This window comes from Poromitra crassiceps (assembly GCF_964638095.1).
Source record: "Poromitra crassiceps genome assembly, chromosome: 8".
Taxonomy (NCBI): Eukaryota; Metazoa; Chordata; class Actinopteri; order Beryciformes; family Melamphaidae; genus Poromitra; species Poromitra crassiceps.
Window position 1 is genome coordinate 19,006,582 of NC_139629.1, and position 72,089 is coordinate 19,078,670.

General features: G+C 43.6%; 4 protein-coding genes across 5 annotated transcripts; all 4 read right to left on the reverse strand.

The window, feature by feature from the left end:
• Nucleotides 1-11,201: 11,201 nt before the first annotated feature.
• On the reverse strand, nt 11,202-38,250 carry LOC310780537 (uncharacterized protein; the record flags this gene model as incomplete). Its single annotated transcript, XM_083641101.1, has 35 exons — nt 11,202-12,153; nt 13,912-14,316; nt 14,423-14,821; nt 14,928-15,326; nt 15,433-15,828; nt 17,267-17,656; nt 19,719-20,117; nt 20,210-20,528; nt 20,678-21,005; nt 21,105-21,209; nt 21,302-21,335; nt 21,712-21,847; nt 23,001-23,154; nt 23,301-23,364; nt 24,866-25,050; nt 25,192-25,349; nt 25,527-25,974; nt 27,715-27,918; nt 28,064-28,177; nt 28,281-28,314; nt 29,600-29,719; nt 29,956-30,295; nt 30,423-30,616; nt 31,230-31,431; nt 31,528-31,591; nt 31,680-31,916; nt 32,068-32,223; nt 33,999-34,148; nt 34,294-34,452; nt 34,606-34,719; nt 34,956-35,010; nt 35,552-35,646; nt 35,756-35,889; nt 37,092-37,277; nt 38,246-38,250. The coding sequence occupies 35 exons, from the start codon at nt 38,248-38,250 to the stop codon at nt 12,043-12,045; spliced, it is 6,993 nt and encodes a 2,330-aa protein (XP_083497227.1). The 3' UTR covers nt 11,202-12,042.
• A 178-nt stretch (nt 38,251-38,428) lies between these two features.
• Nucleotides 38,429-41,574, reverse strand: LOC310780538 (uncharacterized protein; the record flags this gene model as incomplete). Its single annotated transcript, XM_083641102.1, has 3 exons — nt 41,547-41,574; nt 39,274-39,485; nt 38,429-39,134 (listed from the first exon to the last, which is right to left on the reverse strand). The coding sequence occupies exons 2-3, from the start codon at nt 39,477-39,479 to the stop codon at nt 38,429-38,431; spliced, it is 912 nt and encodes a 303-aa protein (XP_083497228.1). The 5' UTR covers nt 39,480-39,485; nt 41,547-41,574.
• A 4,256-nt stretch (nt 41,575-45,830) lies between these two features.
• Nucleotides 45,831-57,597, reverse strand: LOC310781026 (disabled homolog 2-like). 2 transcript variants are annotated; one of them, XM_083641562.1, is made up of 14 exons: nt 57,357-57,597; nt 53,261-53,516; nt 52,726-52,865; nt 52,514-52,612; nt 51,923-52,054; nt 51,535-51,618; nt 51,299-51,325; nt 51,135-51,185; nt 50,931-50,993; nt 48,125-48,233; nt 47,256-47,918; nt 46,951-47,102; nt 46,748-46,840; nt 45,831-46,232 (listed from the first exon to the last, which is right to left on the reverse strand). In XM_083641562.1, the coding sequence occupies exons 2-13, from the start codon at nt 53,406-53,408 to the stop codon at nt 46,766-46,768; spliced, it is 1,743 nt and encodes a 580-aa protein (XP_083497688.1). In that variant the 5' UTR covers nt 53,409-53,516; nt 57,357-57,597; the 3' UTR covers nt 45,831-46,232; nt 46,748-46,765. The 2 variants fall into 2 exon arrangements, with proteins under 2 accessions (XP_083497688.1, XP_083497687.1); XM_083641561.1 differs by having other exon boundaries at nt 45,833-46,232; nt 46,951-47,141.
• On the reverse strand, nt 48,273-49,780 carry LOC310781027 (disabled homolog 2-like). Its single transcript, XM_083641563.1, has one exon. The coding sequence runs from the start codon at nt 49,566-49,568 to the stop codon at nt 48,720-48,722; it is 849 nt and encodes a 282-aa protein (XP_083497689.1). The 5' UTR covers nt 49,569-49,780; the 3' UTR covers nt 48,273-48,719.
• Nucleotides 57,598-72,089: the final 14,492 nt, after the last annotated feature.

The following is a 72,089-nucleotide window of genomic DNA, read 5'->3' on the forward strand; positions in this document are numbered from 1 at the left end:
TACTTCAACCTTCATACCTCAGGCTATACAGGAAGTCATAGCAATCTAGAAGTTGGTACAATGACATTCCATTGGCATCTCACTGTGCAAAGCATACCTGCAACCTGATGAGAGTAATTATTATAATGACTGAGGTGGGACGGGGTTGTGATTGTGATTGTGTGCGTGTGCCCCTGTTTTTTTAATCTTTGACAAATTGTAGGCACACACCCAGGTGTTTTGCAGCCCTGCCATGTCAACACATCCTCATACTGAAACGACAGAATAAGTCGATTTCTAATCTATATGAGCGAAACCGTGCGTGCAGGTGATATGCCTCCGTTTCACTTTTGTGGCGGAGAGGACTGCGGGGGAGGCTCAGTGCCGCAGGTGCATGGAGATGTAAAACTGGCTCTGGGGGATTGCCACGTTTCCTGGTTGAAAATGGTTATGTTTAGGCAAGGAAACCAACTTGGTTAAAAGATTAGGGTTATGGGTTCTGGCTATGGTTAAAAACGGAACACGTCGGAATGCGAACCGGGTCTCTTGCAACAAGTACGCTGAAAGACGAGGAAGTTACCGGTCCGGTATCTTTCAATGTCAGACTGTCATTATGTTAAGGACCACCAGAGGTCGCCGCTACTTCCTGGTTACAGCTCCCAACTCTGGCATATGCACTGCACGCATGCACTTACTCACACGACCACAAGAGGTCGCATTCGCTAACATTGGCCGTTTTCACCACCTTGAAAATCGACCGATGTTGTCGTTTTCCTTGTGAGGACGGCCTGGACATGCAAGCCCTGGCTGAATGAGTGCTGGATGCAAACAGTAGTAAATATAAAATATAAAAATATTATTAATAATAATATTATTAAAGTGATACTAAACCCCAAACCTGTTTGAAGCTGACTGACACCCATCCAGCTACTGATGGTAAATGCAGTCCAAAGCGCTTTACAGTCAGTTGGTACATTCACCCATTCACACACCGATGGCGGCAGGTTACCACGGAGGCCCAGGGTGCTGGCACACCAACGGGAGCAATTTGGGGTTCAGTGTCTTGCCCAAGGACACTTCGACATGCAGACTGGAGGAGCCGGGAATCGACCCACCGACCTGACCTCTTTTATCCAAAGCGATTAGTGGACGACCCGCTCTACCTCCTGAGCTACAGCCGCCCCAATGATGATGATGGTGCATGAAGAGTGATGTGGTGGTTTGTGATGTCACCACCTGTTGTACTCTATAGAGCAGGCATGTCCAAAGTCCGGCCAATTGCATCCCACGGAGCGATTTTAAATGTCTCTCAATATATGTGGCCCTCCAGACAGTATTACTTAATCAAGCAAGTTCACGTGGCGTTTCCCCCCCCCCATTCACCTTACGATGACAGCACTATGATACAGTTTGTAGACTAGCACCAAGTACGAACAACGCAGGCGGAACTAATGTTTTCAGACGGTAAATTAAATCCTTAGAGTACAATTGTATTGTATGTGATTAGTCCCCATTCAAAAAACTTTGGACACCCCTGCTATGGAGGGTGACGTGATGTCACAAACCCCCGGGACCATCCAATGGGAGGAGGTTCAGGCAGCAGAATTCCAAATGATTTACACTAAATGTCAAATGATTTTGAGCTGCATTCATCAATAACACTACTAAATTCTCATATACATTGATTTTCAGCAGAAAAAAGTGGAAAAAGTGTTTAGTATCTCTTAAATATTAATATTCAAATATATCAAAGATACTGTCAAACAAGATCCAAACATACATACACCACCAGCTTTAGAAAGAAAGGCGCAAAAACACACACACACACACACACACACACACACACACACACACACACACACACACACACACACACACACACACACTTAAATCGAATTCAAAGCATTGCCATCATGGGAAATATTGACACTGTATCTTTGTTTTTGTTAGCGTTTCCTCAATTTGGCACTAAGAGAGGTCATTATGTTTCAAATACAACCTATCAACACAAGACAGTTGAAATGAATACAAAAGATTCCTGACGAACCAACACACCCTCATCTGCAACCACACTATGCCAGGGAGTGTCACGCAGCTCACTGACAGATAAGAGGTTGAAAGGAGCATTCTCATGTCTCCACTAAATGTCAACAGCATCAGCATGTATGCACTAACTGTATCAATAACAAAGTACAACGTTGTCCCTTTTCCTTGAGACAACTGTTTAGGCAACAAGTTGTTATATTTCTCTATAAGGGCACTTTTTTTGACTAAGATAATTACATTACGGAGTGATTCGTTGTCTGTTGTCTGTTAATCAGACAGTGGTTCAAGAGGGGTTCTAATATGGGACCCAAATCAATCAATTTCAATAACATCTTTGCTCACTTTTGTATTTTTGACGCAACCTACTAATTAATAGTTAGTTAAACGCATCTATTCAACGATTTATTTTAGGCTACTTGTTATAAGCTCAAAGTAGCATATTGCAAAAAAAAAAAAAAAGGCTCCTTTCAGATTAATTTGTTAATTTGAGAGCCTAGTGACAGAAAATGTCATGGTCCAATTTTGCACTGTAAAGCATGATGGTTCTGATGAGGGGGACAATAATCGCAGCAAATATAGCAGCAAACCATCTGTATCTATTTCAAAATACAATTGATGACAGCTCAAGGGTAAATGTATATTAGTTATATTGATGGCTTACACAGGCAGAAAGAAATATATTTTTCTGATATGGTGGATGGCAATTTTATATGGAGATTTTTCCCTATCTTTTTTCAAGAGCGGGGTCTGTCAATTTGAGAGCATGATTTATTGATTTCATCCCCAGATTTGTAAGGCCTTCCATCAAACCCCACCCTCGCACTCAAATAGCCCTGCCCCAGAGCCGTGTATATAGTCGTGACATCTCCATTCACTCCAATGGACCAATTCTTTACTCTCAAGAGTTCCAGGAAGTAAGGTTCTGGATTAAGCAGCACCGTCAAGTTGCAGCAAAATGGACAGTTTGTATTGCACTTTGAATTTATTATTATTTTTTTTTAATCAAATTGTACATTATCAGCTTTATTTTAGCATTCAAAAGTAGCACGAGACCCCTTCCTGGCTGTTCATTGGCTAATGAGTCACGCATTTTGGTCCTCCGCTGACGCCACTCTCTCTCCAAATTGCTCTGGCCCAGCTCAAACCCCGCCCTCGCACTCAAATAGCCTCTGCTCGCGCTTAGATTTGCTCTGCTTGTGAGTTTGAGCCAAGGGCATCGTTTTGGTATAGAGCCAAAGTGAACACCACTTCCTGCCTTTCTTCCTGTACCAGCGAAAAATATGAATGGTGGTGAACAGCGAAAGACGATACTTTTTTGATCCCGTTTGAATTGTGCCACGGGGTACAAATTTTATACAAGATTTTGTCAATTTAAAAGATAACTATGCATTTCAAGAAAGTCACAGTTTGTTCTGAAACTGAAACGTAAAGTTTAGTTTTGTCAATCAACTACATCTCTCGTGTCGCGCAATATACGTCACACCATCAACAACGTGGACCGGTGGGAGAGACGTCACTTATGCGACTGGTTGTGCGTAGTCTTTCTGATTTATAACATAGTGCCAAAGTTTTACAGTGACTTTCTTGACTTGCAAAGTTATCTTTTACATTGACAAACATGACACGTGTACCCCCGTGGTACAATTCAAACAGGATAAAAAAAAGTATCGTCTCTTGCCGTTCACCCCCATTCATATTCTTTCAGACGCTGGTACAGGGAGAAAGGCAGGAAGTGACATTCACTTTGGCTCTCTATGGCATTATGGCAAGGTGTGGCACTCGCCACTACAAATGTAACTATAGTGATAGCACTATCCACAGCATCCAGCAGGTGGCACACGCGGAGGCGCACGTGTGCCCACGCAAACGGGGATTGCATGCTAGTCAATTGAGAAGCCTTTGGAGTTGTTCACAGCTAACACAAGGAGACATGGAGAATGCCAAATTATATACTGTACATGTACGCATTCACTGCACATAGGCTACTGTGATATTAGGTTCGGTTTAGGACAAGATCCATCATGTTGAAATTGCTTTGGGACAAAGAACTCACTTGACTTGTCTGTCAACGCATCCCACACATGCAGCGCATCTTCTTCCATATCCAACAAACTGCACACACAACATTCCACTTGTGAATGCGTCACACATAGCACATACGCCATCTCAGACATGGCTATAGGGTAGACATTTTTATGCTGCTACTGGAATTAGATGTCCCCTGTGTCTCTCTTCCCAAATGTAAAACGACAACAGTTCTGATTTTAGGGAGTCATTTCTGGCTTCTGTGTAGCAGCAGTAGTAGTAGTAGCCTAGTAGTAGTGCAATATACATAGGCTACCATAATAGATTGATGGACAGACAGACAGACAGACAGACAGACAGACAGACAGACAGACACAGATAGATAGATAGATAGATAGATGGATGGATGGAGAGGTAGATCGTCTTTTAATACTTAAAACAGAACATGAGCAGAACTGACCATTGTTGAGTTAGATTTTCATCTTGTTATTAAACAGTTCAGTTGAGGATATGCATGCCAGTAAGCTCTCACAGAATCTCAGGCCATATCAGACATCAGATGTTATTGTTATCTTAAGCAAATTCTTTCTCAGTGACATCCCTTTCACAAAATGACATGTAACACCGCTGTAGAACCGTCACCTGTCATTATTAAAGTATGTTGCTTGGCAAGTATTAGTAAGTCACTGTCTTTCAGTAAGATTATAAGCCTTACTATAATACATTCACTAGGACTTTTTCAACACCTGAAGATCAAGATTTTCAACATTCTGAAGATCTTATAATATATATATACTCAGCTGTGTTAGAATATTATTGCATTGGGCACAACGAAAAATGTGGTGCATATTACTGTAGTGTTTTTCGCACAATTATTACACTGGGATCAGACAGAACTTAAACTACACTTAAAGGCCGGCTTTACCGTGGGGAATATGAATATATATTAAATCTCACGCCCCTAAGGTTTTCGAATCCGTTGAAATTTTTGAAATTGGTTGTTTCCCGCCAGAGATATCACCAGAAATCCACTCTGTGTGGAGGGGGGGGGTGGTGGAGGGGAGGGGCGGGTGCGGGGACCCGAAATACTACATTTCCCACAATGCACTGGGCTCGCGTGGCCTTCGTTTTCATGCCCACCCCTCAGGCATTTGGCTGATATCAAACTCCAGTAGGTGGCGGTAATGCACATATATGTTTGCCAACCGCCATAAAACTCAAAGAAGAAGAAGAAGAAGGCTTCGACAATAAAAGATACAAAGAAGAAGAAATAAATCGAAAATAAAATTGCACCAAATTGCACCAAATGTAAACGGTAGTATATATGTCGGGAGATGTCTTCATAAAAAAATTCTCATGCATTTTAAGGCATTTTCGTAGGAGTTACGCGCATCTGATGTTGTAACTATTTTCTGTAAAAATGGGTAAAAATGGGTACATTGCTCAGCGTTGATTTCGTTACTTCAACTCACCTACTACTAGATGTAAAATTTGACGAGCTTTCCAATGCCGCCAGTCCCGTGTCTTTTGGTGCTTCCGTTCCCGAGAAAATCGTCTCTTTGCAAGGAACTATGGGAAGCTAATATTAGCTACAGCAGGCTAGGCGGGTGAACAAGATGGCTGCCTTTTGCTTTTCGTCGAGAGCTCTGAAGGGGCGTGGAGGACCTCTAGAGGCGGGACCATGGCTCACAAGACTTGTAGTTCATAGGCCCTCGAGTTCCGCAAGCGGGGAGGGAAGCCGGGTGACGCGTAACGCGTCACCCGGCTTCCCTAAAAATGTGAGAGATGCCTGATAGGTCAGGCAGTGAAGCTCCAATTTCAAATAATTTCAACGGATTCTAAAACCTTAGGGGCGTGAGATTGATATATATTCATATTCCCCACGGTAAAGCCGTCCTTTAAGTGGCGACAGTGCTCTCCAGATTAGAGAAAGTCGAGTAAAAACAGCAGGAAAAAGCGTGAGGAAACCATTCTCATGAGAATGGTTTGGCGAAAACACTTTCGCGCTGGGAGCTGGCGCACAACGGTGGGGGATTCCAAAAATAGACTCTTTCAAACACACTTTGAAACACGCAGCAGAAAGCCCAGAATCGCATGCAGCTTCATCCCAGCTCACAACCGAAACCCCAGAAAGGAGCGAGCCCGATCCAGACTCGCCCGACGAGCGGCCGCCAAGCAGCACAGACAGGCAGCAGAGACTCGCCTGTGACACACGCTGCAGAGCCACCAGAGACACACCCACGGAGGGAGGGGTTTGCGGGGTGCTGTGGGGGTGCTGTTATATTGGAGGAAATTACTGTTCAGAACTATTGTTTAGATGTCTGATGTCTCACTGATGCCAAAAATAAATGGTTAAAGTGACTGTTCTGCCTGTTCTATCGAATTTCACAAAAATGGATTTATCTCAGCTTTCCTTCTCAGACGCTGAAACCATGCTGTATTCAACTGCTAATGCCTACATAACAGAACATGATAAAAACTAACTCTTTTAGACAGAGAAAGCACACATTCTATTAGTTCTTTTGAGATATTTTGTGTTCACAAAGTCCTAGCAGAAAATAATCCTCGGCTCTTGAAAGATGAGCCAGAATCCTCAAAAAAACCCATTGGCAGAAGCTACCTACTGTATTGGATAAACTGTTGGCAGTGAATGTGTTAACTGGCCCCTCGCCTTCTATCATTTCACGAAAGTGGCCCCCGGGCAAAGCAAGTTGAGTATCCCTGACCTATAGGGAGAAATTTAGTTTGTCATTGTAAACCCACAGCACAGTAATGATGACATGTTCTTCATAGATCTAATTTTGCTCTTAAGCTTTCTCAAAGTACACCAAATTCATGCATTTTACTTTAAAAATCTTGCGGGGGGCCATGGGGGGTCTGCGGTCCCCCACCAGAAATACTCAAAATCCTGTGGGAAAGACTGAGTCACGTCTCCTCAGTCTAAGCCTCAATGGTATGGTATGCTTTTGTTCCAACAGATCCCAAAGAATTACATACCGGTAACTTAAATGTTACTCAACTGACCAACGCCTTTTAATTTGTTCTAGACTGCAATTCCTAATATATTTTAGTCACAAGGGCATTGCAGTTATTCTCCATTTTACTCCCATCATATGTCAGCATCATAAATGGCATATTTGCTCGACTACTTTCTTAACACGTTCACTGCCATTGACGTATTAATACGTCAAAAATAATCCAACGGTTGACTGCCAATGACGTATTAATACGTCAAAAAAATCAATTTTTTTTTTTGACGGTGGGACGTTGATCTAACCCTTTTACGTCTCCTACACCAGAATTGGAGGTATTGAATGTGTATAATCTATTTTACGGACCCACTGAGTGGCGACATGTCTCTCCACAGTAAAAAAGAGGCGACCCAAAACTGGAGGGAAAAGCGAGGAAGCCGTTCTCATACTGTAAAATTGATGGCGAAAACGCTTTCACTTTCGCGCTGATGCACAGCGGTGGCAACGGTGGGGGGTTCCAAGAATAGATTGGATGCACACTTTGAAACACGCAGCATAAATATGACCAGAATCGCAAAACCTTCATCAAAGCTCTCAACCAAAACTCCACGAAACGAGCGAGTCCACCCAGACTTCCTCAAACAGCGGCCGCGCAAACAGGCACAGCAGCAGCAGCAACTTCGTTGTGACACGCCCGCTGGAGAGCCAGGGAGGCAGGAGGAGAACACACACGGAGGGAGGAGTTGGAAGCAGAGGGGGTTTCCTGCTGTTATGGAGGAAATTACTGTTCAAAACTATTGTTTAGATGTCTGAAGTCTTACTGATGCCAAAAATGAATGGTTAAAGTGACTGTTCTATCGAATTTCACAAAAAGCCGTTTATCTCGGAATAATTTTTCTGACGCTGAAACCATGCTGTATTCAACTGCTAATGCTTACATAACTACTAACTCTACAAACTAACTCTTTTAGACAGAGAAAGCACACATTCTATTAGTTCTTTTGAGATATTGTGTGTTCACAAAATCTTAGCAGAAAAGAATCCTCGGGTCTTGAAAGATGAGCCAGAATCCTCAAAAAAACCCTCTGGCAGAAGCTAACTACAGTAAAAAAAAAACGTCTGGCAGTGAATGTGTTAAATGGATTGTCATCATGACCATAACATGCCATAGTACACTAATGAATCACTTTATTTCCAATACCCAATCTCAGGTGGCTGGGTGGTGGAGGGTTATGACAAGTAAACATTTCAAACAGGAAGGCGGGGGGTTGTTTTTAACTTTTTCCACTCAATAAGAGATCAAGATTTCATATGATTAATCATATAGATTGTTTGGTAGGGTAATCAAGTCCTAGTCATAGTTACAGTAATGTCTCAAACATAGTTACACAAGTGTATGCCCTCTCATAGCATGGAGTACATGGTTGTTGTAGTTGGGATTTTAGTACAGCTCTCGAGGTTTTATAAAAAAGAAGAAATAAAATAAAATAAAATAAAATAAATATTTTTTTGGTCAAGATTTTTTTTACAACGCATATCACAGATCAATGTTTCTCTGTCTAGTATCATATTTGCTTCAAATCAATATTTTTCACATAAACTGGCTGAAGGGTTATGCTGTACTCAGGAAGTGGATTCACATGGCATCCATACAAGAACCATGTATTCCACACTGCAAGTGTAACGCTGTTAAAATATTCAATTACACACAATTTTTGATGAGTACGGTAGTTTATCTAACATGTGAAACATCACCTACTTGAGACAAAAATAAAATGTTGTTTCATACTTTTTATGAGCAAAAAATAAACCCATATAACCACATATTCCCGTACAAAATGAGCATAATATTTTGAACAGTAATCAGAACTTCAAAAGATAAAAAAAAAAAGAAAGAAAAAAATCACTAACCTGGTTGATATTGTCCATGCTTATGTTGATTGCCTCAGTCACTCAGCAGTTCTGAGCAGAGCACAGTGAGTGACTTGACTAATCCTACAGCCGACTATACACTGAAGTGTTCTGTTAAACAGAATGTACAGACAGAGCGGTTCTCCTGTGGGCTTAGTTACCCAACAGAGAGATCAAAACAGTCCTAAGCCTCACCACAAGAGGTTGTAGTGGTAATTAAGGCTTGGAGAAGGAATCTCAAACTTAACAAGGTCAGTCAGTCTTTCGTTAGACCCACTTGAATGACTTTATATAAGTAGCCTGTGCCTACAGTACATTAACACTGGCCACTCAGCTGTATTTTTAGGATAACCATAATACTCTTATATTATAGTATATAATAGTCTAAAACAGTGGTTTTCAAAGTGGGGGCCGGGCGCTAGGGGGGCCTCAGCAAATTAATGGAAAATGGGGGTGGGGTGGGGGGGTCAGGGTTAGGGGGTACTATTTTTATGTGGATCAGGAAATGATTGTTATATTTGTTATTAATACAGAATAACAAAATTATATATACACTAGGAATCTCATCACTAGGAGATGATGTGCCATGGCTGCAGTTAAAAATCGTGACTGACTGACGCCGCCCACCCACCTAGGCGCCATCGTGCAACTGTGCGCCATCGGCTCAGACTACATCACAGTTGCTCGAGTGACATCACTGATGACATTACAATTGCTCAAGTGACGTCACTGATTACATCACTGATGACAGGATACAAGGTTTGACAGAATGTAGGGGGGACTCACCGAAGGGCAGGTTTAGAAGTGGGAGCCGTCAAGCAGTGAGGGATGTCGGCGCGCTGGCACCAAGTCTGAGAGGTCCGGGAACACGGCGGTTGAAGAGGAGAGCGAGGCGACCGGAGGGAGGAACATTGAGGAGAGGGCGGAACCCCGAGTCTAGAATCTGTGTAATATTCTGTGAGTGGCTGCAATGTGCCGGAAGGCATCCAGTCTGCCGGACATATATATATACACAGTATGTATGTGTATGTATATATATATATATATATATATATATATATATATATATATATATATATATATATATATATATATATATATATATTATATACAAATATAATTACAAATGTAATAATTATGCTATTACATTAATAAATGTAAGGAAATATATTTGAACGTTGTTTGGATGTGATTTTTGACATTTGCAATATACGGTACTGTCAATGGGTTTAAAAAAATATCTTGCAATAGGGGGGCCACGGGCCAAAGGCTAAAATTTGGGGGGGCTTGGCATGGAAAGGTTTGGGAACCCCTGGTCTAAAACAAACTGTGGGTGTGTATTCTAATCAATTCAAAATAAATCGCTGATATTAAAGCAGCTACGAGCAAGATTTTCGATTGTTATTAAACAGTCTAGATGTAATATTGATGCATCACATCTTACCTCTAATAGTAGACGAGACCAACGCCGAGTAGTCTCGCTTGAACCCCGAGTGAATCGGCCAGTGTTGTCTTCACGATTAGTCTGTCTGCGGCCGGGGCAGATCAGGAAGTGAAATGAAACGGTTTGCGGCAGCCACTTCGGCCATAACCACAAAATAACAAAATTACTTCCAAACAAACTGTTAGAATATAACGAGAGATGTTCACGAGAGTAGCAAGCCCCTGCATGGCGTTCTCCGTGTTTATGGTCTGTTGCTAGGCAGAGCGAAACGGTTGAAGGCAGTCAGCTGCCGTAAACCGTTTCGTTTCACTTCCGGGTTAATCCAGCGTGCGGGTAGACAGACAGACTCTATAATCATCAAGAGAGCAATCTCTGATTCACACGGCTTTGGTCTCAGCTACTATTATAGGTAAGATGTGATGCATCAATATTATAATTATACTGTTTAATAACAATTGAAAATCTTGCTCGTAGCCGCTTTAAAATCCCATCATTGATTTCAGTACAACTGAAGTGAATGGTGACTGGTTTTCTCTTGAGTTGTGCTGGAAACCTAACTGTGTGTTACGTATATGGACAAATACAAATACCTGTGTTTCAACTGGCATGAGCGTGAGGAGATAATGACAGAATTTCATTTTTGGGTGAATTACACGTACCCTGTTCCTACACCCAGGCCTTAATACAGATAGTATTCCTGAAATAAAATTAGGAATAATAAATTAGCATGGAAAACTTTTATTAAAATATCTTAGAGAACCACCCATATCAAATGTTCAGTGAATCCATGATGAATGTTAAATGAATAACACTGGCAAGTAAAATGAAGGGAAAAAAGGTGGGTGACTCATTCAGAAAATGCATCAGTGAAATCACTGTGCTATGCTATGGATGGTGTGAATTTGCAGAATTAACATAATCAAGTAGTTTTACAAATTGGTATTGTGTCTGATGCCTAACCTAACATGTACACTATTAAATTTCAAGACATTAAAATCTGCTTCAGATTACAATCGATTACTTAAAACCAGCGCAAAACTCTCGAGAGGCATTCAAATAATATTAATAATAATAATAATAATAATTCAACACATTTACCTGAGTAAACAGCAAAACATTATGCCAAGTAGGCTTATTTGGTTTTTCTTTATTTCTTAAACCAGTTTTTCTGGTCTTTAAAGATGCCATGTGGACAAATATGACCATAAATACCAGCTTACTGTAATACAATATTTACACGTGCTTTCAGTGGTGGTTTGCAAAAACTTAAGTAATTTACATGATACTTACAAAACTTTACAAGACACGAGTCTAACTCATCCTTTCACCTTAGGGAGACTCGACAAAATGGATCATTGGGGAAGCTGCCACCTCCTTCTGTTAGTTTTCCAAACTAGTGATTCTCAAATGTTTTGGCTATTAATGTGTACGGTTCAACTATTCATATCAACTAATGACTAATTGAAAAGTATATATATTTTAGGTAAACTGAAATTGAAGATGTACATGTACTAGTCAAATAAAGTATACTTTAAGTTGTAAATTCAGCTTCTCATTAACTGACAAGGCATTATAAAAAATAAGAAGCTCAAAAGCAGTATTTTACAAACTATACAAAGCATGCCATCTATGTGTTCCTCTTCTTACTCAATCTCTCTATTGCCATCATCCTTCATCCACTTCTGTAAAAATGTCATTTAAGAAGTACTGAGACACACCGGTGGGCTCCACATCTGAGCTGCACTCTACATCGTCACCTTGCTGGGTGGCTGGCACCTACAACACACAAAGAAATAGGATTAGCTGTAATAAAGTAGATGTGGGCATATAAAGAATCTGTGGAAAGAATCAGTTAAGCAAAAAAATGCCACTGTATTCATACAGCAGTATGCGGTTGAGAGAGAGAGAACGCGCATGTGTGTGTGACGGTGGGGCTGGCGAGCAGAGCGTATGAAATTAACAGTAGCCTATTAGCGGGCATCGGGGTAGTGTAGCGGTAGATTCCCTGCCTACCAACACGAGGGTCGCAGGTTCGCGTCCCCGTGTTATCTGCGTCCGTACAGGCACGATTGGCTGTGTCTGCAGGTGGGAAGCCGGAATGAGGGTATGTGTCCTGGTTGCTGCGCTAGCGCCTCCTGTGTTCGGTCGGGGCGCCTGTTCGGGGCGGAAGGGAACTGGTGAGAATAGCGTGATCCTCCCATGTGCTACGTCCTGCCAGTGAAGCTCCCCGCTGTCAGGTGAAAAGAAGCGACCTGTAATCAACAGAGTGAAGAAGAAGAAAGAAAAACTCTGCTAGTTAACTAGCATTATGTTAACGAGTTTGCTGCAGACTAGCATTGCTGCTGCCGGCTGGGCTGGGCTGAGAGCCTTCTGGGAAGGTGGAAGGGGCACACCATGCAATTCTGCTTCTCTCGACTTTCTTACTCCTTAATCTTTTACCTAAAGACATCCTCTCACAGTGATATCTTTGTCCAGAAAAAGCCATATGAAGTTCTCCAGCGTCTATTCCAGCCCCAAACGCACTGGGAGCGAAACTTGACGTGCGTCAATTTCTGCCCCTATAGCGCACTGCAAGCATCAGATGGGCTACATACCGACAGCACAGAACCATCAGTATTTTGGTGAAAAGGCCACTAATTTATATGTAGGCAGGCACAATGACCGATGAATCAGAATCAGAATCAGAAAGACTTTAATGATCCCCGGGGGGAAATTGGGACAAGTTGCAGAATACAAAGTTGTTATACCGTAGTTTTGTGCCGCTGTCAGTCAGAGGCTGTAATTAATCGTCCTACCTGTCCAACATGCAGTGCTGCGGGAGGATGAAAAAATGAAGCAATCCAGTCTGTCCAAACCTTTTACCGATCTAATCTCATCATGAGATGCAGGGAAATATATTTTAGTAGCCGCTGTATTTAGAAAAGCATTCTCACTTTGTTCAGAAAGTCTTGCTATAGTGTAGCGTTATATTTTACATGCTTGCTATATTTAAACTGCGGTGAGATTTGTTTGCAAAGCATATGACGGCGGGGATGAAAGTTGCTGCGTGGAGAGAGAGTGGGGAAGGGGGGGTTCAGAGCACTTAGAATGCTCTTGGTGCGTGTTCGGCCATTTAAAACAACGGGTGGGTTTCAAAACGCGAGCGTCAGACGCACCCAGTGCGTTTGGGGCTTTCCTCTCTCTAAAGACATGATATGTTAACCGCTTAGCTGCAAGTACAACACCACTTTTAAGTTTGTTAAAACAGTTTTATGTATTTTTTCTTGTTATTTTATAACATAATATAGATATTGTTACAGCAAAAAGAAGTGAAACCAGAATAGTAGTGTTGCATCAAAAAACTAAAAGCATAAGAGAGAACATAAAAGGCCAATTTAAGTTTAAGTTGTGTGATCTTTAAGGCTTTGCCTTCGCTGTTCTACAGAATAGAGAACAGCTGTTGTAGTAAATGATGTGTAGGACATCGTGATACGTATCGTATCGTGAGGTTTTAGGCAATAACCAGCCCTAATCAACCCCCCCCCCCCTCCTTACCTCAGCTACACTCAGAGAGGTGCTAGGTTCTGGGTCTGGACACACTGAGCTGTCATCAGCAGTCTGTGTGATGTCCACAGGAGGTGTTCTGGTTGTGGATGCTGAGTCTGTGGCCTCTGGGAGAACTGCTGCACTGGGTGTGGGAGCAACATCAAGTGATGCTGCTCTTGATGTTCTAGGTGCTGGGGGAGCTCGTTTTCTTCCTCTGCATGAGGTTTTGACCTTAGGCAGCTGGGAAACTGTTGTGTCATGCTGAGGGTCACCAGAAGGGGCAGTGCTGGCCTTTTCAGGAGAGAGGAAGGCCACTTCTGTAAAAATGTCACTTAAGAAGTACTGAGATACACTGGTGGCCTCCACATCTACTGAGCTGCCCTCTACATCGTCACCTTGCTGGGTGGCTGGCACCTACAACACAGAAAGAAATAGGATTAGCTGTAATAAAGTAGATGTAGGCATGCAAATAATCTGTGGAAAGAATCAGTGAAGGTCCTTGAAGACTACCTCCCCTTACCTCAGCTACACACAGAGAGGTGCTAGGTTCTGGGTCTGGACACACTGAGCTGTCATCAGCAGTCTGTGTGATGTCCACAGGTGGTGTTCTGGATGCTGAGTCTGTGGCCTCTGGGAGAACTGCTGCAGCGGGTGTGGGAGCAACATCAAGTGATGCTGCTGTTGAGGTTCTAGGTGCTGGGGGACCTCGTTTTCTTCCTCTGCATGAGGTTTTGACCTTAGGCAGCTGGGAAACTGTTGTGTCATGCTGAGGGTCACCAGAAGGGGCAGTGCTGGCCTTTTCAGGAGAGAGGAAGGCCACTTCTGTAAAAATGTCACTTAAGAAGTACTGAGATACACTGGTGGCCTCCACATCTACTGAGCTGCCCTCTACATCGTCACCTTGCTGGGTGGCTGGCACCTACAACACAGAAAGAAATAGGATTAGCTGTAATAAAGTAGATGTAGGCATGCAAATAATCTGTGGAAAGAATCAGTGAAGGTCCTTGAAGACTACCTCCCCTTACCTCAGCTACACACAGAGAGGTGCTAGGTTCTGGGTCTGGACACACTGAGCTGTCATCAGCAGTCTGTGTGATGTCCACAGGTGGTGTTCTGGATGCTGAGTCTGTGGCCTCTGGGAGAACTGCTGCAGCGGGTGTGGGAGCAACATCAAGTGATGCTGCTGTTGAGGTTCTAGGTGCTGGGGGACCTCGTTTTCTTCCTCTGCATGAGGTTTTGACCTTAGGCAGCTGGGAAACTGTTGTGTCATGCTGAGGGTCACCAGAAGGGGCAGTGCTGGCCTTTTCAGGAGAGAGGAAGGCCACTTCTGTAAAAATGTCACTTAAGAAGTACTGAGATACACTGGTGGCCTCCACATCTACTGAACTGCCCTCTACATCGTCACCTTGCTGGGTGACTGGCACCTACAACACAGAAAGAAATAGGATTAGCTGTAATAAAGTAGATGTAGGCATGCAAAGAATCTGTGGAAAGAATCAGTGAAGCTCCATGAAGACTACCTCCCCTTACCTCAGCTACACTCAGAGAGGTGCTAGGTTCTAGGTCTGGACACACTGAGTTGTCATCAGCAGTCTGTGTGATGTCCACAGGAGGTGTTCTGGTTGTGGATGCCGAGTCTGTGGCCTCTGGGAGAACTGCTGCACTGGGTGTGGGAGCAACATCAAGTGATGCTGCTTTTGAGGTCCTATGTGCTCGGGGAGCACGTTTTCTTCCTCTGCATGAGGTTTTGACCTTAGGCAGCTGAGAAACTGTTGTGTCATGCTGAGGGTCTTCTGAAGGGGCACTGCTGGTCTTTTCAGGAGACACTTCTGTAAAAATGTCACTTAGGAAGTACTGAGATACACTGGTGGGCTCCACATCCACTGAGGTGCTCTTTACATTGTCACTTTGCTGGGTGGCTGGCACCTACAACACAGGAAAGAAATACGATGTTAGTGATGTCGTAATATTGCAACACCGTGCTATAGACAAGTCAACTGCGGTGGATGGCGAGCAAACGCCACAACTACGCTGTGTGTGTTCACATTTTTCCCAAGGCGCAGCCGAGAGCATCACACGCCAAATTCAGCACATGCAGTCATTCAGTGAGTCAAGTAACACTTAGTGAGCTGTCACTTCGTGAGATGCTCTCTAGTTTCCTGGGTGGGCAGTGTTTGGACCTTCTGGCCAATCAGGGTGCTTAGAACACGGCAAACTCCACTCAACTGGGCCAATCAGGGTGCTTAGAACACGGCAAACTCCACTCAACTGGGCCAATCAGGGTGCTTAGAACACGGCAAACTCCACTCAACTGGGACACCGGGTGACTTTAGGCAAATGCACATTCAAATGACAATCAGCACAGAAAGTGTATTCTGAGCGGACAGCCTGTGTTGTGTGTGTGTACAATGCGTTCAAGTGAATTCTACGTGTTGCTTATGTAGTAGCTCCGTTATGAGCGAAGCTAGGCTGCTGTGTTTCTGCCCCTCCACCATGTTGGTCACTCTACTTGCTTGTCATCCAGAGCGGTGTAATGATCACAGCGCTTCCCACACACACCCTCCCACACACACACTCTCCCACACACACACACCCTCCCTCCCACACACACACCCTCCCACACACACACACCCTCCCACACACACACCCTCCCTCCCACACACACACACACCCTCCTTCCCACACACACACACCCTCCCTCCCACACACACACACACCCTCCCTCCCACACACACACCCTCCCTCCCACACACACACACCCTCCCACACACACACCCTCCCACACACACACCCTCCCTCCCACACACACACCCTCCCACACACACACACCCTCCACCCACACACACACACACCCTCCCTCCCACACACACTCCTTCCCACACACACCCTCCCACACACACACACACACACACACACTCCCTCCCACACACACACACCCTCCCTCCCACACACACACACCCTCCCTCCCACACACACATCCTCCCACACACACACCCTCCCTCCCACACACACACCCTCCCTCCCACACACACCCACCCACCCACACACACACACCCTCTCCCTCCCTCCCACACACACACCCTCCCACACACACACACACCCTCTCCCTCCCTCCCTCCCACACACACCCTCTCCCTCCCTCCCTCCCACACACACCCTCTCCCTCCCTCCCTCCCACACACACACACACCCTCCCTCCGCTGTGAACGGACACTGTAGGTGACGCGTTGTCATCCGGCAACCTCTTGACAGTTACTGCATACACCGCATATATATATTATATATACACCGTGCTGTAGATGTGGGCATGTAAAGAATCTGTGTAAAGGATCAGTGAAGCTACTTGAAACCCCCCACCCCTTACCTCAGCTACACACAGAGAAGTGCTAGGTTCTGGTTCTGGACACACTGAGCTGTCATCAGCAGTCTGTGTGATGTCCACAGGTGGTGTTCTGGTTGTGGATGCTGAGTCTGTGGCCTCTGGGAGAACTGCTGCACTGGGTGTGGGAGCAACATCAAGTGATGCTGCTCTTGAGGTTCTAGGTGCTGGGGGAGCACGTTTTCTTCCTCTGCATGAGGTTTTGACCTTAGGCAGCTGGGAAACTGTTGTGTCATGCTGAGGGTCTCCAGAAGGGGCAGTGCTGGCCTTTTCAGGGGAGAGGAAGGCCACTTCTGTAAAAATGTCACTTAAGAAGTACTGAGATACACTGGTGGCCTCCACATCTACATCGTCAGCTTGCTGGGTGGCTGGCACCTACAACACAGAAAGAAATAGTATTAGCTGTAATAAACGGTGGTGGAAAGTAACTATAAGTACATTTACTCAAGTATTGTACTTGAAAATAATTTTGAGAAACATGTACTTTACTTGAGTATTTCCATTTGATGCTACTTTATACTTCCACTCCACTACATTTCATTGGGAAATATGATACTTTCTATTCCTTTACATTTATTTCACAGCTTTCCTCACTTTTCAGGTGGAGATTTGACACAATGGATAATATAACAAGCTTTTAGAGTGCAACACAATATTGAAGATTAAACCGCTGGTTTCCAAACTTTTTGGCTTTTGGTGTCTTACAAAAAGCAGTGTGTGGTCAGGGGTCAGATATCAGATGTCTGAGTTGTTAACCGCTCCATCAGATTTTTCCCTCCAAACCTCACACGGTTTCATTTCAATACATGTTCAAATGAGCCAATATTTCAACAAAAATCTGAGATTAGAGAAAAAGTCTAAAAACTATAAACAGATTTGTGTGTGAGTACTAGGGATGTTCATTTTGAAAAATTTCCATAATCGAAAATCGGGGAAAATTAACGATCAATTATCGATTATCGATCATATTATTATTATTATTTTTTATATATATATATATTTTTTTTTTACAAAATGAATGCCTATGGCAGAAAATACGAAAGACATCGTGTTCTCCTCAATGAACTCTTTATTTCAATGTGTCTCCTCTCCAACACTCTGCTGTCCCCGGCGCATGCCGGTGTGAATTCCCCATGTTTAAAACAGTTTTGTTGGCACAAAGGCCCGTGCCCAGCCAGAAAACTAGAGACTATATGAAGCTCCACCTCACGTTAGTTGGCTGTGCAATGGAGTGGGGCGAGGAGGAACGAATTCCACCCAAACCTAGTCCGCAATTTTTTTTTTTTTTAATAATAACAATAATCGATATAAATTCCACATGATCGATTCCATTCCTTAACGATCAATTATCGATTTTCGATAACTGATGAACATCCCTAGTGAGTACTTCTGCTACCATTGGTAATAAAGCAGATGTGGGTGTGGAAAGAATCAGTGAAGCTCCATGAAGACTACCTCCCCTTACCTCTGCTACACTCAGAGAGGTGCTAGGTTCTGGGTCTGGACACACTGAGCTGTCATCAGCAGTCTGTATAATGTCCACAGGGGGTGTTCTGGTGGTGGATGTTGAGTCCGTGGCCTCTGGGAGAACTGCTGCACTGGGTGTGGGAGCAACATCAAGTGATGCTGCTCTTGAGGTTCTGTTACTTTTATTTGACAGCTTTACTTACTTTTTGGGTGGAGATTTGACACAATGGATAATATAACAAGCTTTAATCTGGTTAAAGATTAAAGCACTGGTTTGGTTTCCAAACTTTTTGGCTTTTGGCATCTTACAAAATGCAGTGTGTGTCGTCAGGGGTCAGATATCAGATGCCTGAGTTGTTAACCGCTCCATCAGATTTTTCCCTGTAAACCTCACATTCATTTCAATAAATATTCAAATGATCCAATATATGAGCAAAAAATCTGAGATTAGAGAAAAACTCCCAAAACTGCAAACAGATTTGTGGATCAGAACTTTGTTTTTTCTTCTTTCCTCTCCCATTAATCATCTCACGACCCCTCAGATTTATCTGGTGACCCTTTGGAGGGGGCTGACTCTTAGGTTAGCAACCACTGGACTAAACTAGCAAGTAGTTCAAACTAGCTCTGCCTCCAGCAGCTACAACACTAACATGCTGTTTATACACTGGTGCTTGAGTATTCATAATCTAATCTCGTCATATTAAAATATCAGAGGAACCAAACCACTACTTTCACTTTAAAACTTTAACTACATTTTGCTGCTAACACTTTGACTTTTATAGGATTTTTCATGCAGAAATGTTTACCGGTACTTGCAATGGAGTATTTTTTTATATTGCTGTATTGATACTTTTAATTAAGTAAAGGATCAGAGTACTTCTACCATTGGTAATAAAGTAGATGTGGGTGTGAAAGAATGAAAGAATCAGTGAAGAATCAGTGAAGTTCCTTGAAGACTACCTCCCCTTACCTCAGCTACACACAGAGAGGTGCTAGGTTCTGGGTCTGGACACACTGGGCTGTCATCAGCAGTCTGTGTGATGTCCACAGGTGGTGTTCTGGATGCTGAGTCTGTGGCCTCTGGGAGAACTGCTGCAGCGGGTGTGGGAGCAACATCAAGTGATGCTGCTCTTGAGGTTCTAGGTGCTGGGGGAGCTCGTTTTCTTCCTCTGCATGAGGTTTTGACCTCAGGCAGCTGGGAAACTGTTGTGTCATGCTGAGGGTCACCAGAAGGGGCAGTGCTGGCCTTTTCAGGAGAGAGGAAGGCCACTTCTGTAAAAATGTCACTTAAGAAGTACTGAGATACACTGGTGGCCTCCACATCTACTGAGCTGCTCTCTCCATCGTCACCTTGCTGGGTGGCTGGCACCTACAACACAGAAAGAAATAGAAGTAGATGTGGGCGTGTAAAGAATCTGTGGAAAGAATCAGTGAAGCTCCATGAAGACTACCTCCCCTTACCTCAGCTACACTCAGAGAGGTGCTAGGTTCTGGGTCTGGACACACTGAGCTGTCATCAGCAGTCTGTGTGATGTCCACAGGTGGTCTTCTGGTTGTGGATGCTGAGTCTGTGGCCTCTGGGAGAACTGCTGCACTGGGTGTGGGAGCAACATCAAGTGATGCTGCTGTTGAGGGTCTAGGTGTAAAGGAAGAAAACAAGCTGCCCCAGGCAGCTAGTTTTCTTCCTTCGCATGAGGTTAGGGTTAGAAGGGCAGAAGGGGCAGTGCTGGTCTTTTCAGAAGAGAGGAAGGACAGGAATCCTTTGGGTTTTCTGCTAAGCCTGGGGGGAAGGAAGGCATAATTCATTTTATGACAACTGATAGAGACATCCACAATAGAGAAATTCTGGCTTTAGGAATCATGATTTGTGAAAATAATAAGGGCAAAATTGCAGGGCAAAAGTAGAAATCTTCGACTTCTCCTTCTCACCGATTAGGAGTGCTAGTCATACGCGGTTGTGTAAAGTGACGAGGTTGCGATGAGGTCTGAGGTTGTGGTCCTGAGCTGCTATCCTCACTGCCATGTCCTCCGGGGGATGTGCCCTTTTCAATATCTAGTTGACCTTTTTGTGGTTCAATGGGGACCTCATCTCCTGTTCTTACTGTTGCACCAACAGTTTCTTGTTGCGCTGGGGGACGGAGAAGCTCTGACTCTTGGGTGACATTTGTCTGCACAGGGATCAGCTCTGCTTTCTCAGCAGCAAGGGTCCTGCTAGCTTGCTTCTTCATTATGGTATTGGGCTTCACCTGCAGTTTGGCTGGTTCAAACAGAAACAGAGGTACATGATACAACAGAGGATTCACATTTGTCAAAAATAAGACCGGATATGGTGTCAGCACATGCATCCTCTGCCTACCTCTTCTTCCTGTGGCTGTTAGTCTCTGCTTTTTAAAGGGAGCGTCACTCTCCTCACCATTCCCTGCAGACTCTGGTAACCTGGATGGCTGGATTGCAGAATCTTCTGTTCCGATAAGACACACACTAAACTTTAGGCACAGCACAGGCGATACTTAGATTAGATAAAAATGAATGATAGCAATGCAATCTCTCTACCGTGTGGATCCAGTGGCTTCTTCATGATTGAACTCTGACAAGAAAAAGAGAAATGGGTGATAAATAAAAACACACATTCTGTCATAATGACATCAGACTTGGTAAAGCCGGTAAAGTCCCACTGATTGTCACACAATGTGTGGAATTTGTTCTCCGCATTTGACCCATCCCCTGGGGGAGCGGTGAGCAGCGGCGTGCGCCACGCTCGGGAATCATATGGTGATCTAACCCCCCAATTCCAACCCTTTGATGCTGAGTGCCAAGCAGGGAGGCAAATGGGTCCCATTTTTATAGTCTTTGGTATGACTCGGCCGGGGATCGAACTCACAACCTCCCAGTCTCAGGGCGGACACTCAGACCACAAGGCCACTGAGCTGGTCTTCGTCTTGGTTCATTGTTAATTCACTTACTGTACATGTTGCGCTTGGCTCAACATCCTTTAGACTTGTGTTGCCACTCTCCTCCATGCACATGGGCACAGGAACATTACAGAGAGCCCCATCTTCACCCACTGCCAAACCACCTCCAGGAATAGCGAGAGCGCTGCTGAAGGATGAAGATGTAGCCGATTAAGACACAAAACAAAACAGTCCATGTCTATTCACCTTATTCTTTGCCCATACAAGGACGCTTCTGCATGACGTCATTTTGTGATCGTCTTTCCGGTTTTAAAACTCTCTCGTAACGGACAAGTCCGTCTTTTATTGTCACACGAACACAACACATGCATGTGGCCACAACACACTCATGCTGACGGTGGCCGGTGAAAAGTGTCCTCTGCATTTAACCCATCCAGGCATGTCCTTTCCTCCGGGGGGCAGGCCAGGAGCAGTGGTCGCTTTCTCGTACAGCGCCCGGGGACCAACTTCGGATGTTGTCGTCACTGGTCGGATGACGATGACGATCTGATCTTCTGCATGTTTTTGGTGGGGGGGTTATATACGGAGGAAGCCCCTGGGGGAGCATGGGGAGAACATGCAAACTCCACACAGAGAGAAAGGCCCTTACGACGAGATAACCCACCTAAACAGTGGGCACTGAAGATATGGGGGGGGAACACAACCACAGCGCCCACAGTGTCCCAGGCGAGAATCGAACTCAGGACCTTCTGACTGTGAGGCGACAGCGCTACCGACTGCGCCACCGTACCCCCGGAAGACACGTAGATACGGAAGTAGATTACGCCTACCATAGTCAAATTTTTAGACTTGCCAAAAAGCTGCTTTCAAGCAAAAAAAACAACGTTTAAAGTTTTAAAGTGAGAACGTAACATATATGTGATCAGAATAATGCCTATTTGGAAATATTTAACGAGCAGCGAGGACTGCTGGCTGTGCCGACACCGGTCGGACTAGCTATCTGTCAAACCCTACTGTAGGCTACTAGTGAGAAAACAATGTCGACGTGCTTTTGTAACTAACGTTAAATGCCGACCGGGCACAGCCATCGGCTCCTCGCAGCAGTAACGCTATGAACATGTCCCTGAAGTTGGCCGCAGTGTAGCTTGATTCTGAATGTTGCCAAACTTCATTCATTATTATAGTGACGTTTTGTTTTGAAATTGGCCGCCAACTAGCGCTGAACCGGGAGAACAAATACAATTGCGTGTAACGCGGAAGAGAGAAAAAGTGGGCGTGGTGAATAAGGTGAATACGTGTGGGATGGTTTTCTTTTCTGATTAGAAGGCGGGGCCACTGACCTCTGTGGCTGTATTGGTGCTTCTGTTACAGGAAGATCATGGAGGGGCTCACACACACTAACCACCTCGTCCAACGATGGGATAACTGGGATCTCAGTCAGAGAGAGGATGAAAAATGACTCTTCTGGTTTTGTAGGGACCTGCTCTGTAAGCACTGCGCGTGAGTGAGAGAGCAAGAACATGAGTTTAGCCAAAACTATAGTCTATTTATATATAGATCACACAATACCAATTGAGCTGGCGATCAACACAGTGTTAAAAATCTATGCCCGAGTGTAGGGTGATCTATGATTGACCAACCTTCTGGATGTGTTGTGATGCTTGGGTAACTTTGGGTCTCTCCTGTACTCAAAGTAGTTGCATTCTGGGAAGGTTAAGAGAATTATACACAAACGTTCCAGGACGCATGCTTAAATGTGGCATTATTTTATACAGAGGATAGACCCCGTGTCCACCATAGACCTGTGAAAAAAGCACTGGTGCTGTTCTGTCATTCATTCTAATTGAAAAGCAGCGTGACCCATAACAGGCGCCTCACCTCTTTGTGGTGCCGGGCGTTGTGTGAGCACTGAACCAATTTAAAGCGCACGGCTCGTCAATGTCACTTCAGAGTTCTACCAACCAATGATGATGAAGCAGGGGCGGGACCAAGAGGCGGCACTCGCTTAATAACTTTCATTAGCTAGGCTAACATTTAGCATAGCAACAACACCAGGAGCCGTGTTCTCAGAGCCCCCCGCTCCAGTGCTCACCCGATGCGACCAACGCACTCAACACAACCCCAGCGCTTCAAGCGCTCAACACGTCAGTTGGTGGATACGCCCCGTTACAGAGGTGGTAAGAAGTACCCTGTTGACACCCTTGCCAAGATGACAGTACTCCCAATTCTAGATTATGGCGATATCATCTATAGAACGGCTTCAGAAACGGCCCTCAAGAAACTGGACACACTCCATAATTCGGCCATCCGCTTTGCCACCAACGCACCCTTCCACACTCACCACTGTAAACTTTATGATCTGGTAGACTGGCCCTCCCTCAAAACCACTGGCATCACTTTATATACAAGACAATAGTAGGCAAGACACCACGCTACCTCACCTCTCTCCTCCATATAGCCTGCAATGCATACAACACTACATGTAGGTCAAGTGAGCACATCAAGCTCACCATCCCCAGCTCAGCCAGATACAGATCTGATTTCGGCCGCACCTCCTTCCGCTTTGCAGCAGCAAATGATTGGAACGCACTCCAAAGCACCCTCAAACTCACAAGTCACAACCCTGACATCACTTTCCATCTTCAAACAGAAACTCAATCAACTCTTTGTTGACCGCTGTACCTGCTGATTAGCTCTGGATCTCACACACACACACACACACACACACACACACGTACACTGTCTATATTTGTACATATGCTATGTTACTTGTCTATATGTTTATATATTTATTTGTCTTTTTGTTACTAGACTTTGACAATGTAGCTATTCCTACTGGGCCCTCTTGGCGAGGTCATGTTTGCAAATGAGAACTGGTTCTCAAACAATTCACCTGGTTAAATAAAGGTCAAATAAAATAAATAAATAAAAATAAAATACCCTGACTTGGTAAGACAATGGTGATGATTTGGTTCTCAATTATGTGACACCAAGGACCAAGAGTAGCCCCAACCTCCTGGACAAAGTTGCGTTTATCAGTGCAATCAGCTGGTGTAGTGGTTCGATACTGTATAAAAACCTGAGCCACTGCTCCATGTTGTCAGTATAGGGTCATATCTGCAGAAGGCCAGCACAGTGACACAACAAGCAGTATATTCATATTCATACATGCAACGTTTCTGCTCATGTTGATATTTGCTCTTACCTGGGAACAATTCCCCGGTACTTGTATCACACAGCCTGGAGTGAACCCGGCATCATTTGGAGGCTCGTCATGATTACTATATTGTAGCGTAGCGCCCTCTACTGGCTCCTGGATGTCAGAGCTAGGTTTCAAGTCACGTCTGTGGGAAGCAGTGTCCTCCAGAGTTTCTGAGCAAGTAACAGAATCTGTGGAAATGAGCATTATCAAGCCATACCATCTACATAGGTACTGCAGGTATCATAGATGGGAATAATTCCCAATCTCAGTTCTGCTTCTTTTGAGGTAAGCGTGCTGTTTAAATAATTTTCACTTTATATTTCTCAAACCTGATTTGGGTTGTGTCGTGGTGTTCTGGACTGGCTGGAGGTCTGAAGGTGGCCTGCTGCATCCCAGGTTGGGTTTGCGAATCCTGGCCCTACGAGTTTGAGGAGCTTTTTTTGAGAACATATCAGAGGCAGGTGGCTCTGACTGACGAGCATCAGCGCTTAAAGTGGAAGAGAAGACAAAAAATACTGTCACTAGTAAAATTAGACTTTTAGACAAGTAATTAGTAAAGACTAAAGAGACACTTCAAAACTGTCTACAAAGTCCATCAGAACATTAAATAACAGCATGTTGCTATTAAATCAGGGGAAGAACAATGACTTATGTAATGTCTTACCATTGGACAGCTTGAAAATTGTCATTGGTTGTTTGATTTGTTTTGCCGTTTTCAGAACAATGTCTTTGTAGTACATCTTGACCTTTTTCCTCCGAGTGATCCTCTTTACTGTCTGAATGTGGCTGCTGGGTGTTCTCCTTTGGCTCTAGTTTGGAGTGTACAGTCCTAGTCAGTCCAGATTTGAGTTGTGACTGTGTGGACCCATCTTCTGAAGACTGGGGTTCTGATATCATAGTTGCATTCTCTTTCAGTTGGGAATTTGGCTCTGTAGTTCTGGGGGACATTCTCAGGTGTGGAGCAGATCCGGCTTCTGATTTGTCTTGACTTGAAGTGGTGTCCCCTGTGGGTTCTCCCTCAATTATGGATTTGTCAATGCTCTGAGTCTCCGGAGAAGTCCCTGCCGAGGCTCTACCCTCAGGAGTCACATTCTCAAATGACCTTTCTGACTCTGTAGCTCCAGAGATTGTGGCGCTTAACATTTCCGTGTTTAAAGAACAATGTGGTGGTGCCAGGTGCTTGCTGGATGTGTCTGTAGTTGCCAGTTCAGTAAGTGCGATTTGATCTTTCATAGGTTGTTTTTCAGAGCTTATATTTGAAGAGCTGTCCATATGGTCTTGTTTTGAGAGTTTATTAGTGTCCTTTGTTGACTTCAATTTTGACTGTATAGGTCTGGTGGATGATCCTACATTGGGTTTGAACTTGGGAAAGCGTCTCCTTTTCTGAGGTACATTCCTCTCTGAGCCCTCTGAGCTTGAATCTACCTGATTAGTGTGTCCTTCTGTCTTTGTCTCTGAGCTTGAATCTACCTGATTAGGACATCCTTCTGTCTTTGTCTCTGAGCTAGAATCTACCTGATTAGGACATCCTTCTGTCTTTGTCTCTGAGCTTGAATCTACCTGATTAGGACATCCTTCTGTCTTTGTCTCTGAGCTAGAATCTACCTGATTAGGACATCCTTCTGTCTTTGTCTCTGAGCTAGAATCTACCTGATTAGGACATCCTTCTGTCTTTGTCTCTGAGCTTGAACCTACCTGATTAGGACATCCTTCTGTCTTTGTCTCTGAGCTAGAATCTACCTGATTAGGACATCCTTCTGTCTTTGTCTCCTGACTGGTAGAGATGTCCTCTGTGGGTGTAAGAGTAGAGCCTAATTCTGGTGACAGCATTACAACCGAAGCAGGACTGCTACTTGGAGATGGATCTGCATGAGGGGTGGCACTGCAAGTGGGCTGAGGTTCCAACAGTTCCACTGTGTTCTTAGTGGATATAATAGGGTTTGATGTTTGGCTTGAAGTTGGACTTGAGGGATTCTCCATGGGCTCCAAGTGTGTGCCAGTATCTTCTCTTGGTTGAGTCTTTGCCTGTTCAGTTCTAGATGTCGGTCTCAGGATTGGTTTGGCTTTACAGATTCGACTCTTCCTAGTCTGACATGTAGATCCATCTTCAATCTCTTCTTCCTGACTAGCAGACAACTCTTCGGTGGTTGTGAAAATTGCAGCAGCATGGTCCCTGCTCTCTTGGACTGGGACAGACTCTATTGTGATGGATCCTCGACCAACTTGAGATTCTCTGACTGCTGAGTAGGAGGCACTTGGATTAGTACTACTACTCTCAGTTGTCCCAACAAGTTTTGTCAATTCTTCATCTGTGGACTGAGATTGTGACCTTGTGTTTCTGGAGGCTGGGCCTAAATTAGGTTTGAGTTTGGTTTTAGAAAAGCAGTGGCTCCTACTTTGTGAGGCACTTTTTTCTGATGTTGCTGAGACTGATTCTACCCGAAGAGCAGGTCCTGTATCAGCAGCCTTCTCCTGACTGGCAGAAATGTCTTCTGCAAGTATGATTTCAGTAGAGGGAATGTCACCAGTTAAGGATGCTGGATCACAATCCAACTTTGAAATAGATTCTTCAGCAACTGATAATGACTGAGTGACTGTAGAAAGCTCCGGAGCGACTGCGTTGCTCTTTTCAACTGTGCTAACCGGCGATGTCATGGGTTGTGCTTTTGACCGAGTGGCACGGCCAAGGTTGGGTTTGGGTTTCACCTTGGCTGACCGTCCTTTCCTCGTCTGTGGGGAATTTTCTTTTGAGATCTTTGAGCTTGACTCTATTTCAGGAGCAGGTTCTGTATCAGCAACAGTTTTCTGTTTGCTATATGTTTCATCACTGGTTTCAATAATTGGCCTGTCACGAATCTGAGATGTCGGGTCATTGTCTATTGTGCCGTTGTCTGGTTCCACTGTGTCAACAGTCTGTGATGCTTCTGTGGCAGCATGGCCAGATGTTACAGTCATAGGAGGAGTGGAGCTGTTTTGTATTTGGGCAACAGACTTTGATACAAGCTCTTCTTTTAGGTCTGTGCTGCACGTCTCGTTACCACTTCCTGAAGTTGCTCCTGTAATAAAATCATAATGGCAATATTGACATATATAATCAGATTTAATCTAAAACTAATAACATAAAAACTAATCAAATAATTGAGCTTGTTTTCAATAATGGTAAAGATGATTTTTAAGTCAGATGGCTTCTTTGTCTCTAACCTGTTGTATGGTGTTGTGTGGATGTATGATTCTCTACTGACTGAGAGCAATGAGCAAGGTTACCCATGGCCAACAGGGTATGAGCAGCCTCATTGTAGCTCTCTTCATCAGATACTGAAAAACAAAGAGAGAAAAAGAGCATGACTAAACATTTTGAAAATGATCTAAAAAGTATGTTTAGCTATTGGGAGCTATTCATGATATCTGTCCAACATACCTTCCATGTGGTCTGAAGACCACTCTATAACATCCTGAAAGGCAAGCACATCAGCCCAAAGTAAGTCACACGCACACACACACAATCAACCTAAATGGAAATTAGGCTAAATCCAGTTACGTCAGAACACATACTGAAAATACCAGTGCCAAGGGGCTTATTTAGATCTTATTAGTCTATCCTTCTCGCAAAATCCAGTAGCAATGAAAGAGTTAGGGATTAAGCTGCGTTCACACCGACCTATTAAAGTTTTTCGCTGGCATCGAGTTTACATGCAAAGTCAATGCAAACGAGCGATTGAGCGTATATTCGCCCGGGAGAAAAATCGCTGGGCGTCCGAGCGACAGAGACAGAGCGATAGGGAGAAAATACGCTCGTCGCCCCAGATGAAATATCCCAACTCGAGCGAAAATACGCTGGCATCAGTCGCTCGCTGTTCAACACTGATTGGCTGCCGTGTGAGAGCGAGTCAAGGATCACACTGGCTTGGAACAAACCGCATTGACAGGCTGACAGCTGACATGAAGTGAAGTCTGTACTACCGGTATGCAGCTCGCGTTAGGAGCACGCTGATAGGCTTAGCTTGTAAACAGCTACAGTGGCTCGTAGTGGACAAACATCATGACATTGCGTAACGTTATAGCCCCCACATGTCCGTCAATTCGTGTGCCTGTGGAGCGATTTAAACAGAGCGACAGAGCGATTCCAAAGGGTTGAATCAAGCGACAGAGCGAAAAATAAATATCTCGGTGTGAACACAGCTTTAGAGTTTAATAAATTCTTTATGGCGGACTATACCCTTAAATCCTCATGGCACTATTGTATTATTTTGGCCTAGAAATGCCCAAATAAAGTTTTTGTAATTGTGTAGCGTTACTTCTATAGGCTGCTTATATTTGATCGAGGGCATAAAGCGATACGATGAGCAAACTAAAACAATAACTTCCCTTTCTCTTCTACATGAAAAACAAGTGGGATATAAAATGTACAAGCATGCCTCATCTCATGTGAATAACAACATGCCCACAGGATTTAACCCAGTGAACTCTGAATCATAGCTTAAGTGACAGGCACAATCCATAGATTGCTTGAATCGTTAACAGACCTGGAGGTGGTCAGGTCACAATGTGTGTATATGTGTGTGTGTGTGTCTGTATGTATATATATATATATATATATATATATATATATATATATATATATATATATATATATATATATATATATATATATACACACACATATACATACATATATACATACACACACACCTTTTTTTGTTTGTTGCTAGTGCTATATGGTAGGCATGGGGCACTTACAACCAGCAGGTCCAATTGATGCACACAGGCCTCAACTGTGCCCATCTCATCTGAGGCATCAGGATACAGTTCATCTTGGGAGAGACCCAGCACATCAGGCATATTGGCCAAGATATCAAGCTAAGCATGGGACAGGGGGAGGCAGAATGGAGGACATGTATTATGGAATGTAAAACCATGCATAAAGAATAATAAATGCAAATAGCAGCTCATTTCTACACGGAAAACCTGGACTTAAAGAAATAACATAAAGGAAATATAGTCAAAATAATCAACCAGAAGAATGGGATCATATAACACCAAAGGAAAACCAATGGAATCTGTGTCAGACATAAACTGAAACTACTTTGTCATACCTCCTCCATAGTCTCTTCCACCTCTGGAACCACAGGCTGTGGGGAGCGCAGGCTCACAGGCACAAAAACAGGGGCATCGGCGTGCTCACTGGGGCTAGAGGCATGGTGCTCCTCCTCCTCCATCTCTTCTGCTGCCCTCTGCTTTTCATCCTCATCGTCACTGTATTCTGACTGAGAAGCTCTGAGGGTGACCAGTTTGGGCTTCTTGGAGTCTTGGGCTACATCGCTCTTTGATGGTCTGGCCTTCTTTGCTGGGCGCTTGGGCTTAGGCCCAGTTTCACATGCATCCTCCTTAGCAGGGTAATTCAAGTGCTGGATGCGTTTGGGCATTCTCCCGTACCTACAAAACACAATCACACATTGGTTAGCAATACTAGGGCTATGCAAATCATTATTTTATGAGTTACATTTTTTTGATCCAATTTGAGAGTGAGAATCTTTCTATGAAGACAGGGGAAATATTGTACCTGGTAGGTTTTGCAGGCGTAACCGTGGACTCTTCTTCACTTTCAGAGGAAGTTTCATCATCGGCTAACTTTCTCTTCTTTGCTGGCCTTGAAGGTGGTGGTGCATCTTTATCGAGATCCTTTGATGGCGTTGAAGGTGATGCATCTTTATTAGCGTCCATCGCTGGCTTTGAAGGTGATGCTTCTTTATCAGCCTAAAAGATCAGGGTACATTTTAGTAAGACTTAAAACAGTATGCACAACCATCTGAGAGGTGCTAATTTAAGTCAAGTCAAGTCAAGTTTATTTATATAGCCCTAATTCACAAGCATGTCTCAGAGGGCTTCACAGAAAATATGTCTAGCTAATTCTAGCTGACACAACAGTAGCAAGAATATACAGAATAAAGATAACATTTGAACAATTGATGGAGAAATATAGAAAATATAGAAATGAGGATAGAGCAGAGGAGAGAGCAGGAGAAGGGAGAAGAGCAGGGGGAATGTGAGAGAGTGATGGGGTGGGGAGGGAATGGGAGATGTTGGAGGGTATAGGAGGTGGGGAAGGAGCAAGAGGAGAGAGCGGGAGAGGGGAAAGGGGGGGGGTGTGGGGGAGAAGAGAGCAGGGGGAGGGAGGAGGTGGGGAGAGAATGGGAAATGTGGGGGAGGAGAGAGCGTATGCAAGAGTATGGGAGTATAGAGGAGTATGGGAGACTATATGGGGAGAACAGGGAAGGGAGGGCTAACTGACACAACATTAACAAATTACAATAGTGATAATAACACATCGAGCAATTATATGAATTTAAATTGGAACTCAAGTTCTAACCTGTGCTTTAGAGGCCTCATCACCCAAGTTATCTTCCCCTGCTTCTGGGCCACCTTCTTTGGACTTTGTGGAGAGCGTTGGATGTTTTCTCCCCCACTTCCGGCCCAACGGGAGGAGTGGCTTTGGCGCTCTGCCTCGTGAGAGCTGGGCAGGCTTGATCACGGGGCCCTTGGCTGCCTTCACAGACTCAGTCTTTTCAGACCTGAATATGTGGACAAAATTAGAGAATTTTAATGCCAAACGCAGTGGCACAAAAAAAAGGTATTTTGCTGAGAACATACATTTTGAGGTACATTACATGTTCAAATGTGTATAGTCCTCGGGGAGTGCTGCCTCAGCATCTTCTGGTATACATGCTTCCCCTGAGTAGACATAAACAAAAAACCAACACACAATGACTAAATGATTGAAATGAAATTCAAGATGCACAACTGTGGACTGCTCCTGTACCTTGCTCATTGTTTTTTTCACCCGTTTTCATATTCTTGTCATTTGGTTCCTGAGTTGAGGACTCCTCTCTATTCTTTCTTTTGCATTTTCTCATAGGGGTAGAAGCAGGGGTCCCTCCTCCATTAGAGATGTCCTCATTCTCTTTCTCTCCTTCTACTTCTTCCAAGTCAGGAACTGTATTCTCCTCTTCCTCGTCCTCCTCCATCACATCACTCAGCTTCCTCACAGATTTCTTTTCTGAGGAGGGAAAGAAGGATTTTAGAGTTCTAACCACCTGTGGGAGAACAGTTGTTTGTGCCACAAAAATGTTATTTGAAGTGAAATATAATTTTCACAAATCACTGAGGATGGAACATGATGGACAGTTAATTGAAGGTACGGTAGTTACTCTTGTATTTTGTCTTAGGGGTAGAAGCAGGGGTCCCTCCTTCATTAGAGATGTCCTCATTCTCTTTCTCTCCTTCCACTTCTTCCAAGTCAGGAACTCCACTCTCCTGCTCCTCGTCCTCCTCCACATCACTCAGCTTCCTCACAGATTTCTTTTCTGAAGAGGGAAAGAAGGATTTTAGAGTTCTGAGGTCTTCTGACACTGGTCTCCTCTCCATCCCCCACCCCCGCCTGCGAACCTTTGGGGACAGAGCCTTCAGTGCCTTCAGGCCCCCACCCTCTGGAACTCTCTCCCGGCAGAGATTCGCAACGCCCCATTAGGCATGGGTCGGTTTGAAAAATTTGAAACCGGTTCGATAGTCCCCCAAAAAAACGTATCAAACCGGTATATCGAATTTTACAAAAAAATAAAATTAAAAAAATAATAGTAATTTAAAAAAACAAATTTTAGTGTAGCCCATAAATAACTGTAATGCGACTGCAGTTGGTGGCGATAATGCACCTCTAAGCTGGTATGCGAACCAGCACTAACACTGAATAAAAATAAGCAGAACCAATTAACTGTAACAACACACTGTTTTTATTTCTCACAACTATTCAGCTTAACTTTTCTTCAAACATCAACATAATAAACAAAATAAGACTTTTCCCTACTAGTGCAACTTGAGAAGAGGCTAATATGAAAAATCCCTAACCCTTATTAAAAAAAAAAAAAACAGTTTGGGCTCATACACCGAACCGAACCGGTAAAACTGGAAATCGACCCATGCCTATGGCCCATCCCAGGACTCTTTCAAGAAAACCCTCAAAACTCACCTCTTTAAAGTGTAACTTAACCCCGAAACACTTTTTTTCAGCTTTTAACCAATATATATGACTTTGGGGGTGGTGTGTGAAGAATTCTGGTCAAAATTTCCACATTTGAGACCAAACTGTACCATTGTACCATTTGTATCATTTTCAGCAGCATAAGTTCCCTCCATGGGTTGAACACTGCTTTTTTTGTGCCCTCAAATGAATGGGATATTTGGTACATGGTGACGTCATGGTGGGGTTAGCACGCGCCGCACTCATGTGAAAAATTGTTTTTTTCCCCATTGATTATTACTGTAGTTCACGGGGCGCGAGCCCTTTAAGACCAATGCATCCCTGGGTAATGCCTACTGTGGCTAATATTAGCCGCTAGTTAGTTATGTTATATGGCAGTAAAACGCCACTGAATGACCAAATTGATATAACTTTTAACCATTTCGAGTAACACTGTTTCCATACGGATCACCAGCGTTAAGTTTGTTGTTTATAACGTGGCTATATTCATAACGTTTTCTATCTCGGATGCGTTATTTCGAATCCCACATAGGTTACACTGGCGCAAAGCGTGTGGGTTTCAGGACGAAACAGTCTCGAGCCACTAATGTAATCGTAAGAGCACAATATTCCTGGAATGCAAGTTTAACTAAACAGTTACATGTCCTCTGCATTCTACATAAAATTAAGATAGTACGGGTTGTTTTATTTTGTATGTTACATACTTATTGGCCAAGATATGTTAGTTTATGGGGGAGGAATTCTGCCAGCTAAGGAGGGGAGTGTGGGCGGCCATCTTGCCTGCGGGGTTTTCAGATCGAGTGGAGAGCCGTTTTGCAGAAAATCTGGGGGGGGTAAGTCCCTCTTTAACAAAGCCTTTGGCCTATAGTCTCCTCTGTTCTCTCTGTTCTGTTTTTGTTTGTCATTATGTGTCATTACTGTAAAGTGTCCTTGGGTTTCTTGAAAGGCGCTATATACGGTAAATCCAAGTTATTATTATTATTATTATTATTAACCAACTGGGAGAGAACAGTTGTTTGTGCCACAAAAATGTTATTTGAAGTGAAATATAATTTTCACAAATCACAGATGGAACATGATGGACAGTTAATTAAAGGTAGTTACTCTTGTATTTGGTCTTAGGGGTAGAAGCAGGGGTCCCTCCTTCATTAGAGATGTCCTCATTCTCCTTCTCTCCTTCCAAGTCAGGAACTGTATTCTCCTCTTCCTCGTCCTCCTCCATCACATCACTCAGCTTCCTCACAGATTTCTTTTCTGAGGAGGGAAAGAAGGATTATAGAGTTCTAACCAACTGAGGGAGAACAGTTTTTTGTGCCCCAAAATGTTATTTGAACTGAAATATAATTTTCAAAAATCACTGAGGATGGAACATGATGGACAGTTAATTGAAGGTAGTTACTCTTGTATTTGGTCTTAGGGGTAGAAGCAGGGGTCCCTCCTTCATTAGAGATGTCCTCATTGTCCTTCTCTCCTTCCACTTCTTCCAAGTCAGGAACTGTATTCTCCTCTTCCTCGTCCTCCTCCATCACATCACTCAGCTTCCTCACAGCTTTCTTTTCTGAAGAGGGAAAGAAGGATTATAGTTCCCAACAACTGGGGGAGAACAGTTGTTTGTGCCACAAAAACGTTATTTGAAGTGAAATATAATTTTCACAAATCACTGAGGATGGAATGTGATGGATAGGATGGACAGTTAATTGAAGGTAGTTACTCTTTGACTTTCTGTTGGACCTCGCAGTATGGGACTTGGGTGTCTTCTCGCGTTTCTCCAGAACCTTCTCCAGCAGCTTGGAAAAGAACTCAAGATCCAGTCTGCGCCTCTCTCCTACAAAGAATTTAGCAGACGATGTCACATTAAAACTCCCCCCGGGGATGCGATAAGCAACACAAATGCAACAAGCTGTTTCTTTTACATCCAAAAACTGAGACTCTGAGAAAAGGAATTACATCATTGGCCATCTTTAACCAGCTGAACAGTCCTTCATAGTTTCCCAGCATCCAGGACATGTCAAACTGTAAAAGTAATGTAATGAAAATGGAGTAAATGGGGGGGATACTTACTGAAAGCCTTGTCAATCCTCCAGGAATTCTCTCGTTCTTCTTTTTTGAACTTGTTCTGAAAGATTCAAAACAATGCAATGCTATGAACACAAACTAACCTATCGCCATGTATAGAGAGGCAAAGTGACCGCCTACTTCCTGCTTCAGCACTGTACCAGAGATTTTCATCCGCCATTTATTTTCCCATACACATTTCGTAAAATGCGTATAAAAATAGTTTTACTGGTTCAAACCAAACGGTACAGATATATTTAGAAACAGGAGAGATCGCATAACATTTCACTGGGACCAAAAACGTTAAAAAAAATGCGGGTTTGAAGAAAATATTTTTTCTGTGTGTTTTTTTTTTAGTTTTGGTCTGAGTGAAATGTTCTATGGTCTCTCCCGATTATAGCGTTAGCAGAACCGTTTGGTTTGAACCAGTACAACTCTTTTTATAAGCATTTTACGAAATGTCTATGGGAAAATAAATGGCGGATGAAAATCTCTGGTACAGTGCGGAAGCAGGAAGTGACGTTCCACTTTGCCTCTCTATTTAGTCGAGCAGACTGCTGCCTCTTCATGCATTTCCATGAGAGATTCAAACTCTGACTGACCTTTATCTCGGAGCGAGCTCTGTGTGGAAATAGCTGGCATATCATAGAAAAGTCTGTCCCCACCATGCTAATGGCCAGGAAGAACATGTCCGTCTCTGACGCAAAAACAGAAAAACAAGAAGTTAAACGCAAAAAAAATAATAACATGGCCTGTGAGTAAAATGTGTGCTATAATAATTATTGTATTATCAATGTCAGTTAAACCTTCATTGAACCAAGGTTTAGTGTGGGTCCCTTTCCTGAAGCTTGAGTAAGTTGTAGTGGAGCCACGCTCGAAGATGGGGTCTCTTCCCTCTGCTGGGTTTGGCCCTTTTGCTCGCTTCACCTGCACCGTCAAGCTGAGACACAGGTTCATGATGTGATTAAAAAAAGCAATCAACTGAGTTTCCCCCCCTCACCTTCTCATCACATTCACCATGCCAGCATACATAAACTTGTATCAGTCATCATCTCAGCCAGCTCGTCACTACTTTAGCGAGTTGTATCATCATTGGGGGGGGGGGGGGGTCTGTTATTACTGTGTTAATAAAATAACACAAGGTAAGAGTTGCGGTTGAAAAATCACATACAGTATCTCAGTGTTTCCCACAGGATTTTGAGTATTTGTGGTGGGGGGCCGCAGACCCCCTAGGGGGGTGCGGGGGCAGGCGGCCCTGCAAGATTTCTTTTTAACATTTTAAAGTAAAATGCATGAATTTGGTGTACTTTGAGAAAGCTTAAGAGCAAAATTAAAAGGCTAGATCTATGAAGAACATGTCATCATTACTGTGCTGTGAGTTTACAATGACAAACTAAATTTCTCCCTATAGGTCAGGGATACTCAACTTTCTTTGCCACTTTTGTGAAATGATAGAAGGCGAGGGCGCAGTTATTAAACAAACACTATACATTTTTCTGTAGCGGATTGTAGGTTTTTGGGGTGTCAGCCGGAGTTTAGGCTGACAATGTTGTACACATCGGATAGTTAGTTAGGTTAAGTACATACATAAGTGCCTGGGTAGCGAGCAGATGGCGGTATTTGACAATTTAGCAGCTAAATCATAGATTATTGAAATATATTCCATATTCCAGACTGAAATGCTATAACAGAAGTATTGGCCAGAATGACATGAACATTTATTGGACACTTATTCAGCGGGTATCTTGCATGTAGCGTTCAGGTGCACTGTAAAAAAAAAAAAAAAAAAATATTTTGTGGCGGTCAAAATCCTTTTGTGGCGGTCAAAATCCTTTTGTGGCGGCCCGCCACAAATTCCTTTATGTATGGGAAACACTGGTATCTGGAGCATCGTTTGGATGCATTTGGAGACAGTGGGAGCTTTTAGGTAAATTAATTTCTGCTAAGGAGGGAAATAAATCTGTCAGGAGTAGACAGCTTTACCCACTAATGAGCAAAAACATCATTATACAGGTACTATGATTTAGTCCACACAGGCTTAAGGAAATAAAGCAAGTATCCTTGAAAACAATGGATCAACAATAAAGGACTGAAGGGAACTTGATTGACGAGCAATGTCTACGCCTACGGAACGCCACTGACCTCTCCTCATCGATGATCAGTGAGCCGTCCTCCGCCACTTTCACCCTCGGAACCATCATATCATCGTCCTTTTCTTCTTCTGCTTCTTCTTCTTCTGCCGCCGCCTCCTCCTCCTCCTCCTCCTCCTCCACTGCTTGGCTTGGTATATTTGGCTGAATCTCGGGTTCCTGGGCTCTCACTGGAGATCTAATGGATAGGGTTAGTTGCAAATGTCAAGCAGCAGGAAGTGCGCCGCAGGGAGTTCGATTGCAGACTCCCAATCGGGAGACAAAAGATAAATGTAATACCATTTCTGAACAGAATTGGGTCACATTCAATTGATTTGCCTGAAACAACTTCTAATTAACAAGAATTAGAATAAAATTATAATAAAATCTGTGCTCTTATGGTGAACCTTTTCAATAATTAAGTACGGCTACAGATACAGATACAGATACAGATACAAATACCAACAGTCAGTATGACACAAAATTTCACAAATACATCTATGTATAATTTGATACCCAGCTAAGGATGACATCATTAACCTACAAAGAGACTAGTTTTAAAAAGGACTGATAGCACAAACTCTTACTCCTCTCTTGCTGGAGAAGGTGGGACCACAGTTGTTTCACATGAGAATGAAACAGTTTCATTCTCTCTCACAGGGTCTTCTAAGTAGGACCTGAAGAAATTGAGACAACATTGAGACATTTAAAAAAAGTAAATTTTACTTAAGATTTAGGATAAGCCATATAAAACATTATCTCTGGAGTAGGGCTGGATGATATGGTTGAAATCAATAGCATGATAAACAAAACAAAAATCTCGATATCAATATATATCACAATATGGTTCATGTATGCAAAATCACGTTAATCAAATTCATGTTCATCTGTTTGAACCGAATGGTAATGTTAGGTGTGATGTCAAACAAAACTGAAATTTTCCAAATATTCAATACCATACCTCATTTTATCAGAGTTTTTAATTACAATGTGCTTGTTATCATCATCAATTTAGACAGCAGAAATGTGTATCACAATATCAAAATATCTTCATATCATCACAACATTATTCCACTGAAAGACGATAAACATTATTGGATTATCGTCCAGCCCTACTCTGGAGGAAAGGACTCATTGGAGAAACAAAACACCATAAGAGGAACTTACGTCATGGGGTTTGACATTGGTAGATAATAGATAAGGTCTCTCATGGTCATTTTGGCAGGATCCGCGGTATATTGGGTAAAACCTTTTGCCTTAGACTTCTTTAGTTTCTGCAAGGGTAAAAACAATGAAACTCATTTAACTTGAATGGATCAAGATACATCTAACAGCAAACAAAACGCGTTATTAAACCCAGAAGGTGATGGGAATGAGCAGAAGGATGCCCAGTAATTGTGAGCTCACCTCCTTGTACATCTCCTGTTTGAGCAGCTCTCTGAGCTTGCGGGCCTTTGCCATCCTCTGTAGGTCTGTCGGGTTATTCAGGAGGCTGCTCAAGGATGGCAGCGACGGCCTGCTCTGAGAAGACTTTGACATCAGAGTCTGTGCTCTCTCTGATACCGCATTCACCACAGCCGCTTTCTCTGGTAGAGAGGGGGGGACTTTCTCTTTATCTGGCGGTCTGGGAGGAACTTCTTTGGCTTCATTGCTCGGCAGACGATCCAATTGGTTTTCTCCGTCAGCAGGAAGTTGGGGTTGTTCTAGTGGGTCCTCCGCTGCAGTAACAGCTGTAGGGCATGGAGAGGCAGGTGAGGGTTGCGTCGCTTTAGGCTGCATTTTGGGCTGTCTGCTCTCTCCTGAGGGCCTCCGTCGGCTTGGGGACCGAAGTCCCGGAGGAACTGTCGCCTCAATTTGGCTGGACGGAGTTGCCGTATCGAGGGCTGAACCAGGGGCTTGAACAGGGGATTCCGACACTGCCTTGGCGGGGGACTTTGGTGTCCGAACAGCGGTGCCGATGCGGCCTGGGGCCACTCTGGGCTTGACAGAAAAACGCTTTCTTCTCTGGACTGCAGCCGAGGAGACGGTGATTTCACCACTTTGGTCATTAGTATCTCTGCACAAAGAGAGATTTGTGAGCATATCCATTTCTTAATGGGATGGACGGGCAGACAGACAGACAGACAGACACACACACAGACAGACACAGACAGACACAGACAGACACACCTGAGGGGCCAATGTTCATCACTTACCCTGGGGCTGTGGCTGTTCCTAATGGAGCCACAGTACATGCGTCTGTCACAGCAGTAGCAGTATTCTTCTCATTTCCTTCTGCCGGGGCCTCACTGGCCCCCTGAGTCGGTGGAGGGGCATCATGAGGCGTTGCCAAGGGCCCGGTTCTCCCTGCCGCACTGGGCCGAACATTGGGCCGAACACTGATCCTTGATCTGCGCATCATCCTGACCTAAGGAAAGATAGCAAGTCAAATCTGTCATTTCTCTGGGTCTTACGACCAGACACCTATTGTGAACCTACAACATTCTCATTACAGAAAACCAGTGTTTCCTCTGTAATTTTACGTAGCTGTGGATATTCTAGTTTTGTCCGATATCTGCTGCAGTTTGTGTCCAAGTTCCAAGTGGATGTCTTTTTTTTAGTTCCAAGTGGATATTCTAGTGCTAAAAGAGTGAGATCACTGATGACATCACAATTGCTTGAGTGACATCTTCTTCTTCTAATGGCTTTCCGGCAGACTGGATGCCTTGCGGCACATTGCTGCCTCTCACAGAATATCTATCTTCTATCTAAATTTGGCAATGTGGGCTCTGTTCTCTGTCTGTATGTTTGTCCCACTGATTATGTCATAAGTGATGTCATCATCAGTGATGTCACTTGACCAATTGTGCATTGTGACAGCTGTCACAATGCAGATGATGTCACTGATGTCATCAGTGACATCATCTGCATTGTGACATCACTGATGATGTCATCAATTATGTCATAAGCACTGATGATGTCATCAGGGATCTCATAAGACTGATTATGTCATCAGTGATGTCATAAGACACTGATAATGTCATCAATGATGTAATAAGACACTGATGTCATCAGTGACTGATAGATGTAAACTTGAGGGCCAAACACACACACGTGCACATGTAAACTTAAGGGCAATAACATTTTGTGAGCAACACACACACCTGCACACCTCCCCTTCCAACAATAAGTAACATCAAACCTTCAGGGTCGAACTTTGACCTCTGCCCCCAGCTCAGCTTCTGTTAAATATCAGCCCTGCAGTGTGCAAGCTTTATTTTCTCCATTTCTCCAAATATCACCATTGTCCCATTAGAAAATACCATAATATTGTATTTAAAAAAAGAAGAAAGGTTCAGCTGTAGTAGGAAAGAAAGTCACAAATCCAGGAGTGTGTGACGTCTGTGTCATCGCCCCCCCGGATACCAGACTCGGCCGAGGGATGTGGTTTTGTACAGACACAAGGCCGATCAACCAGAGCAGAGGGAGATACTAGTGAACATCCACGAGCTGCACCAGATGTACGACCCCTGCCCTGCACCTATCTGATGCCTATCTGATGATCCTGACGGTGGGAGACGGTGGCTACTGTGAGATTATCAGTGATGTCACAGAATTGAGCATGCATGCAAAGAAAGCTTGTGTTCATATGGCCTCCATTCTCCTGAGTCTCCAACCTAGAAATTGGGCGTGCAAAATTTCTAAATAGAATCATTACTTCTCAAACATTTGGACTACATTTAGGTTATCTTAGTTTTATATGGTACTGTTAATAAGACTACAGATAATGGTCATTTTAATTCCACACAAACCATCGCTAAATGAGTAGCGAAAACATTGGAGAAACTACAATGACTGGATATAGTAGGTAACGGTTTTTAACGGTTTCCTAGATACAGCAGCAATAATTGAGAGTGGCAGAATCTTAATGAAAAATCGTAACATTCTGACAGAGGCACAAAAGGAGAAAGCATTTTAGTATTTTCTATTCTTCAATGTTTTATCGGAGCTTTGCAGTAATTTCCTCTAACTAGGCATACACATTTACTCTTGAATCATTTCCCCTCACAGACAAACCTATTGTGAATCGCAATAGGTTTGTCTGTGAGGCCTCCTTGCTATTTTACTAGAACTTGCTAGCCTAGTTTAATTTGAGCTGTCAAAACACAGCCAGCACTGCACCGTAGCTAACGCCAGCTGTATGCGACTCGCGAGTATGGCCGTGAAGAAAACGCTTGAAGAACCAACTTGTCTTATTTAAACGTGTGCAACACACTCAAACATGTCCAACAAACAATGGCCAAACTTGAGCTTAGTTAACTTAAGTTGAACGTGTTAAATAAAATTAAACTTGCATGACACCAAAGTCAGGCTAACGTCCTGAGCGGGGGGGGGGGGGGGCGTCCTATGTATCGACACTGCTGTAAACACCGATTACTGCTACACACTTTCAATTTGTTGCCACACCTTCACTCGTAACAGCATGTACCTTCTTTGTCGTTTGTTGTTGGAGGCAATAAGCGTTAATTCTTCTCTAATTACGCGACGGCGAGAGGGAAGTATCGTAGTCCATGCACACACACCAGACCGCCATGTTTACGCGACGCCGTTGATGATGTGACGCAAGTTTTTTTTTTTCATTGGTTCAAGGGATTGTGGGAGAAGTAGTTCACTAGTGCGACTACTCCGCTTGTTTGGAGCAATGCCGCCACCAACTGGACTGGAGCTGGAGTGAATCACAAAACTAAAGCCTAGTTTCCTATGTGAATCCACTGTGACTGTAGGCTGTATAACAAAAAAGGCATTTGCTATTGATGTTTTAAAACAATGTTTTTTAGATGTATTTAATTTGTGTAACTTTTATGTCCCTGGAATGTATTTTTTAAGAAGAGGAAGAAAGTGTTTTTCCTGTTATTTATGTTATTATAGTAGGCTATAGGCCCTTTTCAGAGCAATCGTTTTGAGGTGTAAAGCAGGGAGTAAAGTAGGTAACCAATAGATTAATGCAAGGTGCTGGTACACCTAAATGGAATGGAACCATCACTAATGGTATTGGTTACACCTGCTTTAATTCCTGCTTTACCACATCAAAACAGTTGCTGTGAAAAGGATCTGTAAAGTGCCAAAATCACGCCCTTTTCCGGGTTCTGCAGATGCACCAAGATATTTCCAAGATATTGAATTTAACCCAGTAATTAAGTCTTGATTGCTTTTTCTAAAGTTGCAATGGCATTTCCCCTACTTGCTGTCATAATGGTTATAAACTGTGGGGCCCGCCCCTCGAGGAGCACAGCAGGAGGTCTGGTGATTGAAGCCCATTTTGCATGATTGGGTGCACCATGCACCTGTGTCAGCTTATTAAAACCCTCTGCTCTCTTCTGCTAGGCTACTTGGTGTTGGAGATTTGCTACCCTGAAGACACAGTTGCCATCCTGAACCTGAAGAAGTTTTCACTGTCTAGTTGTCTTCTGAGATAGTTTCTGGAATTTTTTCTGTTGCATTTAAAGTTGGATTTTTTTAAACACAGATGGTGAGTACAGACACTTGGCTGTATAGGCTAATTGATGTAACTGTACCTGCTAATTGTGGTCTACATGGGACTAATAACTGACTCAAGTGCTCTCTGTCCCAAAATGAACAATTGCTTCCATTGCTGTTATGTTACTCTTTCAGGATGAGAAAAACCTTCCTCCCCCTGAGCCTACGGCCTCCATGTCTAGGGCAAGAAGATCACAAATGGTAATGAATTAACCTTAATTTAAAAGGGGTGGTGGGGGGTAGTCAACGTGAACACCTTTCTTCAAATGAACCCGCTTGCAAAGATAATGTTTGCATGGTAAAACAACTGTATTATGTGTTTAACTCATTTCAGGTTGGAGCAGACAATATGAGGACCCTGTACAGGACATTGCAACTTCCAAATTTTGATGAATACGAGAACAAGAAACGTCGTATCAAGAGAGTGATGCTGGCATTGGAGGAACTGGAGGAACTGAAGGAACTGATTGCAGAAATTGAAGACCAGATTTAACACAATTTCTCTTAATTTGTTCCCATGACTGGAAAATGGATGCCAGAATAACACTAAATTAAATGAAGAGAAAATAAAGAAAAATGCCCTGTTTGTGTTTTCATTGCCTGGGTCGTTTGAATCCGCCCGCTCCAGAGTTGAGTTCAGTCTGAAGATTATAGTGTTTTCAGGCAAAAATTACTGGTGATGGCCTCTCTGACAGCCCTACCAGTAGGGGTGTCCAGGCCAGGGTGATGGGGTCCATAACACCAGGGGATTGTGGGTGGTGCAAACGGCCAGGTTTTAATGTGGGTACCCTGGCAGGGTGGGGGTGGATACCGTGGCAGGGTGGGGGGCCCCCAGACGTGATCCAGCAGCCGATCGGATAGTTCAATTTTGCCTTTAATTGACATAAACAGGAGGGGAGGTGATATGCAGCAAAGGTCCCAGCTGGGTTCAAACCCAGAATGATACAGCTGTCAAATGTCTCTTTCCACATCTGAGAATACCACCTTCCTCATTCTTGAGCCTTTCATAACTCCAATTCAAAACACACCTTAGGACCCATTGCACTGCAACCTCCTCTGGATCCACTTTGAATGTGGGGAGACACCACACTTCTACACTCGAGGATCTGTATGGTCCTTTCTGGGTTTCCTTAGCCTATTGTGGTAGGTCTCACTAGCAACTGCCTCTAGATACCGGGCGCAATGTGTTGTGGCCAAAACATATTTGGAATGAATTGAGTACATGTACAGTTTATATATTGAAACATATTAACCGTTTATATGAAATGTGGCGAAAGAGGCCCAAACCAGTCCCTCTGAACATCCAGGGGACAGAGGTGGAGCTTGTCTCCAACTATAAGTATCTTGGAGTCCAGCTGGACAACAAGCTGGGCTGGTCTGCCCACATGGAGGCGCTGTATAAAAAAAAGGTCAAAGCCGACTATATTCTTTAAGAAGGCTGAGATCTTTTAACATCTGCAGGCCCCTACTGTGTTCTTTCTACCAGTCGGTGGTGGCCAGTGCTCTGTTCTTTGGGGTGGTGTGCTGGGGGGAGGGTGCTCGCTCAGCTGACAAGAACAGAGTAAATAAACTCATCCGGAAGGCGAGCTCCACCTCTGGGACTGAACTGGAGCAAATCCAGCAGGTGGCAGAGCGGAGAATGCTCTCCAAACTCCACTCCATCATGAGAAATCCCGCTCACACACTCCATGCCCTGGAGGTGGTTCGGCTGAGCACCTTCAGTCGTAGGCTGATCCCACCCAATTGCAGGACTGAACGTTACAGGAAGTCCTTCCTGTTAGCTGCCATCAGGTTGTTTAATCAACACATCAAATAATGTCTTTATATGCTGTGCATATATGCACTTCCTGCATGTTAGATATTCGTGCAATGTACCTGTGTGTGTGTGTGTGTGTGTGTGTTGCTGTTTATATTGTATTTTATTGGCCAGCGGTGCCTGTTCTTTATCTAGATACTTGTAAGTCACTTTATGCAAATTTTTTGCACTTTAGTATTATTATCAGTATTTTGCTGCCCCTTTTTCTTTTCTTAGTACTTGACAGTACTTTTTGTGTGCCGTTTCAATGTCCTCATGTTTTCCTGTTTTTGTCCTGACATGTTGAATGTAGCTGCATTACGTGACACATGAATTTCCTGCAAAGGATCAATAAAGTATCTATCTTTTGCAGGGTTCTGAACCAAGCTGTACACATTTTGTAGTTTTGAGTGCTGTCTCGGTCATGTTTACCACACATCTTTCCTCAATCCACTCTTCCATTATAGTCATGTCTGTGTGTTTCTAATTTATGGAGAATGATTTATGTTCACCATTTTGATTGAAATGTCATAGATCATAAGACTAACACATCTCGACTTAGATTGAATGGTTCTCCCTTCTTCTTTTAGACAGACTATACGTATTAAAGGGATACACCACTTTTTTGGAAGTTTAGCTCATTTGCCACATCCCCCGCTCCGCACATAACCGATAATAATAAACACATAATACCGATAATAATAAACACACATCTCACTGCGTCAAAATACATGTTGTGCTTCAGGTAGGCTACTCACCACATGATGAAGTATTAATCCAAAATGCACATAATTGGTCTTTTTGGAAGGAAAAGAGGTAGCCGGCACTACTTTCCAAACATGGCCGCCGACCTCTTTTCCTTCCAAAAAGACAGATTATGTGCATTTTGGAATAACATATCGTGTGGTGAGTACCCGAAGCACAACATGTATTTTGGCGCCGTGAGATGTGTTTTGGCAGATTTTTAACAGCTGTACCATTAGCCTCCATTCTATGGCGATAATTACTAACTTCACGACTGTAGCTCACTGTGAACTGAGCGGACAGTGCCGGTAAGGCATGGTGTATCTTGGTTATGTTGGGGGGATGTGGCAAATGAGCTAAACTTCCAAAAAAGTGGTGTATCCCTTTAATGTTTCAGCGAAGTATATAGCAGTATATAGCCAATTATAAATATGGTATTGACATAACAGAACAATGTTGAGATTATTAGCCTTATAGCTAATAAGGCTACTGAAGGCAATCATAGGTTTGTAAAAACATCAAACTGACATTGATTTTTGCTGGTGCAATAAGACTTACACTCAGCAACCTGAACTCTGACCATTATGGATCTACAGGAGCTGCACCAGATACTCCTGACTGTTGGACCTCCAGTGGATGGCAAGCCGTTTATTCACAAGCTGACTCTCAGGCAAACCAAAAAGAAAAGAAAAGAAGAGAAGAAAACCCAATCAGTCTGCTAATGTTCACCATAAATCAGCATTATGATCATTTTATTTTATTTCTCTGTTTAATATAGACAGTATCAGCATTGAACATCTTTGGACATATGCCTTCTCTCCCACCTTGACACCCTCTTTATTCCTTCAGCAGATCATGACAAAACATTAATTTTTTTACTTCTAAATCAGTGGTATTCAGCAATAAGAAACTACTGATTGGATAGAGAGAAAAAACATCCGTTTAAAAAAAAAGATGTTTTAAAAGAGGTGAGAACTTGTGGGTGCAGGGTAAGAGTTAGAAGAGTTGATAATTTGGATTGTCTTGCGCATGTTGTAGCAGCTGGTTCCAAAGATGTCACTTGATGGTGGAGATCTCTGCTAATCCATTCAAACTGTCCTATGAGTGCAAGAGAGAAAAAAAGTGAAATGCTGTATACATAGAGCTGAACAGTCACGTGACGTCTCTTGCCCCGGAAGAGAGTTCCCCCCATTTATTTTCTCCATAGACATTTAAAAAAAAAAATCCATATATAACGAGTTTTAAAGCTGGAACCAAGCCAATCTGTGACCTACTGAATCGTGAGTGGCGATAAAACATTTCACACTTCGAGCAAAAACAAAAAATAACCAGCGGGGGGGTTGGAGATACATTTTTTGACACCCCCCCCCCTCCCGTCTTTATTTTGTCTTTGCTCCAAGTGAAATGTCTTATGGTCACTCATGATTCAATAGGTCACAGATTGGCTTACTGTAGTTCCAGCTTTAAAACTCGTTAAGGATTTTTTCGAAATGTCTATGGAGAAAATGAATGGGGAGCTCATTTCCGAGGCAGGAGACGTCACATGACTGTTCAGCTCTATAGATGAAGACAGTTTAGGAATATAGATCCACAAAGAAAAATAAATCACTTACTTGTGGACAAAGTTACAGTCAAGCAAAGGGATTTCCAAAAGGATCCCCAAAAGCATCCGAGGAACCAGAAGTCTGAACGGCAGGAGTGCTTTGCTGATTGAGAAAAAGGGCAACATTAATTAGAATGCAGACAGACACTAAGCCGGTTTACAGTAACATCGTTAGATGCTGGATATAAATGTCTTGTGCATTGCTCTCTATACCATAGGTGGTGCTCCAAAGAGACTGGGGTTTGGAGCCCCGAATGCTGCATCAAACATGTTCTGATTGAGGCCTTGTCCTGGGGCTGGAGCTGAACTGTTTGTGACTGGAGTAGGGGAGAAGGCATCTAGAAGGCCGGGGTTAGGGCTTGGAGCTGGAACAACAGCAGGAGCAAGGGCTGGTTTTGGAACATCTAAATATCCATATGACAGAGGTCACATTTAGCGACAAATCTCACGATCATATGCACATTATTTATTCTGCAATTTTTCACAAGAATTACTGCTTTGCGTAGAAGGTGGTTTACCATTGACAACAGCTGAGATTTGATTGATGTCAAAGTCGTCATGATCTGCAACATCCTGAGGCAAGCCCACTTTACTGGAAAAGTACTGATCAAATGCCCCCTCTTCATTGCTGCCGGGGGCCGGAGCAGAGTTGAACCCTTGTTCCCCTTTCCTCGCTGGGATGGCAGGGGGCTTGGCAATCTGGAAGTCCTTGAACATGTCCTTTCCAGTCTTCTTCTCCCTATCTCCAAGGGGGTCCAAAGCGGTGAAGGCACTGTTCTCCACCTTTGGTGGGGCCTCCTTAACCGGTGGCCTAGGAGGGGGCCGTGGAGGACCCTGGTGCTCACCCATGCCATGGAACAGGGCAGGCTGGAAAGGATTGGTCGCGGGGGGCTGACCCCAACCTGGAGCACCAAGTAGCCCGTGTTGAGGAGGCTGGCCCCAGTTGATAGAGGGCGGGGAGAGAGGTGGGGGACCAAACTGAGATGGTACCTGCTGGCCCCAGGCGGCGGGTGGTATGGGCAGGGCACCAAAAGCAGATGGCTGTGGATAGGCGGAGCCTGGGAGTGGCACTTGTGAGACGCCTCCTGGCATGGAGTACATGGGGTGTACAGAGGTCGAGGCTCCCCACATGCCTGCACCAGGGACAGAGGTGGCAACCGGAGGACCTAACTGAAGATTCCCTGAAGATGAAAAAGTTGGGATAAAACATTCCAAAAGGCAATTCAATCTAAAGGTTTAAGTATGTTAGCACATTGTTATACCCTCCTGTACTGCATCTGAATATAGCTTTAAACACAAAACCCGCCTCTTTTTTGTAGATTCCCCCTTACATGAATATAAACGGGGAACAGTCATTATTTTGAGATGCTAGTCTAAGCAGTGTTACCCAGTGCAGCTATGGACGAGGCAGCAGAGTTGGCAGGTGGACCGGATGACCCCTCAGTCGGACTAGGAGCAGCAAACAGGTCTGCCCCAAATAGGTCACTCGATGTAGACTAGTCATAGAAAATAAAATGAAAATAAAAACATGAAATTATGTTGCAACCACATTTTGCTGCAAAGGTAAAGGGGAAACAAAGGGAACACGATTGTCTAAATTTAAACAATTGATAAACTACACAGATTTAAGAATTATAAAAAATTATTGTACCAATAGTTAGACCAAGAGCAACAAATAATGTTTTGCGATTATGTGTATGTCAGAAATAAATACTTCATAAAGATGCAAACAGCCCCACTTACCACCTCTTTATTCGCTGAAGCATGAAAGTTATAAAATAGCTTATGAGTAGAGATGACAAAGGGAATAGAGTTCATTGTTCAGTCAAATTGTCCTACATCCAAGCCAGTTAGAGAAGCGTGTGAACATCCGTGCATGCAGTTAGAAGCCCATTCATATTAAGAGAAAGAATGAAAAATACACCAACAAGCCCTTTGCTGTCATTCTAAAGGCCTCACATCCAATGCAAACTCTTGGCATTTCACCTCAAGACAACCAATACAGTCCCAGTGCACAGAAAGGGAGATGTTAGGAAACCAATTATGGTTTGGGAGGTGTGCATAAACAACTCACTCGTATGCACCAGACATGCAACATTACTATGACGCAGCTTGCTATGGAGTTTCACCTTGGCACTCCTTCGACCGCGTCCAGCCTTAGTGTTCTGTGGAGGCGGGCTAATGACAACTGAATCCTTGCAACGAGTCATTGGGGTCAGTGGATCGTGAGTTATGTCATTAGAGGAGGGGTCATTTTTCAGAGACGGGTCAAAAAACGGGTTTTGGATTGAGAGAGCTGGTCCAGAATCATTCCCCTCCAACATGGCAATCTTGTTCTCTTGAGCCATTGTGCCCCCTAGTGGCCACTGGCCATTACTGAGGGCGAGGATCATGGTCTTATTGGACAACCCATTCATCTGCTGACTGAGGTGGTCAGAGTCTCCATTCAGGCCACCATTCATGATTGTCTTACTAATGTTGGCAACAGTCTCTAGGCTGTGATTGGCGGCGGTGAGGGAGATCTGAGAATTGTAGGGTGCCGATTGGGCGGGTGATTTGGAAAGGGGGTCATCTCTGAAAGGGTCAGTGTCTGGGGTTGGAAAGAAGCCAAATGTTGAGGAAAAGGGGTTCTCTGTCTGGGGAGATGTCCAAGGGTTAGGGGCACAGGAAGTGACAAAGGGGTTTCCCTTTATACAATTCTGATTGCTGTCAACTTCAGCAGACAAGTCCAGCAAGAGAATATCGTTAGATTCCTGGTTAACACGAGGAGGAGAGTGGGAGAGAGAAAAGAAAGATTTATAACAATCAGTTCTGTTGGAGAGATAAGCCATTGTTAACAAAATGCAAAATGAATCACATGGTGTGAAAAGACACGTGACAATTCAAAGCTGCTACATGTAGAATATTGACCTCAATATCATTCTGATTAATTTTGATAACATTGTATGATGGCTTGCGCCGACTTTCGTTCTTGTGGACAAATTAGTGATACAGTATAACTAACAACGGATAGAATATCAGATAGATTGGTCTTTTCACTGTCTTCCATGGTACTTTAGCTAGTACAGCATAAAATGGCAATTTTTAAATTTTAAGGGTTAATTGCTATGGTGACAATTCGAGTCTGGGCTTGGCCGTAAAGCCAGTAAAGTTGCTTGAGAACTGTGCAGATGTGTCTGTTGCATGAGTGCTTAGCAAACGGCAAAACTCAACTGAAAGCTGACATTCGTAACAAAGTTCAAATATATCATCATCACAGATTGCGTTTCTCCCGCTTTTGTAGTCAACATTAGTATATAAGCAAACCGTGGCCGTATGTTGGTTTAATCTAGCCCAATTGTACACATGAAAATTGACGCCACTCTGACCGTCCGGAATGTGGATTTGAATGAGAATGACTGTCCAGGTTCTGTGGTTTCTAGTCTGTGCACAATGGCATAGTTTACTGACATCACACATAGCATACACCATTAGCTCACTGTCTATCACCAATGTACTTGAGCTGAAACGATTGTGAAACTGAGACATGTACTGAAGGACGTTTTGAATGGAATTACTGGCGGAAAGAAAGCAACTTGTGTGGTAGTTGACAGTGATGTAACACTACCACTAGGGGGTCTAACGTAATCACATTTCAAATTCTACTGGTAGCAGCTTGAAGCAAGATTGATGAACAGCAGTGAGATCAATAAACAGAGACCAGAAACTCAATTCTAATAAAAGATTCTTTAGATTCAAGCAGTGGACTATAAATTATAAAATTTGGACGATCACAACTCATCGTTTTTATACAAAATGTATGGTCTTTATAGAATTGAGTTTGAGATCTAAAATATAGAATGATTTGAGAAGTGCTGAAGTTATGCAGTGGCGCCTCTTTTCTTTTCAGAAAGTCATACAAAATCACATTTTTGACAATAGGCAACATTCAGTAAATGATGACTGCTAATATTGCACTCAACCCAAGTTTGAGCTTACTCTGCCGTTTAATCATCAATGAAAATCACACTAGATGAGAATAGGCTTATTTCAACAGTGAGTGACTGCTGTATTATAGCCCTGTAATTATAAGCGATTTTCTGAATGTGATCATACAAATTTATATCCAGCTACCCCCATGTGCAATTCCCTATATGGAACATCCCAGATAAAGGAAGCAACATTTTACTAAGACACTGTGGCAATACACTTACAGTTGGAGCCTGGATGTCTGGAAGGGTTGACATCTCGCCAAAGAGGTCAAACTGCTCCACTGGCTGGACGTAGACAGGGACAGAACTGGATTGAAGCGACTAGTACTCGGGCAGCTCAATTCAACCCGACAAATCAATGGAATTGTATTCCTAGTAGCAATAAAATGATCAAAGTAACAAACGCGACAAAGCAGAAATCCTTACTTGGGCCATTTTTGCTTCGCCGCCAACAATTTGCAAGGCGTCACTTCCATTCTGAAGAGAAAATGCAAACCCAGAAGGTTAAATGTTGACTTTGGGGAAGAACTGAAGAAGAAAAGTGATTCTGATTCGGAACTATTTGAACAAATCGCCATGCAAGCACTTACCTCAACTACTGCACTGCCATTTTCTCCCTGTAAACAGATGTAGAGACAGTTCACATGATTATCCTCCTTTTCTTAACTTACTGAGGGTACGTCATGCAGGGGAAAATTATATATATATATATATATATATATATATATATATATATATATATATATATTTCAATGGAAAGTCTCATGGTGTGATTCTGTGAAACAGCACAGGGAGGCAGTGTTGACATAGTATGCCTTTCAGCTACCTTCTGTGAGGCCTCTGCCTCTTTCTTCCTCATGTTGAAGATGACCTGGAAGAGATCTTTCAAATCAACGACCAGCGGTTCTGCCTGTAAGGTGACAAAAAGATAGAAAACATTTAAGTCCTCTCAATTGTGTCCACTAGATTTTGTCGATGATGTGTGTGTGTGTGTGCGTGTGTGTGTGTGTGTGTGTGTGTGTGTGTGTGTGCGTGTGCGTGTGAGGGGGGTGGGTATGTCACAGGCTACTTTCGGGGATAGATTTCAGACTAAAGACCAGTTAATTGGGGACGGCTTGTCCAATTGGGGCTTTTGTCCCCAATTGGACAAGCCATCCCCAATTAACTGGTCCTCAATTTGTGAAAAATTATTTGGGGTCAGTGGTTAAGGTTACCTGTTGTGCAGTCTTTACGGCAAAGAACTGATGCTGTCCTTCTGCTCCACACACATAGCCAAACGCCCTGTTATCTGTCACATCTCTGGCAATGAAGGAGATCTTATTCACCACATGTTCGTGTTCAATCACCTGAGTGAAAAGGGCAGACTTTGTATCAGCAAGACAAATAATATAACTTGCCTTGTTTACACTAGCCTGTGATGTTCTTCACTTACAGATCCTTTCCTAAAGAGATTCAGAGGGAGTGGACTGAGGCTGGAGTCGGTCATAACTGAGAAGTAACTGCTGATTTTCTTCACACTATTCTAAGTACTTGAAATACTGTTTTGGGGGTTTTCTGGAGCCGTTTTCCAAAATTATGAAAAATGAAACAAATAAAGCCTAGAAATATTTCACTTTGTGTGTAATGAATCTATAGTCTATGAAAGTTTCACTTTTTGAAAGGAATTATGGAAAGAAACTAACTTTTTCGATGATATTCTAATTTTTTGGAAAGGATCTGTATATGCTTCCTGGAATCTAATAAAGGCTACAATGTGATTTGAACGTGTACATAATAAATGTATACAAAAAGGTGGCTGAACTCACTCCCGATTTCTCATCGATGATCCTGATGCCTGCCATGGAAATGTTGATCCAGATCCTCTGTTTGTGTTTGCCTTGGGATCGAGCAGCTACCGCCATGCCCTGGAGAGCAGCAAGACAACATACAATTAATGTGCGCCATTTTTTATTGATAAGAGTCTCTTGTGAATGGTGACTAGTGATTTAAGAATTTCACTCCCTCTTCACAATCCCACCTTGAGTTTCATCATGGAGTCCTGGCTCATCTTATCTCCTCTGGCCTCTGGGACATCATCGATGCCGATCAGCTTGGCCTTGTACCTCACGCCATCCCCTTGAAACCTGGCCAGCAGGTACTCATCTGTCTTGTCAGCGACTGGAAAGATTCAAAGAAGGCTGTTTGACATGAAACATTGTAGCATTGTATGACATAATCAAATAAAATAGTGATAAGATGAAATGCTCAAATCCACTGTTTTTACCAAGGTGAATCATGATAGTGATTCACAATGTTTTTCAAATGAAGGACCCCTAATTTACTAGATCTTAGAGCCACAGACCCCGATTTGATGAGATTTGGTCTCTCTGACCCAAATCTAACAGAGAAATCATGAATCAATCATCAGAAATCATGAATCAAGAAATCATTCTAGTAACTGACATAATGGTCAAGTTTAACAACTCATTGGGGACCCCCCATGGAACACTCAAGTACCTCTGGTGGCCGTCGGACCCCACGTTGAGAACCGCTGCTCTATTCGCATTGCTCACCTTTCTTCTTCTCTTTCTTGAATGGGGTCTTGGACGTGGCTGTTGCAGGCGAGGCGGGCAAGCTCGTGGAGGGCGAGGCCGCAGTAGGGGAGGGGACGCTGGGATCAGCGGCGGGCACGGGCGTGCTGGTCTCCACCTCTGAAGACATGGTGCACCCGGGGCGACGAGCAGGCGGACAGGGCCGTGTTCAGGGGCAGGGAGGTCAACTGAGCAGAGCAGAGCAGACTCAGTGCTCGCACATGCTCTTCCAATTTGTCTGGGACAGAGAGAGTGGAGTGGGACAGTTTATATGGAGAAAAGGGGAGAACGAGGAGGAGAGAAAATGTTAGTTTACAGTTGCTTAGGGCTACAGCTAATAATTATTTTCATTATCGATTAATCTGTCGATTATTTTCTCGATTCATTATTATACTAATTATGATTAGTCGTTTGGTCTATAAAATGTCACAAAATGCTGAAAAATGTCGATCACTTTTCCCCCAAAGCCCAAGATGACATCCTCAAATGTCTTATTTTGTCTACTCCTGACCAACAGTCCACAACCCAAAGATAGTCAGTTTACTGTCATACTGTGGAAACTAGAAAATATTCACATTTAAGAAGCTGGAAACAAGATAATAGTAGTACTGTATTTTTTTCTTAAAAAAGTTTGACTCAGTGATTGATCGATTATTTAAAAAATAGCTGGCGATTAATTTTCTGTCACTCCACTAATCCATTAATTGACTAATTGTTGCAGCTCTACAGTTGCTGAAATTGGAAATGGATATGGACCTATAGGGCTATATTAAAACCCTTTACAATTCCAATGGACTTTCTGCCTCGTAGGAATGTTATGCAAGTGGTTACAGAACAATTGTGTGAACATTATGAACAATCATATTCCTTTAATGATCCACTGTGAATGTTTACAGCCACAGAAATGCCAAGTGACCCATAAAACAGAACGCCCTCATAAGGACACAGAAAACACCCCTAGCACATTTCTAACCCTGTTTCACACTTGCTATATGCTAATAGCGCATCCCTGTCAAGAGCCTCCATAGTCATCACCTCTGCACAAGTCTATTGTGCCTACCAGAATGATCCTGCCATTGAAGTCTGTTGTACTGATTTAAACAGTGCAGGGTGGAACGGCTGGGGTATAGCTGTATCGATGGCCTACAGTAGGAAAACAGCTACTCTTCCAATCATATTGCCACATCAAGTCATGTGATCCATTCGGCCCGTAATAACTATCAGTGAACGTTGCCAATTGTGGTTTGTCCACAGACTGGCAACAAGTTTATCATTTTGCACGATCTTTATATCAACAATAACATCCGCATCAATTATCTCTGCTTCCGTCCTGCAGCCATTGTTCAAGCACAGATCGGCAATTAATGTGCAGAAGATAAGAGACAATTAAGAGAGGCAATGGAAAACTGCAAACGTAGCAGAACGTCATCACACTGGAGCTGTGGTTCTCACACGGGGGTCCAGGGACTTTAATTAGAGGATGTAGCCTATAAGAATGGCTATTGTCATCCTAGCCTTCACTCTCACCACACTAAAATCTCCTCGGTGTACAGTGGAGACAGTTCTGATTCAGTTCTAAAATCACCAACAACATCTTCCAGTCTGGAACTGCATCTCATCAAAGTGTGGCTTAATGTCTGTCTGTGGGTCCTTCATAATAAAATGGCACTCATTTTATTCAGTTAATCCATAACCACCTCAGAATGAAACAAACACGTGCTTTCCTAGCCTGCCACAACATTCTGACTCCCAGGTACACAGGGCTCAGTCTGACGTGAGAGAGAACTCACCTAAGACTGAACAGCGGAAACAATAACATGTATTCAGCCAGACAAAAAATACAAAATGGAAACATAGTCTGCACTCTTACAGTCTTACATGGGCTACTGCTCTACACAGCCACCATGGATGGAATACAACCAACAGAATAAAACTTGTCTGTGCGAGACATACCTTTAGGAGCCGTTCCAGAGGCTACACTGCTTGAATTGCTAGTGTGAAGAGATTGTAATTACTGTGGGACAGGCCAAAGGTTTAAAGTGAGCAAAGGTTGAAACAATTAAATGAAGTTAATCTTATGCTAGCCAAGCGAGAGATCCCGTGATGACCAGCTAATAAACTACAAATGGACATTCTGCTCTTCAAAATGGTCATGGTAGCAAACAACAGTTTGTCGGCGGTAATGGCCACTTGATATATTGCCCTCTTGTGTCCTATGATGACTTGGAACCAGGATCAAATTAATCTAAAATTATTCAAATTGTGCTCGTTTCATCCAGAGAAACCAACAGAAATTCACAGTTCAACGCTGTTCTTTATGATGAATTCACTCTCACTAGATAGTTTCCCCAGACAGATCATTTGTTAGGTCTGTAGCTTAAGGAAACTAGCTAAAAGAGAAAGTAGGGTAACAGAGATAAGACCGTTCAGGTCATTGAGTCCATTAGAACTTTGTGCCAACAATTCCTTCTTTATGAATCAAAGCTGTCAATATCTAATATCTAATAAGATTGACACACGTATACAGAGATATCCAGATGAATATGGGTTGCAATAGCAATGCAGAAACTTCTTTCAATGTTTGTTCACTGCACAAAATAATTTAAGTTGTGTAACCTTGTGCTATAATAAGGTTTACATCACAAGAGCTACAGCATTCAAATAAAAATGTCATTATCCAGCTTCAGATATACAGCGTCTAACAGCAACATGTTTTCAAGGTATAGACCCATTGAAACCTAGACCTACTGTATATTACCATAGGGTAATCTCCTGAAATACTATTATTTAATTTGAAAAAAGTGACTGATCATAATAACCAACCCTATAATCAACTTTGTATTCTGTCTTAATTGGAGTATCATAAAGTAAATAATAACATGGCAAGCTGTATATGTGTGGCCTATAGCCTATGGTGATATCCTCTCCCTCACCACACAGGCACACACACACACTTGCTGTTGTTAACGCTTGTAGAAACAGACCATATAGCCTTAAGCACTTGTCGATGCTCAATTTAAACATGATCAGTCACATGATTTTAGTTGTCCAGTAACTACTGTGGTGTCAAAGAGTCCCAAATGCCTTCCCCCATTGAGAGATTACCAGGGCAGCGGCCAGAGAAAGAGGTAATAAAACGGGTGAAATGTCAGCAGTTCAGGCACTTTTGAGTTAAAGGGTGACTTTTTAATAACTACCTCGCTATTTGAAAGGGCTGTTTCTAGAGGGAAGATGGGGGGGGGGGCTGGACAGGTCTAGGTTAGGTTACAGCTTAGGAGAGGAATTCCTTTACGCAGCATTTACGCACGAATCAACCAATGGTCACAACACAAAACAACAACACTATAATGTCGCCAAGATACAGAGACAACAACATGTGAAACCATAGCCTATATGTCAGCAGAATAAGTGCAGCGCAGGGAGAGAAATGTCACAATCCTCGCCTGTTGCTTTGTCAGGAAACGTAAACGACTGCACATCTGGAGGAAATCAGGGAATGACTCAGTCTGCAAGTGAATGAGATGGTGAAATACCACAGGCCCACTGCGAACACAGAGGGCATGCAAACACGTCTCATAGCTAACGGGTCTGCAGTTAAGAGTAAAACTAGTTTTATATCTGCACCATACGGTTAGGCTACACCAGACTGCACAATACGGGAATAGGTTTTAGGCTACAGCTATAGGGCAACTTTTAAGAGAGTGACCTACAAAACACGTCGGGGAGAATAGCATCACATTATATATTTTGGTATCTACGCCAACAATACAATTAGGACCGCGAAATGCCAGAGCCACCACACTCAAAAAACGGACAAAAAAACAATAACTTTAATGTTAGACAATTTCGCCTGAATTTGATGAAGCCCCGCTTCGCAGCTGGAATTCATGGCAAAATCAGTGATTTGAAGTTTGTTTACAACTTGAACTGCAACTTTTCACAAAGTGACTGTAAAAACATGAGCTACATTCCACAACGCAACTGACATCATTTTAAAGTCTAGCTACTTTACAGTAAGTCTTTTGGTAATTAGTCCTAATGGATGGATGCGAAATAAGTGAATGCCACTACAACCTACCGGTTAAAAAGCGCCCAGATTTCTTTGTAATCCTGATGTGGAAACGGCTCGGTTTGTTCCAGAGATGGCAACACGCCTCCGGTGTGCGAGACGGAGTCAAATCAAAGCCAGCTTTGGGCTTTGGAAGCCAGCTGGAGTCAGATGTTTTCCGCTGAATGCGCCGCTATGCGCCGTGGACAGAAAAAGAGACGCACTACTGCTGCTGCTGCTGCTGCTGCTACCTCCCAGTTTAACCCTTCACTGCCTGCAGGTCTCTACGGGACGTCACATACAATGCCCCTTAAATTGAAAGGGGGCGGGCTCTTTACTAGAGAAGGAATACGCATACTGCTATGTGGAGAAATGTTGCAATTAAGGCAAACATAAGTGAGTCATTAAAAAGCTGGTGCGTTGGCTATAGACAGTGTCACAAATGTAACAACATGCTGGATCATGTAGATTTGAAATTATGCTTTGCCATAATATATTAATTTGATACTTTGTCTCATATGATATCATGGTAAATAGCCTACATTATAAATGATTGCTTTAAAGATCATTGAGTGTTTTTATTATGAGATGTTCAAGATCTCTGTTGTAGTGGCACAATGTCCATAATGGACATTCATAGAGGAGTTGATCAAGACAGGCTCACTGCAGGGTTAGGGTCAAACAAAGGAGGAATTTTATAGCACAGGTTTCAACAGTATACGGCTGTTCATTTCTGCCCCTGCACATTCAAATCATTTGCCTAACAAATTAAACAAATGTCAGCCTTGAAAAAAACATTCTGATAACGTGACCTCACAGTCTGTTTCACACGTAGCGATAGAATGTGAGGTCATGTTATCTTAGGATGGTTTTTTACCAGGCTAAATACATTGCCAGCTTTCTCTTTTTCATTTTTTTGGGGGGCTTATAGCAAATGTGTAAATATATAATCATGTTAAGAAGCAATTTCATTGTTGAATGAAAAGCATAATGCAACAAACGTGTTACAACTGAAATGTTTCAGTCATTTGTATGTTCTAAGAGGTCAGCCTGCCCCTATAGTGTGCTTTGATGAGGGAAAGATTACAGATACTTTTAACATTAGTGGCACATATTGCTCCTGGTGCAGCATCAGCAGCTGTGGAGAGCCAGCATCCACCTTCTTCTGCCACTATCAGTCAGAGATATATCAACTCTGGTTAACCTTAACTGCACTGCACCTGTTTTAAATTATGTGCTTGTGTGGATGAACTATTCAATGTGATCCTCTTTTGAACTGTCTCTTTGTTTGTTTATTCAGTAATTTAATTTCCTCTTTCATCTCAGCACCACTGGAAAAGAGGGTTTCAACCCTCAGTGTGTTGGTTGGTTGGTTAGTTGGTTGTTTGGTTGTTTGGTTGGTTGGTTGGTTGGTTGGTTGGTTGGTTGGTTGGTTGGTTGGCTGGTTGGTTGGTTGGTTGGTTGGTTGGTTGGTTGGTTGGTTGGCTGGTTGGCTGGTTGGTTGGTTGGTTGGTTGGTTGGTTGGTTGGTTGGCTGGTTGGCTGGTTGGCTGGTTGGTTGGTTGGTTGGTTGGTTGGTTGGCTGGTTGGTTGGTTGGTTGGTTGGTTGGCTGGTTGGCTGGTTGGCTGGTTGGCTGGTTGGTTGGTTGGCTGGTTGGTTGGTTGGTTGGTTGGCTGGCTGGCTGGTTGGTTGGTTGGTTAGTTGGTTGATTGGTTGATTGGTTGATTGATTGATTGATTGACTGACTGATTGTTTGATTGATGTGCATTCACATTATGCAATGGAATTGGAATGTAAAAATAAAATCATGTCATCTTGCAGCAATACTCTAGCGTAGCCAAACCAGCCGGTCACGTGAACTCACATTTCATTTGAACGAAATGAAATGAGAGTTCAAGTGATCGGCTGGTTTACCAGGCTAGCAATACTCAACCAGTATGTACAAAAAGCATAGCCTTTTATATGCTATGCCACGCCATGCCATGCGTATGGGTGAGAGGGACAGAAGTGCCAACACTGGAGAGGAAAGCTCACATTTCACAGCACACCTGAAAGAAGGGCATACATTATCTGTACTATGACCTACTCTTACAGGAGATTTATGGCTGAAAACCAATAATCTATTTAAATAAATAAATACATTTTGCTACTCTCTACCACCAATACCATAGTGATTCAACATAACATTTCACAACAACGTTTAGATGTGCTGTTCTAAACGCCTGAGGAAAAATCCTCTGCTGCGCAGGAATTTATGTGTTTATATGTTTACATCGGCAGCAGCATCATGTGAGGAATAAATAGAAGAGGAACTGATCAGTTAGGATGAGCAGCGATATGGCCCAATAAGGATAAGGAATAGAAACAAAATAATCACGCAAAGGAAAACGTAGCATGCTAAAAAAAAGGAAGGCAGCCAGATCTGAGCCGAAATATAGACCAGTGGTGGTTCTCAAACTTTTTCATGTCAAGGACCCCTAAACTGGCACAAATTAGACCGCGGACCCCCATCTGATAAGCTTTTGTCCCAGGGTCCCCCATAAGATTTTTTTTTGCTTTTAGATGTTTTATTACAGAAAGTGTATGAAACACATGACCAAAACAGTATATTCTGCCATTGTGTTACTTATGGATGGTATTACAGTGTAGTGAAAATAAATGATTCCCCTTTTTGCTGGGGACCCCCCCACCCCCCCTGCAACCCCTCTCAAGGACATATGATATAGAGAAGATCCAACAATGAAAAGCACTTTGTACTTGCACTTTTTGGACTGGTATGTTTCACTATCAGTGATTGCATTGAGTTCCAAGTTTTGAATGACATCTGACTTTCTTTCTTTTTTTTTATCTTTTTTTTGTACTCAAAGTCAAACCCCAGGTAAATATTTCACACTGCGTCCATAAGCTAGGATTACTATTTGCTTAGGGCTATCAATTGTTGTAATAATGAATTAAGTGAACAGTTATCCTGTCATTTTACAAAAACATAATTGTTTATTTATATAGTGTTATATTATTGTCTCTCTAGACATGGACTCTTTAGCCACTGCTGAAACTCTAGCATTGTGTTATTTGGAGTCCCTTCATAAAACAGCCCATGATGTTTGTTTGTTGGGGGCTGTGGGGGTGAAGTGATTGCTGGGAAATGCAATGCAAAACACCAAAGCAATGACCACCTATCTCCAAAGGTGTCGCCAAAATCAAGGAAAACAAGAAACCATATCCAAGGGGGCAGTAGTCTACATGAAATTTAAAAAAGGGGGCCAGAATTGGTCATATATAGAGAAGATTATAAGAGATGATTATAGGCCAGTTGCATTGACCTCCAATGTGGTTAAATCCCTGGAGAGAATTTTGACCGAGGAGCTCCGGAAAGAAACAGAGCAATCACTAGATCCCTATCAATTTGCTTATGCAAGGAATCGTGGAACTAGTGACGCGATTTCTGCACTGACCCACCGATTATTAAAACACCTTGAAGATGATAAAACATATGCAAGGCTTCTGTTTGTTGATTTCAGCTCCGCTTTTAATACAATCCATCCAGATGTCCTCCTAGGAAAGTTGGCTAGGCTGGAGGTGAATCCTTTTCTAATTAAGTGGTACTTTTCATTTCTTTCAAACAGGCCACAACAGGTGAGATTTAACTCTTCACTGTCTGATGAGACAGTGAGCAGTACAGGGGCCCCCCAGGGGACAGTTAGTTCGTCCCTGTTGTTCACTTTATACACAAATGATTGTGTCAGCTCACAACCCAATCAGTATGTGGTCAAATTCTCTGATGACACTGTTATACTTAGTCTACTCACAGGTGAAGGAAACATCAGTAGCCATACAACAGGAGTAGACAGGTTTGTAGGATGGTGTGATGAACATCACCTACAAATTAACGTAAGGAAAACAGAGGAGATTGTGGTCGATCCCCGGTCTATAGGTGACCACACCCTGATTGGTATACATGGTCATGACATAAAACAGGTTACCTCCTACAAATATCTAGGAGTCCAGATTGATGGTGAAATGAGCTGGCACCCTCATGTGACAAATCTATGTGCAAGAATACACCAGCGCCTTCATTTTTTACGTAGGCTTAGACTCTTTGGTGTATGCAGAAATATAATGCTAATCTTTTATAGAGCCAGCATAGAGTCCATGTTAAGGTATGGTATCACAAGCTGGTTTGGAAACCTGACGGTAAAGTATAAAACTGAAATTCTTAGATTGGTCAAAATGGCAGGGAAGATTATGGGGATGTCTACACCTCCCACTACTCCCCAGGTCATTTTTGAGCAGTCTACCATTGGGCAGGCTAAGAAAATTGTGTCTGACCCCTCTCATGTACTCCATCCAGAGTATAGGTTACTGCCGTCAGGCAGGAGGTATGGGGTCCATAAGTGGAAATATAATAGGTACAAGTATTCTTTTGTCCCTCTGTCAATTACACTCCTCAATGGACTCCTTGCGGAAGGCAGACAGAGGGGTAGAAGGCTCTGAGGTGGAGTTAAGGTGTCTTATTTATTACGTCGGTGAGTGACGGGATTTACGTGTCACTGTGTGCCACATTGTTAATGTTTGTAGTGCACTGTACTGTGTATGTTTGCTGCTGGTCCGTGTCCAAGACAAATTTCTCCCTTGGGAGACAAAATAAAGTAACCTTGAACCTGAACCTTGTCATTGTATTGAAGCCTATAATGTTACAAACCAGAATATGGACCAGCTCGTTACAAAAGTAAAAAAAAGTCAATACAAAGTATGGTACACTTAATGATGGACACTCCATAATAGCAGATACAGTATATGACATTGCCTCTCTTATGTCCTCTCTTTCACATGGAGGGACATGGAAGACACTGCCGTGGAGTGATGCAGACTGTGCAGGAATATCATTGTAACTGTGCCAGAAAATTGCTCTCTCAAGACCACCTCCAGGAAACCCCTGTTGCCAGGTCAAATCACAGGCACTGGTTTATCTAGGTCCTGCACAGACGAAGCTACACAGTGGCCGGCCCTCTCCACACTGCAAGTGTCTGAGCGCAGCTGTAACCAGGAAGCTGTAGTCCTCCTGCTCAGCTGTACCCAGGAAGCTGTAGTCCTCCTGCTCAGCTGTACCCAGGAAGCTGTAGTCCTCCTGCTCCTGTAACCAGGAAGCTGTAGTCCTCCTGCTCAGCTGTACCCAGGAAGCTGTAGTCCTCCTGCTCCTGTAACCAGGAAGCTGTAGTCCTCCTGCTCCTGTAAGGAAGCTGTCCTCCTCCTCACCAGGTGGGAAGAGCCACGCAAACTGATGGAGTGAATGGTCCATTCAGGTAAGACAGTCAGACAAGCTCATATTAATTTACTAATGACATTATCCTGAACGTTTTACGTACATGTCATGCATATACTTGAGGATTTCACCCAGAATATCTTGCAGTCAGTGCACCATGAGAATAAACATATTCCTAGATCAACAACATTACAAGCAACCAAATAATTTTATGATTTGTTTGAACTTAAAGACATAATTGGAGTCCGTGATTCAGGGTGTTGAGGGAAATGTGACGTTGTGACCACAAATTGACCACTAGCAAACTCTAGTGGGAACGGACAGAAAGCCCAAATGCAGGTTGGGACTGAGTCACGTGACTCTGTTCATGTCTGTTCATTCAGTCTGCGTCTCCTCTCTGGGGACGACAGCACTCAGCTACATGCTAGTTAGCCACGCCATGTTAGCTTGCCCTACAGCTTGCTGTGTTATGTTAGATGGAAAGAAAGGAAATAAATGGCTCCAGCAACTTGCACAGAGACCCTGTCCTGTGCACACAGAGCCTGTCCTGTGCATACATATCCCTGTCCTGTGCACACAGACCTCTGTCCCGTGCATACATATCCCTGTCCCGTGCATACATATCCCTGTCCTGTGCACACAGACCCTGTCCCGTGCACACAGACCTCTGTCCCGTGCACACAAACCCTGTCCTGAGCACACAGACCCTGTCCCGTGCATACATATCCCTGTCCTGAGCACACAGACCCTGTCCCGTGCATACATATCCCTGTCCTGTGCACACAGACCCCTGTACCGTGCACATAGACCCCTGTACCGTGCACATAGACCCCTGTCCTGTGTACACAGACCCTGTCTTATGCACACAGACCCTGTCCCGTGCATACATATCCCTGTCCTGTGCACACAGACCTCTGTCCTGTGCACACATATCCCTGTCCCATGCACACAGACCTCTGTCCCATGCACACAGACCTCTGTCCCATGCACACAGACCTCTGTCCTGTGCACAGAGACCGTGTCCCATGCACACAGACCTCTGTCCCATGCACACAGACCTCTGTCCTGTGCACAGAGACCGTGTCCCATGCACACAGACCTCTGTCCCATGCACACAGACCTCTGTCCTGTGCACAGAGACCGTGTCCTGTGCACACAGACCTCTGTCCTGTGCACACATATCCCTGTCCCATGCACACAGACCTCTGTCCCATGCACACAGACCTCTGTCCTGTGCACACAAACCCTGTCCTGTGCACACAGACCTCTGTCCTGTGCACACATATCCCTGTCCCATGCACACAGACCTCTGTCCCATGCACACAGACCTCTGTCCTGTGCACACAAACCCTGTCCTGTGCACACAGACCTCTGTCCTGTGCACACATATCCCTGTCCCATGCACACAGACCTCTGTCCCATGCACACAGACCTCTGTCCTGTGCACACAAACCCTGTCCTGTGCACACAGACCCTGTCCCGTGCATACATATCCCTGTCCTGTGCACACAGACCTCTGTCCTGTGCACACATATCCCTGTCCTGAGCACACAGACCCCTGTCCTGTGTACACAGACCCTGTCTTATGCACACAGACCCTGTCCCGTGCACACAGACCTCTGTCCTGTGCACACATATCCCTGTCCCATGCACACAGACCTCTGTCCCATGCACACAGACCTCTGTCCTGTGCACACAAACCCTGTCCTGTGCACACAGACCCCTGTCACGTGCATACATATCCCTGTCCTGAGCACACAGACCCCTGTCCCGTGCACACAGACCCCTGTCCCGTGCACACAGACCCCTGTCCCGTGCACACAGACCCCTGTCCCGTGCACACAGACCCCTGACAGGGCTACTGTGTCGGGGATGTTCACCGGTTACAACTTCCCCTGCATGATGATAGCTCCCGCCACGGTCCAGCACCAGCGACCAGCACTACTATGGAGCCAAATAAGCCAATGCCGTGCCACGCCGTGCAGCGTGACGTTCCGATTGAGCGCCTGCACGTCTCGAGCAGAATTCTCCCCGTCCTGCCCGCCTGCAAGGATCCCACACCTGTTGGACAGCGCCATTCCGCCTGTCCTGCACACCTCACGCCCCACGGACTCTTGATTTGTCCTGTTTTTCATGCTTGTGTTTACGATTGTTTTACGCACTTGCGCTTTCTGGGTGGGCCTGTGAAGTGACCACAAATTGACCACTAGCGAACTCTAGTACAAGTGCAAGTTTGGATTGAGTCATGTGCGTCTCAGGGGATTGGGCAAACTGGACGATACCGCCACATTACTGGCCTGCTCATTCAGTCTAACCCCTCTGGGGATGACAGACCACTAGTCTCACGTCAGACATCACCAGCACGCATCCAACGATGGAGGGTCTCAATCACAAGTCAGCATTCCCGGGTTTTGCTGTAGGAATTCCTACGGTAAAATCTGTTACGGAAGTCCTTCTCTCTGCGTGCATTGGTGCATCGTTCAAAAATGTACTACCACACTCCTCAATAAGGAGGTCGCCATGTTAGCTAGCCTACAACATGCTGTATAGAGATGAGGAAATACATGGCTCCAGTGACTTTGCTGGGCCAAGCTGAGGTTCCTCTCATCTCTACAGCGTATTCATCGAGATGAGGTTATGGAAGAGACGAGTGACTGTGCTGCCAGGAGGGAGAAAAGTCATAAAAGGGTGGAGTAGGGGTACGGTGGTGCAGTCGGTAGCGCTGTCGCCTCACAGCTAGAAGGTCCTGAGTTCGATTCTCGCCTGGGACGCTGTGGGCGCTGGGGTTGTGTTCCCCCCCATATCTTCAGTGCCTACTGCCCAGGTGGGTTATCTCGTCGAAAGGGCCTTTCTGTGTGGAGTTTGCATGTTCTCCCCGTGCTCCCCAGGGGGTTCCTCCGTACATAACCCCCCCACTAAAAACATGCAGAAGATCGTCATCGTCATCCGACCAGTGACGACAACATCCGAAGTTGGTCCCCGGGCGCTGGAAAGAAAAAGCGACCACTGCTCCTGGCCTGCCCCCCTGGAGGAAAGGACAAGCCTGGATGGGTTAAATGCAGAGGACAAATTTCACCGGCCACCGTCAGCATGAGTGTGTGTTTGTGGCCGCATGCATGTGTTGGGTGTGTTCGTGTGACAATAAAGACGGACGGGGGGACGGGCTAATGACCAGGTTAGCACAGGAAAGGGAGAGCTAAGTACCCAGTAGCAGCAGAGCGCAGGCCATTGGGCCGGACCATCGTGGTATGGGGCTCCCTTAGAAAGCTTGTATAGCCTACTGTAGTAGCTTTTTTTTTTTTTTCTCTCGATGTGAGCAGCCAGTGGAGGGAGTTTTGGGTGGATGAGTGTAGGGGGTGAGGAGAGCACTTTGCAAGCCCAGCCAGCCAGGAAGGAATTACGGTTGTCTAGATGAGGGAGGGTCTGATTTGACAGATAAAGCTGAGCTGTGGGCCTAACAGACTATCTGTCTGTCTGAGATGACACTGAGCTGCACGGCATTGTGGGCAGGAGCCGTAGCGGTGCTATAAATGGGGAAAGAGGTCTCGCAAGAATTCTCCAAGGGGAAAGAGCAACTCAATCTTGTCAAGGTTGAGTTGGTGAGAGTACATCTGGAGATGTCAGCTAGCCAAGCTTAGATGCATGCTTCAATCTGACTGTCATTAGCATAGTAATGGCATGAAAAGCTGTGAAACGCTTTAGTGTAGCGGGATGAGAAGGATCCCTATAGGATCTATCCCTCCAGTGGATCCAAAGAGACACCAGATACTGATGTTGCATCATCAGAGTGCAGCCTGGGAATCTCTCTAACGAAACGAGCTTTGCGGTTGGGCAAGCTGACTTAACCCCTGTTAAGTCTGACGGAGATGACGATTAACTGGGGTAGATCACCACGTTAACCTATGCTGCACAGCTCTGGAGCAGGTTCAATTGAGTACCGCAGGGATGACGTATTTTTGTAGTCAGAAGGCAGAAGACCTGGACTTCCTGGATCTTACGGGAAAAAGTCAATGGGGTTTTAGAATGGGGATTTCACTTAAATGCATAAAATAAGGTATGTGATTAACAAAAGTTTATGGGAGCGGTAGATTTTCTTGCTTCTTTGGTTATAAAGGACTTGGGCGTGCACGTCATGGAAGCCTCAAAACACAAGCCACACTAGCCATGGAAGGAAAAAATGCCTCCAAACGAGCCATTTTGACTTCTGTGACGTTGTGACATCACAACGTAACAACGGAATGCAGAAGACCAAGCCTTGTTGTCTGTAGCATAGCTGTGTCGAATGGAATTCCTTCCCCCCGGAAATCAATCAACTGCACCAAATGAACCTATAACAGATCATCTTATAAGAGTTTGCGCCCCCTTCAAAACAGCGCATAGTTAATGAGGGGAGAGACAGAGCTGATAGAGAAGTCCCACAGAGACGGTTCATGAAATGAGACCTTTAACCCATTGATACCTGATGCAGCATTTGCGTGTATATCCCTCATTTGTGTGTGTAGGCTATCCCTTTAAGACCGTGAACCGCGTGACGCGGTTCGCGGTCTTAAAGGGATACACACACTGTCAAAGCATTCCCGACAGTGATGAATGCAAGACGGCACTCTTATTTCATCACTGCAGCCCTAACATGAGGCTGAGTGTGAATATGAAATGTTTTCACAGCCTCAATATGACACCATGTTGTATCAGTGAGAAGAATGAACACTGTCAGTGGTAGGAATGTCCTCATTTACACCATTGTCCTTTAGCAGTCCTCCCTAGCTGCAGCACACTACACTGTCACTTTTCACTATTATAATGCTGTTACCCCACTATCCTCGGAATACCCTGGTTTGAGAAGAACCTGTCGAGGGGTGAGAGAGTAAATTACATTTTGCGGCGAAAATGAGTTATATACTGTATATATCAAATGAAAGCTCTTGACGAGCTTTCTCTTCTGCCAAAAGGGCACATGAGAATTCTAAACCAATTAGTTATTAATAAAAAAACAAAAGATCTAACACTGAATTAAAAGGGTGTAAGTGGCCAAAAGAGTGTAGGTCCACTTTCCCCCTTTTGGCCCTGATGACTTTTCTTTAAAAAAAAAAAAAAAAAGATAGAAAAATATATTTTTCAAAGAATGTCAAAATATTGTTTGTATATTAAAGGTCGAAGTCAGGAGTGGACAAAGTGTCGTCATACTGTTTGTTTTGGCTCTCCTGTAAAGTTGGCCAAATGTCACTTTACGCCCCTCTGGATCGCACCCCTTTTGACCCCCCTCTGCCTTTTTCCAAACGCACTTCAATAAACACACACACGCACGAGCGCGGGCGCGCACACACACACACACACACACACACACACACACACACACACACATGCACGCACACAACACACAACACACACACACACACACACACACATGCACGCACACAACACACACACACACACACACACACACACACGCACACACACACACACACACACGCACACACACACGCTTCAATAAACATGTTTTGGATCTCAGGACTGTGTCATCACACTCTGTGCTAATGTTAGCTGTGCCCGTTATAGCTGACTTCTACTGCTTACTGAATTAAAGACAACAAAAAACATATTGGAAAACACGTATCACACCGCAAACATTTGTTCTATTTGAAACTGATGTCATCAATTACCATAATATCATCAGACACCCCCCCCCCCCCCCCGAGACGTGCGTGTTGTAGTTAGTTAGTGCTATAGCTGAGGCAATGGAGGCATAGGAGAGAAAAGGACAGAGGAAGGACGTCCTTCCTGGTTCTGTATCCTGTGTTCTGCTGACAGAGCCCCTCTCAAGCGTCTCCACTGACACTCTTTTCCTCTCCTGTGATCAACCACTGGATTACACTGACAATGCCAGCCCGCAATATTGGCAAGCCTAGAGAGAAGTGTATATTATATGTTATTTGCACTTTACATTTCGCTTTTTCTCTTGCATGTATCAATGCAACAAACGGTTTCAAAAACATTTTTAAGTGAACAGGAGATGTGTGTGTGGAATATTTAAAGGAACACTCCGCCCATTTTCAAGCAGCTTTGTATCATTAGAACATCAGTAGTATATCAGAAAACTGTAAACTGTTTTGAAGTCTGTCATTTAATTTGACAGTTATTGAGTGTTAAAGTGTGGACCTGTGACATCACTGGTCCACACTAACTCAAATTAATAACTCATTAACTCAAATCAACTCTGAATAACTGTCAAACTAGATGAATGACTTCAAAACCGTCATCTAGTTTGACAGTTATTGAGAGTTGATTTGAGTTAATGAGTTATTAATTTGAGTTAGTGTGGACCAGTGATGTCACTGGTCCACACTTTAACACTCAATAACTGTCAAATTAAATGACAGACTTCAAAACAGTTTACAGTTTTCTGATATACTACTGATGTTCTAATGATACAAAGCTGGTTGAAAATGGGCGGAGTGTTCCTTTAAGGGAACAGGGCATGTGTTACCACCACTAGAGAATTGGGCTCAAAAGTCGCTCATCCCAGTCGCAACTCTTCTCACCGGCGCCACAATGGTGGAACAGGCTCCCCCCTTCTGTCCGAATGGCCAAATCACTGCCCATCGTTCGGCGCGGCAGAGACTAAAGACATAACTATCTCGTCAGGTTACACCTTCTTGAACCACTCTTGAATCTTGAACCCCTATTGAACCTATCCTCTTACCCTTCTTAATAGACTTCACATGTATATATATACATATATATATATATATATATATATATATATATATATATATATATATATATATATATATATATATATATGCTTCTGTCAAAAAGTGACATAATGTTGCACTTTTTGACAGAAGCGATTGCTGACATACTGTAATGTAATAATATTCATGATGCTTAGACAATAGACATATCATATAATCAACAAAACAACCAATAACACAAATACATTATAGATAAGACCTGGTGTTCTCATAGCCATTAACCTCTCCCCTCCTTCCCCTGTGGTCCAGGATCATCTGATGATGTTTGGTTAAAATTCTAGTTCCCTATTCCTCTGAATGTGATTCACTCTCTACTTATCACACCCATTTCAAACAGTGCACTTTTGTCTAGTAGGACACGTCAGACCATGGATTATTGACTAACCCAGACCAAGGTCATACTATACTTCCTCATCTGACTGGAAGGATCATAGAAGCAGACATTTGGGTAAAATGTAGGACACGCACTTTCAGAAAAGATACAACTGTGCTTGATCTGAAGGCACAAGTCAGCACAGTCCGTATAGCACATAGGATTGAGTTTGATGATAGCCTTGCTGACAGAGAAGATCTAAAGGGAAGTGTCCTTTCCTCAGTTTGTCAGGAAGGCCACGATCCAAAGTGATTAGGGCGTGCATCTTGGAACTGGCTGCCACCACAGCCGGGACCTAAGGGACCAACTTATCTCCAGTCCATAATTGAGGTAGTCTCCGAAGACTCCGATTGTGTCCTTTCCTTTTCTGTTATTTTAACTCTTAACTGTCACTGCAGTTGTTGTCCCTATCGTTGCTGTATTGTACTAATATGGTCGGTTGCCGTGAAGTGCAAAACAAATAAACAGCAAATAGGAAAACACAACAACAACAACAAACAGCAAATAGGAAAATACAACGACAAATCAAAAAATACAATGGCAAATAGGAAAACACCACAACAAATCAAAAAAACACAATGGCAAAAGATACAAATCAAATTAATGCAGAAAACACCACAACAAATCGGACATCACAATGGCAAAACAAAAACCACAACGCAGAAAACTCAACCATACCCAGCTCAACGTTTGAAAGTGTTTTATTTGTCGTGTTTTTTGATTTGTTGTCGTGTTTTTCCTATTCGTCGCTGTGTTTTTGGATTTGTTGTCGTGTTTTCATAGTCATTGTGATTTGCACTTCACGGCCACCATATGCTAACCCTAACTCTGAAAATGTAACATAAAGCAGCAGGCAATGAAGGGAGGGACCTCATCATGTTCTGGCACACTTGATGAAAAGTCTGCAGCATTCCGGTATGACATGTCCGCATGGTCATAGTCTACTCTAGATGCTCATTCTGGGTAAATGACAGTAAATCATGTTCTGAATTGTATCCACACAGTTCCAACAACCCCCCCAAAAACAGGAAGTCTTTCTAGTCTGGAGAAATATTGGCCAAGCACCTCACCTACCCTCTGGTTTCCTGAGAAAGCTGGGAGGAAACTGCCGAACCAGTAAAAGTGGTGACTTCAGCACATATTTGTGCCTCTCAAGCGGGCCATGACCAAATAGCCCCTAGACTACCCCTCCTCTGCTAGCTGCCATTTATCAAGGCCAGGGATAGAGACAGGAGAGGGCAGCCCCCAGATTGACGGTGGAGACATCAGGGAATAGAGTTTGACTTACGTTTAGTTACGTCAGCAGAAAATATCCGTCAACATGGCCAGACATTTTGAAAATTCATATCAGGTTTGCTCTCTAAAATGGACAAAGTAAGACATGTAAGAGCCTTTCACTATTGACACATTTGTGTGCTATCAATAATTATGAATGATTTGACCCATAATCTTGATGAAGTGAGTCCTACTTCTAAATTCAGTGCTGCTCCTACACTGGACTCTTCTGTTTTCCTTTTTTTTTTACACTCACCACACTCCCTTCTTTTGAAGAACAAAGTTTTGCAGACTCAGCAAACGCCTCTAGAATCACATGACGGATCGTTACATGCAACAGTCTGAAACTTCCTGTACATTGTGCAATGCTTGCTTTGATTTATTCATGAAACACAACACTGTGCCACATGTCAGTGAAATAAATTAGTCCGGTGTCTATTGTTATTATCTCACAATTGACGTGTTATTTAACTCTAGACTAGATAATTAAACTGTGTGAATATAAAATGTAGCCATACTCTGCAAACACATTCCCCTTCTTATTTGTCTAAATGTTGCCATCTTGTGGCCACAGTGTTGCAAACACTGAAGCATTGCTCCACAGAGCAGCAGCAACCCTCAGGGGGAGCACAATCTCACCACCAGATAAGAAAGGCCCAAGCTAAGCTGTTTGGTAGTGCTTGCGAAAAGTCAACCACACACACACGCACACGCGCGCGCTCACACACACACACACACACACACACACACACACACACACACACACACACACACACACATGCACGCATGCACAAAGAGCAATTTTCTAACTTTTCTTAACTTTGATGGCCCAGCCATTCAATATTTCACATGGATACTTGATGACCTAAATGTTCCATGTTCCATTCCATTCTCAAATACGATAGTTGAAAAAGCCTCCTCAAATATTTGCTTTGCTTTCCAGTAAACCTGCCTGGATTCTTGTATAATAGGCTACTGTCTGGGAATACAGAAACAAAAACAGTATGCAACATTATGTGACTCCCCCTGCTGGAATAGACCTGTTGTGCCAGTTGTGGAATAGACCCACCTGTGTAGGGCGACTTGCCCGGAACATCCAT

Excerpts from the sequence above, each read along its gene's own strand:
- LOC310781027 (XM_083641563.1), bottom strand. The coding sequence starts at position 49,568 with ATGGCTTATCTCTCCAACAGAACTGATTGTTATAAATCTTTCTTTTCT.
- LOC310781026 (XM_083641561.1), bottom strand. The coding sequence starts at position 53,408 with ATGTCTTCAGAGGTGGAGACCAGCACGCCCGTGCCCGCCGCTGATCCC. Across the intron at positions 50,994-51,134 it reads GCGAAGCAAAAATGGCCCAA|CCAGTGGAGCAGTTTGACCT; the intron begins GTAAGGATTTCT and ends GTCTACGTCCAG. Across the intron at positions 47,919-48,124 it reads CTCGTCCATAGCTGCACTGG|GGAATCTTCAGTTAGGTCCT; the intron begins GTAACACTGCTT and ends TTTCATCTTCAG.